Source organism: Mobula hypostoma, chromosome 1, assembly GCF_963921235.1.
Source record: "Mobula hypostoma chromosome 1, sMobHyp1.1, whole genome shotgun sequence".
Taxonomy (NCBI): domain Eukaryota; kingdom Metazoa; phylum Chordata; class Chondrichthyes; order Myliobatiformes; family Myliobatidae; genus Mobula; species Mobula hypostoma.
In genome coordinates this window covers 44,298,337-44,359,284 of record NC_086097.1, presented here as the reverse complement: position 1 = coordinate 44,359,284, position 60,948 = coordinate 44,298,337, and the positions used below count along the sequence as shown (strand labels likewise).

At 41.7% G+C, this 60,948-nt stretch overlaps 1 protein-coding gene across 1 annotated transcript; it reads right to left on the bottom strand.

The window, feature by feature from the left end:
* Window positions 1-216: 216 nt before the first annotated feature.
* Window positions 217-28,833, bottom strand: LOC134346133 (brain-enriched guanylate kinase-associated protein-like). Its single transcript, XM_063047764.1, has 5 exons — window positions 28,810-28,833; window positions 13,877-14,020; window positions 9,831-9,897; window positions 8,576-8,683; window positions 217-1,518 (listed from the first exon to the last, which is right to left on the bottom strand). The coding sequence occupies exons 1-5, from the start codon at window positions 28,821-28,823 to the stop codon at window positions 217-219; spliced, it is 1,635 nt and encodes a 544-aa protein (XP_062903834.1). The 5' UTR covers window positions 28,824-28,833.
* Between the last annotated feature and the right edge of the window lie 32,115 nt (window positions 28,834-60,948).

Below are 60,948 nucleotides of genomic sequence, written 5' to 3'. Positions count from 1 at the left end.
AACCCTGTAGTTCAAGAACAAAAGCATCTGATTTGGTCTAGTCTAATTAAAATCCATTGGGATTTCTTGTTAAAATTTTGTAAGAAGCAATATTCCATTCAAATAGTTTGAAGGTCTGCAACTTCATGTGCAATTTTCAATAGCACAGTATAGTTTTTGTGGGCATTTACATTTGTGCATTGTGTTCAACATTAATTTTGCATAGAATTTAAACTGTTAGTTGAGCAAGTTTCCATAAAGTTGTGCCTTTGTAAGGCTGTCCTTCCTATAAAGGCCATCCTTCTTGAAGGATTTCTCATTACTATTCGAAACCCCATTATCCAGGTGAACATTATGGACCACAAACAACGTAATGGGATGTCTGTATGAGGAATCTACTGGAATTACTGGGGCAACATCAATGTATTTTCTAATGTTACCAACATTTGCATTTTCAATACACTTTCCGCTGGACAAAGGTTCTGGGTCATTTTCAGTATCTTTTTGCTTAGACATGGAAAATGCATCTCGTTTCTGAACATTATTGCATTCGTTTTCTGAAATCGCTCTGAAATTTGAATCTGTAAAGTTATTCTGGTCAGGATCCTGTCCATCAAGAAAATTATCTTCTCTGGAAGTAGAAAACAACTGGTTTGCACGCGTGGGTGTTCTTCTCATCAGATTATTATCTGGTTGCTGCTCAGTAAAGCTACTGGATGAAATCATTCCAGGTGCCCTGTGTGAATAATGCATGTTGATTTTCCGACTTTGGCCCATTGTATTTTTTTCCGGTTCATGTGTATCCTTTTGATCACTGTGCAATTCTGAGGTCCTGTCCTGCTGAGTCATTATCCTCGAAAAGCACAGTGAATCATTAAAGCGTTTTGGGAGAGTTGCATAGGAGTGCTGCGTGCTATCACATGTCATATCTTTGAATTGTAGCTGCCCAGTGTGAACAGGGCTGGATTTGTTGTTTCTGTATTCTCGTGAAGGGCTGCACTTTCTTTCATAAACATTATCTCTACTGTTAAGACACTGAAGGTTGTGAGCAGGGTTTACAGTGGTTTGCGCAGTCCCTTTCTTCTTGTTTGTCCTGCTGCTGCTTAAGTAGTTAGTGAAAGTTGACACTGCATGGGAATAATTGGGAGGGGGCTCTCTTGTACTGAAGTCTTCTGCTTCCACAACGCTATCTGTAAAGCTCTGTGTTCGAAAAAATCCAAGATTTCTACCTTGCATATCTCTAACCTTACTTCTTCCTTTCCTTTGTTCTGCAGGGCAATAAAGAGCTGTATCACTACAGTACAAATTAGCCTTAAATTGAGAGCCTTGATCATGTTTGTCAGTATCCCTCATAAGTCTGTGTGTTTCCTGTCTTGAGGGTGAAACTGGTTTGGGGGACCCTGGCAAACAGATTGAGTCTGGGTTTTCTAATAAGTGAGTTTGCGTCTCAGACACAGGTGACTCACATACAGTTCCAATAAGGCCATGTTCGAAATTCTCCGTGTATTCTCCAAGACTTCCTTGAATTTCTGCTGGCACCTGTGCTTAATAAACAAGTAATTAAGCAATGACACAAACTGTAGTTACATATAATGATAAATTCACTGATACAAGAGCAATTTATTAGCTTGCACTTAATTTCTTCCCCTTGAACCTCAGTGTAAGGAACAAAAAAAGCCACCCCCCCCCACCTTCTTACTCTGACTTCTCATCTTTTTTCCAGACCTGATGAAGGGTCTCAGCCTGAAGCGTTGACTGTCGACTCTTTTCCATAGTTGCTGCCTGGCCTGCTGAGTTCCTCCAGCATTGTGTATGTATTACTTTCATTTCCAGCATCTGCAAATTTTCTTTTGTTTGTAATACAATAAAATACAGTTTTCTATCAATTTAAGGAGACATTTGGAGATGTACATGATGGGACCACGGCATTAGCATGGGCAGAAGACTGGCTGACTAGCAGAAGTTCAAATACATTATCAAAGTACATATACTATCCTGAGAACAACAGGAATTCTGCAGATGCTGGAAATTCAAGCAACACACATAAAAGTTGCTGGTGAACGCAGCAGGCCAGGCAGCATCTCTAGGAAGAGGTGCAGTCAACGTTTCAGGCCGAGACCCTTCGTCAGAACTAACTGAAGGAAGAGTATACTATCCTGAGTTTCTTTTTCTTGCAGAAATTCACAGTACATATAAAGAAACACAATAGAATCAATGAAAACTGCACACAACAAAGACAGACAAACAATCAATGTGCCAAAGTTAAACTAATTTGGCAGGAGGATGGGAACTGGAGTGATAGGACTTGAGGATGGGGCAGTAGGTTTACAAACAGGCAGTGTGCAGTGAGACAGCTACCAAGGACAGGCTGATGATAGGACAAACATGCAGTTGGCAGGATGAGTTGCAACGTAAAAGGGAAACAAATATTTACAAGGGTGAAAACAGGACAGAAGGTGTTATATTTGAATGCATGCAGTATAGGGAATAAGGTAGCAGTGTTAGAGACTGGCAGGTATCACATTCTGGGCATCACTAGAAAAAGATTGTACTGTAGTTGAGAGCCTAACATCCAAGGATACACATTGTATTATAAGGACAGGCAGGTAGGCAGAGGGGGTGGGTGGCTCTATCCGGGAAAAGATATTAAATCAAATCCTTAGAAGGAGGTGACATAGGATTGGAAGGCTAATGGAATCTTTTGTGAGTAGAGCAGAGAAACTGCAAGGGTAAGAAGACCCTGACGGAAGTTATATACAGGCCTCTGAACAGTAGCTTACATTTGTAGCAAGATGTGGGCTACAAATTACAACACAATATAGAAACAGCATGTCAAAAGGGCAATATTACAATCATCAGGAGATTTCAATATGCAGGAAACACCACCAGGGATAACAACAGAGCAGCAATAGATGGAAATTCTAGGAGCAATTTGGAAGATTCAGGATGGATACATCTGAAAGAAGTATTTTAAAGGCAGGATAACACACAATGGCTAACAAGGAAAGTCAAAGCAAACAAAACCCAAAGAGAGGGCATATAATAGAGCAAAAATTAGCAGGATGTTAAAGGATGGGGAAGCTTTTAAAAACCAACAGAAAACAACTATGAAAATTCATGAAGAGGGAAAAGATGGAATATGAAGGTGAGCTAGCCAGTAATAATAAGGAACATAACAAAAGTTTCTTCAGATATATAGAGTAAAAGAGGGGCAAGGGTAGATATTAGACTGGTGAAAATGATGCTGGAGAGGTAGTATTGGGGGACAAGGAAATGGTGGATGAACTGAATAAGTATTTTGCATCAGTCTTCACTGTGGAAGACACTAGCGGTGTGCCAGACGTTCGAGTGTGTTGGGGGCAGAAGTGAGTGAAGTTGCCAACTCTAGAGAGAAGATGCTTGGAAAATTGAAAGGACTAAAGGTAGATAAATCACCTGGACCAGTTGGTTTACACCTTAGGATTCTGAAAGAGGTAGCTGTAGGGATTGTGGAGGCATTAGTAATGATCTTTCAAAAATCAATAGATGCTGGCATGGTTCCAGAAAACTGGAAAATTGCAAATGTCACTTCACTCTTCAGGAAGGGAGAGAGACGGGAGAAAGGAAATTATAGGCTAGATATTCTGACCTCAGTGGTTGGGAAGATGTTGGAGTTGATTGTTGAGGATGTGGTCTCGGCCCGAAACGTCGACTGTACCTCTTCCTAGAGATGCTGCCTGGCCTGCTGCGTTCACCAGCAACTTTGATGTGTGTTGATTATAGAATCAGTTCAGTTTTGAGATGAGTGAAGTTATCCCCTCTTGTTCAAGAGCCCTATGGTTAAGGGGTAATAATTGTTCCTGAGCCTGGTGGTGTGGGACTTGAGTCTCCTGTACCTCCTTCCTGATGGCAGCAGCGAGAAGAGAGCATGGCCTGGATGGTGGGAATAAATGGGGCCTTTTCGAGTTGCCTGTCGCTGACAAATGGGTCAGTGTTGGATCCTCTACTTTTCGCATTACATTTTAATACCTAACTGAAGGAACTGATGGTTTTGTGACCAAGTCTGCAGATGATGCAAAAATAATTGAAGGATCAGCTAATGTTGAGGAAGCAGGGAGTCTGCAGAAGAACCTGGACACATTAGAAGAATGAGCGAAGTGGCAGTTGGAATGCAGTGTCAGAGAAGTATATGGTCATGCACTTTGGTAGAAGGAATAAAGGTGTTGGCTATTTTCTAAATGGGGAGCAATTTCAGAAATCGGAGGTGCAAAGGGACCTGGGTGTACTAGTGCGGGATTACCTAAAGGTTAACTTGCAGGTTGAGAAGATATTAAGGAAGGCAAGCATGATGTTAGCACTTATTTTGAGAGGAATAGAATACACAAAGAAGGATGTGATGCTGAGACTTTATAAGGCTTTAGTCAGACCACGCGGAGTATTGAGCAGTTTTGGGCCATTTATCTTAAGAAAGGAAGGTAGAGAGGATGTTCACAATAATGATCCTGGGAATGAAAGGGTTAATGTATGAGGAGCATTTGATAGCTCTGGACCTGTACTCGATGGATTTTGGATGAATGAGTTGGAGGGTGGGGGGTGGAAACCTACCGAATATTGAAAGGCCTTGATAGAGTGGATGTACAGAAGACGTTTCCAATAGTGGGGGAGTCTAGGACCAGAGAGCACAGCCACAGAATATCAGAAGGTCCCTTCAGAACCAAGATGAGAAGGAATTTCTTTAGCCAGGGGGTGGTGAATCTGTGGAACTCTTTGACACAGACAGCTATGGAGGCTGTGTATTTAATATTTAAGTAATATTAGAGTAATATAAATATATTGTTTGATTAAGCATTCTAGTTCATTTAAATAGTTCATTTCAAGTTATATGTAAAGATACGTGAATTGTATGATGCTAGCACATGTTACGTGCACACCTTGCCTACAGTAAGGCTCAACATATGCAGTTATCTCCCGGTTCCCTTGTTTTCCTTTCATTTAGTTTAATATTTGGGAGTTACGGAACATAACAGTGGACTTGAGGATGGCATTGGAAAACTCAAACTTATTAAGGGTAAAATAGTGTTAAATGAAAACGCCACACCCAAGTTTTACAAAGCCTGTTGGGTTCCTTATACCATCCATGATGATAGGATCTTTAGCTCCAGACGAACTCGAGGCTTGAACTCCTACTGTGCCGACTGGCCAGCCCTCATGTCTCCTGCTTGCATGGCTTTCGAGCATGGACTGGAGGTCTGGACTTCGGATATTCTGTCACTCGCCCATGTCACTGGACTTTGAATGCGGAGCGGAGGCCTGAGTTCTACCTATCCATATCCCTATTCCCTAAACTCTAATCTGACCTCTAGCTCCCCTTTTTGTCCCCAAAACCATCCCTATAGGTTTAAAAAAGAAAGTCAGCCACAACCTCAACAGAGACCATAGTTCCATGCCATCTTTCCAAAATAATTGAGAGGTTGCCTCATCTTCTGTAATAAAGTACAGCTTACAGACCTGGAGGGAGTTGGGGACCATAGAATCTTCTTCTCTGCCTCAGCAAAATCAGGGGATGCTGGCTTAGGCAGCATCAGTGCAGTGAAAGACAAAAGCAACCCTTCAGTGACAAGACCAGTTGTTGCAGAGAGGGCAGGAAGGAAGAGTACTCCGGCAATATCCAAGGTGGGTGGACACCAAAGATGCTCATACTGTAATTACTTTAAAGTTAAGCAATCAAACCAAAATTATATCAAAACATGTTGAAGCAGAAAGGTACAGACTCCATTTGTGATGAAAAGGAAGGGGGTGGAACTTGAGGGGTGACAGACAGCCTGGAAGCTCAGTATTGCCCTTACAGACTGCAAAGTGGTCACCCAATCTGTATTGGATTTCTCAAGTGCAGATGAGTTAATTAACATTTTGTTTATATGCAATTTATCTTTCCAGAGTTAATTTATTGTGAATGTTGTATATCTGCTGATATGTGCCTATGAAGCTTGATCCAACCGGTTTTTCATACATGTGACATGATGAGATTGTGATATCATACAATGCATATGTGTGCTAGTGCATATGACAATGCACTCAACTTTGACTTCACAATCATATTGTAGGCTGCAAATACAATTTTTAGGAAGACTTAATTTGTCCTGTGCTGTACCAGGCAGGAAGATCTCAGACAGCCTCGCGCTGCTGAGGGACACCATCGCCTACGTGCAGGACAGGAGGGTGGACGCCTGCCTGGTCAGCTTGGACCAGGAGAAAGCCTTCGACAGGATATCGCACACATACATGGCGGACGTGCTCTCCAAAATGGGATTTGGGGAGGGAATCCGGAATTGGATCAGACTGCTCTACACAGACATCTGTAGTGCAATCCAGGTTAACGGGTGGGAAACAGACAGCTTCCCCATCAGGTCTGGAGTCAGGCAGGGCTGTCCCCTCTCCCCTGTCTTGTTTGTCTGCTGCATAGAACCCTTTGCGGAAGCCATCAGGAGGGATGAGGGCATAAGAGGGGTGACGCTGCCAGGCAGTGGAGGGACTCAAGTGAAAACCTCCCTGTACATGGACGATGTCACCGTCTTCTGCTCTGATCCGAGGTCAGTTCGCAGGTTGATTGGCACCTGCGAACAGTTCGAGCTAGCGTCGGGGGCCAGGGTCAACCGCACGAAGAGCGAAGCCATGCTCTTCGGCAACTGGCCCGACCGATCCAGCGTCCCCTTCACCATCAGGTCTGACCATGTGAAGGTGTTGGGGATCTGGTTCGGAGGGGCGGAGGCGTGCAACAAGAACTGGCAGGAGCGGACTGCCAGGGTGAAACAGAAACTGGGACTGTGGGGAGGGCGCTCCCTGTCGATAACGGGCAAGAACCTGGTCATCAGGTGTGAGGTGCTCTCAGGGCTGCTGTACTTGGCGCAGGTCTGGCCCGTCCCCCGCTCCTACAGCTCGGAAATCACCCGGGCTGTCTTCAGATTTGTCTGGGGATCCAAGATGGAGCGGGTGAGACGGACTGCCATGCACAAGTCCCTGGACAACAGGGGCAAGAACGTCCCCAATGTCGCCCTCACCCTGATGGCCAGCTTCATATGTGGCTGCATCAGGTTGTGTGTAGAGCCCAGGTATGTGGGCACCAAGTACCACTATGTGCCCAGGTTCTACTTGTCGCCCTGGCTACGAAGGATGGGTCTGGCCCCACTCCCGCGCAACGCCCCAGTCAGCTGGTCGTTGCCGGCATACCTGTCCTACATAGCAAAGTTCTTCCAGGAGAACGCCTTTGACCACAGGGCCATCAGGCAGTGGTCGGCACGTAGTGTCCTGCAGGCTCTGCAGGAGGAGGACGTGATGGACACAGTGGGGTGGTTCCCTGAGCGGACTGTCCAGTTCATCTGGCAAAATGCCTCATCACCAGATCTAACCAACAGGCACCAAGACCTCGCCTGGTTGGCGGTGAGAGGGGCCCTCCCAGTCAGAGCCCTCCTGTACGCCCGGAACGTCGTCTCCGCACCCCACTGCCCACGGGAGGACTGCAGTGAGGAGGAGTCTGTGACCCACCTCTTTGCACACTGCCAGTTCGCAAAGAGGGTGTGGAGGAGGATGGACGGGCTAGTGTCACGGTTTATTCCCAGCAGCTGCGTAACAGAGGACTCTCTGATCTACGGGCTGTTCCCGGGGACACACACGGAGACCAACGTCCGGTGCTGCTGGCAGATCATCAACTCGGTGAAAGACGCTCTTTGGTCGGCCCGAAACTTGATGATCCACCAGCACATGGAGATGTCCGTGGGAGAATGCTGCCGACTGGCACATTCTCGACTGCAGGAGTACGTGCTGAGGGACGCACTGAAACTTGGTGCAGCCACCGCAAGGGCCCGGTGGGGAAGGACCACAGTATAGGTTTCTCCACCCGTGGGAGTGGGAGGGGTCGGAGGGCGGGGAGTATACCCCTCAACAATGAAATGATATGGTAAGCTGAACTACTGGAGTGCCACGTGGGTGGCTATAAATACGGATATGTACTGTGTATAATGGAAACGTATGTAAAGGATGAAAAGTTATTGAATGGTTTATTGTATATATTTATTTTTGAATAAAGTATATTTTGAAATTAAAAAAAAAAAATTTGTTCCCTGAATGGTGAAGGGAAGGTGTAAACAGGTAGAAGTTACATCTGCAAAGAAACATGCTGTTAGAGGGGGAGTGATTGGTGGGGAGGTAACAGTGGACAAGAGGCATGGGGTTCTTATGAAATTAAGGACAGAGTTATAATGCCCAGAAACAGGCCCTTCAGCCCACTCTGCCCATGCCAACCCATCTATACTAATCTCATTTACCAGCACCAGACTTGTAACCTTCTATGCGTTGCAATTCAAAGGATTGACTAAATAGTTGGTGCTCAGTTATGCTGTGATTCTAAAATCAATAAAGTTCTAAACAATGTTTAAATTAAAGGGTGAGAATTGACCTGAAAGTGTTTGATATGGAGCACTGATAGAAAGAAGTAAACATTGAGGCCGCAAGACGTGATATTCTTGGATAAAATATGCATTCCAGATGATAATTAAAATCAATGTTGCATCGCTTTAGTGAGAGTGAAATCTTAATGAAGTGTTTGTTCATCTGAACTTACATTCTTCCTTGTTAGTTGTTCTATGGTCATCTTGGCTTCCATTAGGTGGCTGCTTAAAATCTTTACTTCATGTTTGAGGTTCCTCTTTTCCTTTTCATGCAGTTGTACCTGTGTATATAAAATGGACAGAATCAATTGCTGCATAAAAGGAAATTAGTTTGCCATTTTGTACTCAGAATTTTTGTACCAAATTAAATGATATCTTGTGTATTATTCATTGCTTTCATTATGATGGAATCTCAAGACTTGTCAAGACATTAACTTTCAAATCAATTTATCTAAGTATTATCCAGAATAGGTTCCATTTATTATATAAAAAATTGAATTTAATATAACAGTGCCGCAAATTGAATTACATTCAGTTGACATATGTACCAGTTTAAATAAAGCAAGCAAGAAATAATATTTTGCTTTCTGTATTGTGACAGTAAAATAATATTTCAGCTTATCCATTGTTTTGAGAAAACGTTAAGAAGCTTCTTTCCTCTTGAAAACAAAAGTATTAATTTGCCCTTAGCCATCAGAGAAGAATGTACTCCTGCACCAAAGGCAGCTTTTAATTCTTGCCTTTTTCTTTCCTTGGGTCTTCCCTATAAACAGTCTGTAAATAAAGTTAACAAAACCCTATAACTGTTCTTTGTTAACTAATAATACTCTAAATTGATGAATGTTCTTAGGGGGTTGAACAAGATGGAATTTAAACCTGTGGCAAGCTTTCCCCCAACTTATATTTTACCATCTTGCATTTATGAGACATCTGATGCTTGCCTCCACTTGAAGGAAAAAATATAATTTATTTTAATTTTATTATAATGTTAAACCATAGACATAAGAGCAGAATTAGGTCATTCCATCATGGGTAAATTATTATTCTTCTCAATCCAATTCTCCTACCTTCTTCCTGTAACTTTTGACACCCTTACTAATCAAGAACTAATCAACTTCAATGCAGTAATAACAATAACATTGCATAGCTTTCCAATGCCATTCTTCAATATAGTTAATCAGATTCTCTGGTTCTTCATTGAACCCTTTCTCAAGGCAATTAAGCAAATTTGGATCCAAAGTTAGCTTGATGATAGGGGGCATAGGTGACAACAGTGAAGATCGAGGCACACAGAGGAAATTGTTAGAATTCTTGCCCCAAGAGTTTTTCACTAGTCTTATCCTTTGCCTAGATAGAGATAATTGTACCCAATTTTTAACAAATGTCCCAAAATTTAATGTTATTATAACTAGCTGTGTTTTCACTTACCATCCTGTGCAGTTTATTCTCAAGGTCCTGGTTAACTTTTTGCAGTGCTGTCTGATTGTTTTGTGTCCTAAAATAAACAAACATTAGACCATTGAACAATTTTCATGGAATGTTTAACATTATTCTTTCTCTTTTGAATACTTTAAAATATAATGATCTTTCCCAGGGTCATGCGTCAAATGAGGATAGATTTAGACTCCTACTTTAAATATAGTGGAAATGATGTTGCTTTGTATCAGTTACTGTGTTACAGTAGTCTGAATACCACATCAGATCCAAGTCTGAAATGGAAAACCTGCCAAATGAACATTTTCCTCACTACTGAACAAGAGATGGAGAGCTGGGGGGGAAATCACACTGAGGTAGTCCAGCCATTGGAAATGTTCGTATTGTATTTCACTTTGGAGTCAGTGGTCCATGAAAGGTAATTTTTATTCCTAATTTGGAGTTGGTGTGGTGTGTGAATATGTTTGAGAAGGGGTATATCTGCACTCAACTATAACTGAGAAGAGAGAGCACTGTATAGTATTAGCATATGACTGACTTGAAATTCATAATGGCCATCAAGTTCATTTGAATAGATTAGCCATTTTTGCCACAGTGCCAAATTAAACCAATGACTCCTATTAAATCTAATGCCTGTTCCCCACACATTGACCCTATTTCCCCTTCTCTGAATATTAATGTGCCTATCTAAGAGTCTCTTAAATGTCTCTGTGATGTCTTCCTCTACCGTCATTCCTGACCGTGTGTTCCAGGTCCCCACCGCACTGTTTTTAAAACAATCTCGCTTCACAATCTCCTTTGTACTTTCCACTCACACTTTAAGCACATGCCATCTAATACGGGGCATTTCAATCCTGGAAAAATAGATACTAGCTTTCTATCTATGCCTCACATATTTTTGCAAATTTCTCAAAGAAACCTCCCTTTAGCCTCCACTGCTCCAGAGAAAACAGCCCCTGCTTGTCCAGGGACCTCTCATAGCAAATCTTCCAAATCATCCTGGTAAAACGTCTCCGCACCCTCTCCAAAACTTCCACATACTTTCATTGTGAGGTGGTCAGAATTCAAAGTTGAAAATACATTTAGTATCGAAGTATATATGCAGTATACAACCCTGAGATTCTTTCCACAGACAGCCACGAAACAAAGAAACACCATGGAACCCGTCCAAGGAAAACATCAAACACCCAACACGCAAAAAAAAGAACAAATTGCGCAAATAGGGAAAAAAAAGAGTGAGAAACACACAGAATATAAAACATCAAACTGTTGAGTCCTTGAAACAGTCTAGGAATGTTCAGTTTAGTTCGGTTCATTTCAATTTAGCTGTTCATTCATTGACTGCAAGCCACAGAGCCAGCCTGCCCTGATGAAAATCACACAAAATAGTAATTAAAAAAAGGAATAACCAGAAATCAGAAATACATAACATGAACCACAGAGTCCAATCCACCAACCATGTCAATTAAACTTTGCCCAAGACCCAAGACTCTGACACCATCCTCTGGCAGCAGCGAGTGAGAGGGGGAGAGAGAGAGAGAAAGAGAGACTGATCAAATGCAGGCACCTTCCTGCCAGCTGGTGGCGCAGTGAGATCAGCGCTGGACTCCGGAGTGAAGGTTCCCGAGTTCGAATCCAGGTCGGGCCACACCCGAGCACGCTTTCCATCCGTGCCGGGTTGAGTGTCGAGCTAGCCACTCGGCCTCATAAAAAAAATATAAGGATCAAGTCAGGAACGTTCATAACGTGACTGGGTTAATCCTGACACCAGGTGCCAGGCAAGAATGGCTGAATGTCTGGTAAAACACGCTTTAAAAAAAACCATCCTCCTGCGGAGGGGAGGGGGTCGGGGGGGGAGTGAGGGGGGGGACGGGGAGGGAGATAGATAGATAGATCAGTCACATGCAGGCAGACAGCGCTGAACACCCACTCACCTTCCATTTTCATCCTCATTGATTTCAATCTTGCTTGACGCTTTTATCAGTGAGATTGGCGAAAAGTTGAGTTGACCATGGGCTTGCGCCCCGTCTTGGCCACCAGGCTGCACACTTCGCTCCAAACCTCTGGGAACACGTGGAGACAGCGGAGTGCCACATTGTTCAATTGATCCGAAAACACCCCATCAAAATGTAAATCAGAGGTTCCAATTGCACTTAGCTTAGTAGTATAAATATATTTGAAGAAAGAACTAAAAGAAGTAGTTTCGTGAACTGTCTGAAGGACGTCGCCGTTGTTCACTGGCGCCATCTTCTTCAGACTTCTGAAGAATTGAATGCAATACAGTGGATTCTGGTTAATTGGGACACATTGGGATCAATATATTTTGACCCAATTAAGTGGTTGCCTCAATTAACCAAAGTTACACGGAAATAGTCAAAAATGTATTAAAAAAACCCAAACTATCATTTAACTGAGTAACAAATTATGTATTTAAATGAAATACAGGACAAATTAGAACACTACCAATGCTACTACAGTATTATAAAACTGTGTATTAGTTCCTAATAGTTTTAATTGTTATCGATGGAGAAATTCATCCCATGTGCATTGCTGTGTCCAGGGCAGAGTAGCAGCTCTGATGAAGGGGCTTGTCATGTCCATTCTGGGGCAGCTCACTCACCTTTGGTCTCCACTGGACAGTCAGCTCTCACCTGTGGCTGGAAGTGGCTGTTTGCTGCAACAGCAGTCACATCCTGGTAAACCACTTGGACAGGCAAGCTAAACCAGGTGAGGGTAGCCAGTGGGCCTCATACCCCGATGATGTAGTCTGCAGCAGACCGGGCGAATAGGCAGATCAGCAGTGAGATCCAATGGCCAAGGAGGCGGTTCTGAAATGCCTCACGGAGCGCAAAAGGCATGATAAGGCACGGAAGTGATGGTCATCCACTGCAACCAAGCAGCACTCCACTTTCTGAAGACTACTTGTACCACTGCACCTGGATTTCCAAGGTTAAAGGAGTGGAACTGTCCTGGTGCAACAGCTTTTCCTTTCAAAAAATTCTCCCACACAGGTTATTCATTGTCGATACTGCTGTGTCCCTTTGATTGACTATAAATGAACAAAATTAGGACAAGGAGGTAGTGCAGATAATGGACTGCCATCAAAGAATGCTTTGGACGATTGCATCCTCCAAATCTTCATTTTCATTGTAACATTCAAGATGATTGTCGATACCTTCGAAGTCTTCATAGTTTCTAACTTGTTGAAGTAATGAAATTGTTTCATTTTCACCTCTTGCCGTTCCTGACATCGCCAAGCCTGAATGCTTGAAACTGCAGTCGACAACATAGTTCTCAATTGTCTTACTGCATATTTCTCACCAACTATCAATGACAAAAATCACTGCTCTTTGAACACAAACACACGCTACTGACACTATTTAAAAACTGTCTGCTCTAAGCACAGCGTAGTGTTCTAACGGCCACACAAGTTCATGTGACTGACACTGGTTAGACACCGTTCAGTAAAAGTGTCCTGTCCCAGCTAAGCGGCGTAGTGTCCCAAATAAACAAAGGGAATCCTGGCTATTTTCTCAGTTAGTTTTTGTTCTTTAAAAGTTGTCCCAAATAAGCAGCTGTTGCACGTAACCAATGGACCAATTAACTGGATTTACTGTACTCTAAATGTGGCCTAACTAGAGTTTTATAAATCTTAGCTTATATATTTCCTTGTTCTTGAACTCAATGACTCAACTAATCAAAACAAGCATGCATATCTGACACTGATCTATAACCTGCTGTATCCTTCGGCAATCTTCTATGCAAACCACAATGCCACTGATCTTCGTGTCAACTGCTAACTTACGCATCCATTCTACCACATTTGTGTGTTTTTTATATATATACACACACACAAATACACACACACACACACACACACACACACACATATACATACATACATATATTTATATGTATCTACACACATATTTTATATATATATAATTTATGTATACACATATACACACACACACAGATATAACAATGACAAATCGAATGAGTTTTACAGAAATAGATAATTTTGATCTCTGAAGATGAACCTGCGTAATTTTCCTGCCAGCTTTTTCAGCTCCTCCTGTGCACACTGCAATTCTTTCTCCAGGTATGAGCAAGTTGTGTCAGAATTGGACTCCTGCTGCTCCAGTCGATGTTCCTGAAGCTGCTCGTTTTGTTTTTGTGAAGAACTGAAAGAATAATTTATCTTATTATTGTGTTTCATGTTTCTCTTCCATATCAGAGTTCGACTTTTATTAGCACACAGGAATAAACTGCCCCACAAAATTAAATCCAAGAATGAGAACGTATCATCGTTACCATCATGTTTTCTACTGTATTATTGACAGTAGATTTCAATCTCAGTTAATATTTACACACTAAACTATATTTTGAAGCTTAGGAGGTAATGGAACACGTGATTTGCATCAGGATCAAGGAGGATATTGAAGATTTATTTGCTCCAATATAATGTGTACTTAGGGTGTAGATCTGATGAAAGTTCATTAGGCTGAAATCTTTTCACAAGTGGTGCCTGATCTGCTGAATCCTTCCACAATTCCTGTATTTTTGAATCTGCTGATGTAATCCTCTACTGCAGCGGTAAGTACTATATGTTAGAGCATTTTAATTCTGTTATCTGCTGAATCAGATGTCAATCTACAATCAGAATGACCTTCAAAGAAATTAAATCATAAAAATTTAGAAATTTCTTTCAAGTCAAGGAATAGATTAGCTTTGAAAATTAGGTACAATTGTCTACCACTTGAAAGAGTCTGCTGTTAGCATGTCATATAGCAGTTTGCCTTTACATGCACAATTTTCTTGTAATAATTATTAGTTGCCTGTGCAGTAGTAAGCATTTGTATTCTTTTGCATTATCAAATGGTAACATTGTCAATACAAACAATGTCATTTCACATGTAATATCAATTAAAATCTCGTGAAGATTTCTCATCCATACAGAATGTTCCCAGTTCAAGAATATCTTGAGGAATTTAATTCTATATTGAGAGATTGGTGTCTTGTTTAGGTGAAATGGTGTTTGCCACTAATACTAGTGTGGTGCTGATTCTCAACATCAAATTTCAGTCGTGTCTCTTATTCTAAACTTTAACAACATGGTTTAGGGATTGTTTCTCATTTGGAAGAGAGATTGAGCATGGTCAATTTTTGCATAATACCAAGTAAAATGGTGCAAGTTAACATCAGCAGTCAGATCATGCTGTGCCTTGATTCCCTTCAGAAAGGGTTTGCTGCAGAGAAAACACTTTGTGGTGCTCTGAGGCTACAGAAGGTACAAGATAAATGAAAGATCTGTGAGAGATTACTGATATTACATGATTGCAGTGACAGTGCCTTTCTAAGGGACGTGGGAGACACGGCACAAAGTCTGCACCTGGCGTGTACAGTATGTTTTCTGGAAATTTCCCATTAGTGCACAAGATTTCCATGGATTCTGGATCACTAATATTTATAGTTTGTAATAATACAGAAATATTTGCAAATTAAAGCAATGTTTTAGTTAAATTGTAATGATAAATTGTCAATCTCCTGAATTAGATTTTCCTACACATTTTAGCACAGATTTTTGCCAATCTTGAAAACAATCTTTAGTCATCTACCAGTTACACAAAAGGAACTGAACTATTTTTTATAAATTCTTTCAGCAGTTAGGTGCGTTTGCGCTTCTCTCTTGTAGTGAAATTTCTTACATCCCCTAATTGTTGTTTGAATGCAACATGCACTGTTTTGAGTAGGTTGTGCTCTCTTGAGAATTACTCTCATTTCTTCTTTCAACATCAGAGATATGAAAGTAATCTCTAGAGAGGTTACTGCTATTATATGATTGCAGCAACAGTGAATATCATAAACATTTAGGGGCTTCTTTAACTTCCTAACAGAAGCTGGTAGGTCTTGTCATCAATATGATGCTAAATGGTAAGATTACACAAACAGATCTACATAATGCTTCTGATATGTTATATGTGCTCATTTACAACAAATCAGTATTTGTTTTTAAATATTTATAAACAAGAAGGTCAACATTTATTAGCCATTCTCAAGTGTTAGAAAATATGATGCTGAACTATCTGCTTGAGTTGCTTGAACTCAGGTGAAGGTTAAAACGTATTTTGTCTTGTGTTGTAGCTTCACCAAGTTTGTACTTCGTTTGTTAATATGCTTGATCTTCAAATTAAACTGGGAGTAGTGGGAGCCAGTATGGATCTGATGTGCTGAATTATCTCCCTCTATGACATAGTAAGCAAATACTGTATAATATGGTAAAGTATCAGTGAAAGTATTCTCCAAGTCAGAATGTGTTGAATATGATGAAATGACCAATTTTATACTAGTGAAAAAAAGTGAATCACCTCTTTAAAAAGGTTACTTCATTCAACTATGTGGTAAGGCTAGAGGAGTGAATGTTTTGTGGGTCCCTGTTAACTACTCCTTGGAAGTCTTTGATGACTGTTAACAACTTAAATTATATCTCAGTTCGGGGACATACAATAGTCTGCACTGGACTATGGTTGTTTGAAGTTAAACTGACTAGGGTCTGCAAACTTGGCTAACACAAGGATCTGCATGCACCACAGAGCCATAAGAACAAGGTATAAATTAAAGAGCATGAACAAAACACTTGCAGACTGATTTGGTTGCTGACTTTGATTCTGTTCAATTTACTTGAACTGTTTATATGATTGATCAACATATCTGACAAAATCAGGCCTAATTCTATCCAACTGTGATTGGCAGCTGAATTATTGATAGGGTAAATTACGCTTGGGAATCTTGGCATTAGGAAATCTTGCAACTGGGCAGGCTCTGACCATGTGTTAGTTGGTACGAGTACTGCTTTATAAACTGATTACTCTCAGAAATACTCTTTCACTGTTCACAGTTCCTAGCTAGAATATGCAATATGACCCATTCAAGATAGTCATTTAGATTTAATTCACAAACTTCTTTTTTGCTGTAGGCAGCCCCATTGCTAATTATATTTTATCCTTAATAAATCAAGTTAAGTGATCATTAGAGTCCACTCCAGACACTGGCATGTGAACCTGACATTCATAGTATAGTTTGGATTCAATATTTAGAAATGTCTTGATGTCTGATTCAGAACAATTTTAATATACAATAAAATATAAATCTAATCTATTATGCCATTTCTGGAGAACAAACAACTTCCCCCCACTTCTTTTCTAATATATTTTAATAGCTGTGTTCGCCAAATATTCATCATTGGGATCTCTTCTGGGGAAGGTATGAACTGTACAAATAGGATGGGTTACACCTGAACCCGAGTGGGACCAATACCCTTGCATGCTGGAGCTTTTGGGGAGGGTTTAAACTAATTTGACAGGGGAGTGGAAATGGAGTGATAGGGCAGCGAATAGTGCAGTTGGTATACAAGTCAATGCAGTGTGCAGCGAGACTGTGAGGAAGGACAGGCAGATGATAGGACAAAATTGCAGTCAGTGGGAACTTGCTGAAGTGTAGCATGGGGACAAAATTGAAAAGGGTGGTGAATACAGGACTGAAGGTGTTATATTTGAATCCAGGTTGTATACAGAATAAGATAGATGATCTTGTAGCACAGGTATGATGTTGTGAGCATCATTGACATGACTGAAAGAAGATCATAACATTCAAAGATACTGTATGCATTGTGTTGAAAGGACAGGCAGGTAGATAGAGGGGATGGGGTGTCTCTGTTGGTAAAAAAAAATGAAATCAAATCCTTCGAAAGAGTTGACATAGGATAGGAAGATATAGAATCCTTGTGGGTGGAGTTAAAAAAACTGCAAGGTAAAAAGACCCTGATGGGAGATATATACAGACCTGTGAACAGTAGCCAGGATGTGGGCTATAAATGTTAGGAGTGATAAAAAAGGCATGCAAAAAAGGCAATGTTACGAAAGTTAAGGGGGATTTCAATATGCAAATAGATTGGGAAGATCAGGTTGGCACTGGATCCCAAGAGATAGAATTTATAGAATGTCTATGAAGTTGGCTTTTTAGAGCAGCTTGTGGCTGAGCCTACTAGTGGAAAGGAAATTCTAGATTGGGTATTGTGCAATGAACTAGATTTGATTAGGGAGCTTAAGGTAAAGGCACCCTTAGGAGCTAGTGATAGATTGAGAGAGAGAAGTATCAGAATAACAGTGGAGTAAAGGGAATTACAGAGGCATGAGAGAAAAGATGGGCAAAGTTGTTTGGAAGGGGACACTAGCAAGGATGATTGCAGAATACCAATCATTAGAGTTTTTGGGAAGGTGCAGGATAGATGCATGCCAAAGTTGAAGAAATATTCTGGCTGGCAAGGGAAGTAAAAGACAGCATAAAAGTTAAAGAGATGGCATAATTTTGCAAAAATTAGTGCAAAGTTAGAGGATTGAGAAGCTTTTAAAAACCAACTGAAGGCAACAAAAAAAGCCAAAAGGAGAGAAGGGATGAAATAGGAAGGTAAGGTAGCAAATAATATAAAAAAAAGTATACCAAAAGTTTTTCAGATATATAAAGAAAAAAAGAGAGGTGAGTGTGGATATCTGGTATGATCATGATTCAGATGGGGATGATAGTAATGTACGTAATTGAGGCACGTAAAAGTTAGAGAGGAACGCTGAAATGCTGATGAACAAAATCAAGCGGCAGCAGCTGCCCCATTACCACTGAGACCACCATCCTTAACTACACTACCACCAAATTACAGCAGTTAGCCCAGTGCTGTGTCAACATCCAGGGAATCTTCACCCAGCTGCCTCATCTCCGTCTATGAGATTTAGGACCCTCCCAACTGTTTTGTTAAATGTGCACGAATTGGTTCAGTTAGGACGATTAACAACAAACCCGTTGGTCCTGGCTGAATTGCGGGTTGGAGCTGATGGAGCTGAACACTCCCTGTGGGCAGTGCTCATACAGCACAAGCTGTCCATGCTTGCTACCTTGCTCCTTTGGATTGAGATGCATCTCCTCATCCCTGGAAGCCCCACTCCCCTGGATGATCCGTGATATGGGAACGCAACCTGCCATTCATACTAACAATACCCTTAACGGCCCAGAGGCTGTCCCCTTTCCCCTTGGAATGCGCACCTGATTGATGGAATGGGGACCCTCACAATGCAGAGGCACCTCCTTGGCTCTGTTAGAGCTAGCTGAGGGTCAGATTTTTGCAGAGACTAGGAGTCTGCTGGCCTAACATGAAGGGCCAGATGTAGATCAGGAATAAGTGCAGGTTAAGGTTGTTTTTAAATTCCAGCAACAGCAGAAGCAAACTGGACGCATGAGGAATAGAACTAGGAATGCCCCAGAGCAGCTGACGACTGTCTCCCAGACATTGGCTTAAATCATTTTTCATTGAATGTCACCAGCCCTTATCATTGGCCAATTTTCCAAACTACCTATGTATTTCAATATTTCATTGAATTGGGAGAAAAAGCTTAAGAGCCTGCTGTTTGTAATCCTCCTGATTTGCAATGGCCAACTTGAAGATATTTCTCACTATTTCCTCAAAATTGTTTCTTCACACTCTACAAATTGTATAGTACCCAAAACAGAGTAAAAATTTGGCTTTGCTCTCTGTGACAAGAATACACATAGATTAAGATGTAGCTGTCCTGTGCTGGCACCAGTGGAATCAGCAGTTGGTCTGCCACCTGTCTTCAGGAGAGAGAAAGATAAGGAAAACAATGGAGCAGCAATTGGAGATGTTAAGGAAGGGGAAGGAGAGCTGTCAAGATCGGCTCCCCCTTTGAACCCTGAACTGTTTGAAGTGATGGACAGGCGATACCCCAGCAGGGGGATAAAAAGGGACAGGTTCGCTAAGGCAGGGCACACACACGACACCCGAGGTAACAAGACCCTGGAAGCGGTGCGTCTCTCACAAGTCGGTGGGAAGTATCGGGCCATAGACGCACAGGGTGGAAAGGCACGATCGGCGGGAACCTGGTGTGTGTCCACCCTTGCCTGGGTGCCAGGTTCACCGCAGGGAAAAGATCGTATCTGGAAACGGAGGGGTCACGGTCGGTGACCTCAGATGACATCACAAAGGACTCGCCCGAAAGCTGACTGCGAAGGTCTGTCTGGAAGCCTTGAATATTCATTCGTTTTGCTCTCTCTCTCCTCCCCCCCACTGTCCATCGCCACGGCAGCGATTACTGCGAACTGAACTGAACTAAATTGAACTGAACTTTGCGTCACTTTGAAACTGGTCATTTACCCCTAGACAACGATAGAGCTTGATTGATCCTGTTATCTGAATTCTGCGTACATGTATGTTTATCATTGCTGAACTGTTGCATTCATTATCCTTTTGATTAGAGTACTGTGTTGCTTGTTTCTTTAATAAAACTTTCTTAGTTCTAGTAACCCAGACTCCAACTGAGTGATCCATTTCTGCTGGTTTGGCAACCCAGTTATGGGGTACGTAACATCTCAAAGTTTCTGCCTGAAGCCTTTGACGTCAGAGCTACAGTTGGAAATGTGCAGTCATTTCACAAATGTATACAAATCTAGTTGTATTGATATTGAAAATGGCATTGCATCTCATCAACTCTGCCTGCAATGCAGTTACAAAGCACAGCCCAGAAATCAGTGCCACAAATAATATTCTCATCATTCCCAAACATATCTGGAATTTTTAATCCAGTATTTTTTAGATTTTTATTTTTAAATAGTGTGATGACATAAATATTTTCTTTGTCAGTTTTGGCACAGAAATTTCCTTGTCACTCCTGCTACAGATTCACACGATTTATCCCCCTAATCTTTCGACAATCCTCTCCCCCCCTCTCTCTCTCTATTACCACCAAGAGAGTTAAATTCTATTGGTATCACAAAATGCAAGATTGCTTTTCTGGATAGTCAAGGAGTTCAGTTTGAGGGAAAATGTTGAGAGAAACAATTCCATAAAATTGTACATGACAGCAGTCTTCAAAGAGTTTGGTGTGAATTGTTACGTACCCCGTAACTGGGTTGCCAAACCAGCAGAAATGGATCACTCAGTTGGAGTCTGGAGTACTAGAACTAAGAAAGTTTTATTAAAGAAACAAGCAACACATTAATCGAAAGGATAATAAATGCAACAGTTCAGCGATGATAAACGCACATGTGCACAGAATTAAGATAACCGCATCAATCAAGCTCTATCGTTGTCTAGGGGTAAATGACCAATTTCAAAATGACTCAAAGTTCAGTCCAGTTTGTAGTTCAGTTCGCAGTAATCGTTGTCATGGCGATGGACAAGGTGGGGAAGAGAGACATAGAATAGGAACAACTCATCATTCAGCACAGCTTCACTCACAGACCAGCGAGATGGCTCACAAACAGCATTTGGGCGGGTCCTTGGTGATGTCACCTGAGGTCACCGACTGTGACCCCTCCTCCAGATGCGGTCGATCCTCTGCAGTGAACCCGGCACCCAGGCAAGGGCGGACACACACCGGGTTCCCGCTGATCGTACCTTTCCACCCTTGTCGTTGTCTGGGACTTCTCACCCACTCGTGAGAAGCGCACCGCTTCCAGGGTCTCGTTACCTCGGGTGGCGTGTGTGTCTGTCTTAGCGAACCTGTCCCTTTTTATCCCCCTGCTGGGGTATCGCCTGTCCATCACTTCAAACAGTTCAGGGTTCAAAGGGGGGAGCCGCTCCAGACAGCTCTTCCTCCCACATCCCTTCATTACACATCTCCAGACGCTGCTCCATTGTTCCTTATCTCTCCTTCCCCTGAGGGCAGGTGGCAGACCAACTGCTGATGCCACTGATGCTAGCCCAGGCCAGCAAACATCTTAATTTTATGTGTATTCTCGTAACACTTCCCCCCTTTAAGGATTTTTACCGGGAGGTAAAAATTACAAACATGACTACATTATCTGATACATACACAATATACATCTTTAACAGTTATTTAGCTAATACAGAGAATTTGAAGCTGTCAACACCTTGACAGACAGTCATCACATTTTCTGTTCCTTTTACACGTGTTATTAATAATCCCTTAGACCAGGCTCCAACTCAGCAAACTTCATAGTGGCCAAAAACACTGATGAATTGCGACCAATGTAACCTCTCATTTGGTTTTGTCCCGGACCACAACAACAAGGGTCGTCCCATTCCGACTCAATTTTCCCTCGCAAGGGCTTAGTAGGAGGGGGACGGGTATTGACCGCAGAGTTATTGCAAAACTTCCTGCAGTACCCCACCATCTCCAAAAGCCTTCTGAGGGCCCTCTTGTCTGTCGGGGTTGGGAGGTCAGCGATAGCCTGCACTGTAGCTTGCATCACTGCCAGCTGCCCCTGTGTCACCACAATTCCCAGGTAAGTGACATTCGTGTGGCCGAATTCATTTTTTCCAAGGTTCACTATCAAGCTGGCTTCAGACAGCCGTGTTAAATTGCCAATACACACCTCTGTGTTCATCAGCCCTTTAGTCACTGAATTACTCAAAAAATATGGGTGTTGTTTACTTGGCTGCCCTATTGTAACAGACATAACCCAACGTCCCAGTTCTTTGCATTTCCTCGGGATAATCAAACACATGGGTGCGAGTCGTTTAATTACTCCTTCGGGGATTAAGGGAGAGACCTTATCAGTAGACCTGGCCAAAGCAATAGCCTTCTCCCATCTGACCGATCCCATCCTAATCTTTTCAAAATGGTTTTTTTCTCTTAGCAGGGGGCCCCTAGCTTCATTGATTTCCACGCTAACACCGACTAGGTTTGTTAGCATATCAAAAGCCGGTGACCGTCTCAGTTCGCGTCGGTCATGATCAATAACATTCTTCCCCCTGGGCAGCCGGTAAATCTCTTTCATGATTCCACCAACTGTTTCCCCCAGCACCGCAAAATGTCCACCGGGGGGTACCTCGTGGGCCATGTTAAAAACCTCATCCCCGTAACTCTTTTGCACCACCCCCCACTCCTCATCTGCGGATGCTGTACTTGATTTCCCTTTCTTCCTTAGCACTTCCTCATCCGCACAATAGCTTGTCAAGGCTGTGTCAGAGAGAGCGGTCTCGGCAAAAACCATCAGCCCCTCGTCTCGCTCCTGCGTCTGCACAAATTCTTTCCTGGCTACTGCTACGTCCGTCCCAGCTCCCTCACTACCTCTTATCTCACTACACCCTGTCTCATACAAGGTTGGCAGAAATGTTTCAGCCAAATTCACCATCGCGGGCGGGGCCTCCATGCTGGCAGGCTGACCCGTCAATCTCACGACTGGGAACACGATCCCTCCGGCGATGTCATTACCGAGCAAGACTTCCACGTCTTTCATCGGTAATTCGGACCTCACCCCGATCGTGACTAGTCCAGAGACCAGGTTGCTCTGTAAATGTATCTGGTGCAAAGGGACTGACTCTGTCCCTTCCCCAACACCTTTGACCTCTACCTCCCCAGTCTGGGTCTCTGAGCTAAACTCTAATACACTCTTCAGTATTAGTGACTGACACGCTCCCGTGTCTCTCCAGATCCGCACTGGAACTGGTTTTAACCTCTCCTTCACTGACACCAGTCCGGCCGAGATAAACCTCTCGCGCCCTTCCTGGACTTTTTCAGACCTGTCCTTCCCTAGCGGTTCGCTTAACAGCTCAATACAGCCATTCAAAATTTCCGCTTTTCCTTTCCCCGTCTCCTTCCTTGGGGCAAAGCACCTGGACGCAAAGTGTCCGACTTTCCCACAATTATAACAGACGACCCCAGGAGACTTCCTACCAGACTGCTCCCGGTCTACCTTATCCTTTTCACTAGTCCCCGGCTTACTTTCTGACTTTTCCGGCGGACTCTCCCCGCCGTCCTGACTACCCTTCTGGTAGCCTTTACTCGGGGCAACCTTCATTTTATGCGTCAACGCATACTCATCCGCTAACTTAGCAGTTGCGGCTAACGTGGCTGCCTCTTTCTCATCGAGGTAGGGTCTCATACCCTCAGGGACACAACCTTTAAACTGCTCAATCAGAATCAGCTGCAGCAGTCTGTCATAATCCCCCTCTACCCCTTTCGAGGCGCACCAACGCTCACAATATGTTTGCATCTCGCGAGCAAACTCCAAATACGTGCGGTCCCACCGCTTCCTCGCATTCCGGAACCTCTGCCGGTATGCCTCCGGGACCAACTCATAAATCCTGAGGATGGCCTCCTTCACCACCTCATACTTCTGGGCATCTTCCGCGGATAAGGCGGAGTAAGCTTGTTGGGCCTTCCCTTTCAGTACACTCTGAAGTAAGACAACCCACTTATCCCTCGGCCAGTCCTGACTTATAGCTACTTTTTCGAAGTGGAGAAAGTACCGATCCACATCGGTATCGTCAAATGGGGGGACCAGCCTAACCTCCTGGGTCGCCCGGAACCCTCCACCTTGGTTCGGCACGAGCCCCTGCTCGGCCCTTATCTTTAACTTCTCCAGCTCAAATTCCCTTTCCCTCTGTTTCTCCTCTCTCTCCAACTGTCTGTCCCTCTCTCTCTCTTCTCTCTCCAACTGTCTTTCTCTCTCTTGCCTTTCTACCTCTTTCTCTCTCTCCCGCCTTTCTAACTGCCGTACCCGGAACTCGTGCTCGAGTCTCAGTTTTTCAAGCTGTACCTGTACCGCGTCTCCAGCAGGTTTTTCAATAGACACCTCCCCCAGCTCACCTTGGGGAAACACACCTTTAGATACATAGTGCTCTACAATAGCTCTGTGTATCTCCTCTCTCCTCATTGTCGACTTCACCTTAGCAAGATTCACCCGTTTGGCCACAGCTATCAATTCCGATTTCCTGGCATCCTCTAATGCCTCCAAGGTCGGCGCCTTTATAAATTCCTCAACCTCCATTTCTGCTGTTTGTCTTTTCTTTCTTTCGGGAATTTTAACCCAATCAATTTACTCCGTCCCAAATTTAGCGTTCAAAATCGCGGACGAGAACCCCACTTATGTTACGTACCCCGTAACTGGGTTGCCAAACCAGCAGAAATGGATCACTCAGTTGGAGTCTGGAGTACTAGAACTAAGAAAGTTTTATTAAAGAAACAAGCAACACATTAATCGAAAGGATAATAAATGCAACAGTTCAGCGATGATAAACGCACATGTGCACAGAATTAAGATAACCGCATCAATCAAGCTCTATCGTTGTCTAGGGGTAAATGACCAATTTCAAAATGACTCAAAGTTCAGTCCAGTTTGTAGTTCAGTTCGCAGTAATCGTTGTCATGGCGATGGACAAGGTGGGGAAGAGAGACATAGAATAGGAACAACTCATCATTCAGCACAGCTTCACTCACAGACCAGCGGGATGGCTCACAAACAGCATTTGGGCGGGTCCTTGGTGATGTCACCTGAGGTCACCGACTGTGACCCCTCCTCCAGATGCGGTCGATCCTCTGCAGTGAACCCGGCACCCAGGCAAGGGCGGACACACACCGGGTTCCCGCTGATCGTACCTTTCCACCCTTGTCGTTGTCTGGGACTTCTCACCCACTCGTGAGAAGCGCACCGCTTCCAGGGTCTCGTTACCTCGGGTGGCGTGTGTGTCTGTCTTAGCGAACCTGTCCCTTTTTATCCCCCTGCTGGGGTATCGCCTGTCCATCACTTCAAACAGTTCAGGGTTCAAAGGGGGGAGCCGCTCCAGACAGCTCTTCCTCCCACATCCCTTCATTACACATCTCCAGACGCTGCTCCATTGTTCCTTATCTCTCCTTCCCCTGAGGGCAGGTGGCAGACCAACTGCTGATGCCACTGATGCTAGCCCAGGCCAGCAAACATCTTAATTTTATGTGTATTCTCGTAACAGAATTAAGATGAATTATTCAGAAATTCATAAGTAAGGTTGCCCTATAACAAGTGTCTTCATGTGCATTAAAAATAATAACTAACTGATGGTTCATTAATAAAGCCTGAATTAATATTATTGAAAGCAATGTACAAATGTTTTTCTTAAATTTTATTTAGAGATACAGCACAGAACAGGCCATTCTGGCCCAACAAGCTGTGCTGCCCAGCAACCCACCTAGTTTAATCACAGGACAATTATTGAACATTTGCATTAACAAACAGGTGTACACGTGTACCTCATAAAGCAGCCACTGAGTGTGTTAATGCAATTAGTTAATCAGCCAATCATGTGGCAGCAACTCAATGCATAAAAGCATGCTGCCATGGTCAAGAGTTTCAGTTGTTGTTCAGACCAAACATTAGAATGGGGTGGAACTGACTTTCACAATCAAATGATTGTTGGTGCCAGACAAGGTGGTTTGAGTATCTCAGAAACTGCAGTTCCTGATATTTTCACGCATAACAGTCTACAGTTTCAGAGAGTAGTGTGAGGAAACAAAGAACATTCAGTGGGTGGCAGTTCTGTGTGTGAAAGCACCTTGTTAATCAGAGAGGTCAGAGGAGAATAGCCAGACTGGCTCAAGCTGACTGGAAGGTGACAGTAACTCAAATAACCACACGTTACAACAGTGGTGTGCAGAAGAGCATCTCTGAACACACAACACGTCAAACCTTGAAGGGGTGGGCTACCGCAGCAGAAGACCAAGAACATATATATGTTTTATAATAAAATAGAATGTTGTCTTGAGTACTGACTTGATAACAGGGCACATGCAATAAGCAGAGGTTGGCCAAACTTGGATTTTCTCTTGAGTGGCAGAGGCTAAGGGGAGATCTAATAGAAGTTTATACAATTATGAGAGCATAGATAGAGTAGATAGCTGGCATAGTTTTCCCAGGATAGAAATGTCTAATACCAGAGAATATGCATTTAAGGTGAGAGAGGTTAAGTTCAAAGGAGATATGCAAAGAAAGTTTTGTTTAAGCACAGAGAGTGGGTGATATCCGAAATGTACTGCCAGGGTTGGTAGTAGAGGCAATTATGATAGTGGCATTTAAAAGGCTTTTTAATTAGATACATGAATGTTCAGAGAATGCAGGGACATGGACATTGAGCAGGCAGAAGGGATTAGTTTAGTCATATATTTAAAGTTCAAAGTAAATTTTATTATCAAAGTACAGATATGTTACCATATACAAATTTGAGATTTATTTTCCTATGGGCATACTCAGCACATCTATAGAATAGTAACTACAACAGAATCAACCAGAGTGCAGACGACAACAAACTGTGCAAATGTAATTAAAAATAAATAGCAATAAATAACAAGAACATGAAATAAAGGTAAGGAGTCCTTAAAGTGAAATCATTGGTTGTGGGAAACATCTCAATGACGGGGCAAGTGAGTTTAGTTATCCCCTTTTGTTCAAGAGCCTGATGCCTGTGGGGTAATAACTGTTCTTGAACCTAGTAGTGTGGGTCATGAAGACCTTGTATCTCCTACCTGATGGCAGCAGCAAGAAGAGAGCATGGACTGGGCGGAGGGCATCTCTGATGATGGATTTTGTTGGCCATGGTGGATTTGAAATATGGAAGAAAACGCTGAACTCAAGGGCAGTGGAACCAAACAGATCAATTATCTTTGTTCCTGCCATGTGCTCGGAGATGGAGGCTGCATTTTATGGAACTGTTTTATGCCCTCCATTTCGTGCGAGAAATTGCGACACAATGATTCTTCAGGTAATCTGTGGAACTAGGGATCATTTCCAAATAAGAAGTTATTTGAGAGATGTTCTTTGGTTGGAGATAACATGCAGGTTTATGAATGTTGGGGCAGGTGTCTGCCTGGAGTGACTGCTGGTTGAGAGCTCATTGCTGATTGAGAATGAAGAGCCACTTGCTGGGACGTAGGGCAATAAATGGATGTGGCTTGAAGTAGAGCTAATGAAAAGGTAATAAAGGTCAGTCACATGACCTACAGCCAACGACACTGGAATGCTACATTTGAATTGATAAGAAATGAATATAAAAGTGGAGACTTTGATTGCGCTATCAGCAATAACTCCGGAAAATCAACGTCACGAGGAAGAACCCCCACGCCAGGGGCTGGGAAAAGGAAGGATCGATTGTCTGGCCAATGGAGATCCACAAATCCGCTATTCTGGTGATAAAAATTGGACAAGTTGTCCAAGTGAGTATTGGTATGGAGGGAACAGTAGAATTCATGTTTAAGTCGATCTCCTGGGGTCAAGATAGTTACGTCGTTGTTTGTGCAGAGACAATAACGTGTGAGCTTCCATTAATTACATGCAAAGTGAATTTCCTAACCTAGGTCCATTGAGGAATGGTCAACATCTTGGTCCTGTGCTGTACTGTTTTAGGTTCTTCCCAAAATGCAGAATTCCAAAATAGGGATTGCACAAATTTTGTAATGTACAGATAATAACAACTTGTGATGAAAGACAGTTTTTAAAGAAGCTTCTGGTATTTTATTATCTTCTGAGCCTCGATGCATTTGTATTATAGGGATCTTAAAACATAAAAATTGAGTAAAATGATTATATAATTGCCAGAGCAATTATATAATTTGAAAAACTTAGATCTTCTATTTGGATTGAATAGATTTGGTGCTACAATTTAGTTGAACTTAAATAATATTTCTAACTAAGTTATTTACTTTCTCTACATCATCCATTAGGCATACTCATATTAAGTTCAATTATGAAGTCTTTATACCATGTTTAAGAAATTGCTGATATAATATAGTCCATTGCTTTTTTTTTAAATTCAGGAGCACTGTGCTCATGTTCGCTAAAGAATTGTTTAATACCAGTTCCTATTGATATTATCACAGAAGGAATATTCTCCATATTAGGTGTTTCCAGGAAATATTTTTAAACCTAGAATTAAGTGTAATTTTCACAGTATCATGTGGCCATGGGTACTTATGGTATCCTAAATTAGTAACTTCATTTGTAGCTGGAAAATGAAAGTATGTGACTACATTCTTTAGATAGCCATGAAAGAAACCCCAAACTTTAAATTTTACTTGTTTACATCAGATTTCTTAAATACTAAAACTACACTTGAAATAAATTGGCATCTTATATCATAATTGATTTTCTCTGCTTTGATGTAAATAATATTAACATTATCAGGACCTTAACATACCTTATTTTTTCCATTTTGTCAGCTGTGACCTGAATGAAAATTAATTTAATAAATGTTAAAAATCTTAATATGTTACACTATTTGTAAAGGTAGTTTTAAAAATGTATTTCCAAAATCTTAATAAATCCATCCACAGTACACTGGCACTCCACGAGGTTGTGTCCTCAATCCCCTACTCTACTCCCTGACTGCAAGACCAGATTCTGCTCCAGCTCCGTCTGCTAGTTCGTAGATGATCCCACCGTAGTGAGTTGCATCTCAAATAATGATGAGCCAGAGTTCAGGAAGGAGACAGAAAGCCAAGAGTCATAACAACAAACTTTCCCTCAATGTCAACGAAAATGCTCGTCAATGACTTCAGAAGTGGGGAGAGAAGGGTGGTGCACATGCCTATTTCTAATGTCACCAATAGCCTGTCCTGCTCCAACCACGTCGATGTCATGGCCAAAAAAGCTCACCAGAGCCTCTACTTCCTCAGGAAGCTAAAGGAATTCAACACGTCCTCTTTGAATCTTACCTATTTGTATTGATGCACCACAGAAAGCCTTCTGTCTGGATACATAACGGCTTGACAAGACAGCTGCTGTGCGTGTGACTGCAAGAAACTGTAGAGACTTGTGAACGCAGTTCAGCACATCATGGGGACCAGTCTCCCCTCTGTGGACTTCTTGCTGCCTCAGAAAAGACCCCACCCATCTCAGACATTCTACCTTCTCCCCTCTTCTAGCAGGCAAAAGATACAAAAGCCCAAAACCACATACTACTAGCTCAAGGACTGCTGTTATAAGACTGCTGAATGGTTCCCTAGTACAATAACGAGTCTTAATTTCACAGTCTATCTCACTATCATCTTGCACTTACTATTTACTTGCATTGCCCTTTGTCTGTAACTATAACACTTTATTCCGCATTTGGTTATCATTTTACTTTGTTCTGTCTCAATGCACTGTATAATGATTTGGTTTGAATGAATAGTGTGCAAGACAAACTGATCGCTGCATATGGCAATAACAAACCAATTCCAGTCAACAGCTTTATGTATGCATACAAGTTAAAAAGTTTACAGCAACACAGTTTACTTACTGATTCTACAGCAGCAATAGAATCAAATAAAGCAATATTAATTTGCAAAGTAAGCCTAGGGCCATTGATCATGTGTCACTAGAAATTTATACTTCCAAATACAGCAGGGTGCAAATAAAATTGAAAATGTTATTTTGAATTGGTAGGAAAGCAGGAAAATTGAGCTATCATGGGATGCAACTGGGACATGGTAAAATTCCCAAAACAAGAGAAAATCTGCAGATGCTGGAAATCCAAGCAACACGCAAAATACTGGAGGAACTCAGCAGGCCAGGCAGCATCTATGGAAAGAAGTACAGTCAACGCTTTGGGCTGAACCCTTCGGCATGTAAAATTCTCTGTCTTTAAATACAACATATTTAATGATAATTTCAAACTAACATATTTACTTTCATTGGAATTCATCCAATATCTAGGCAGTAGTAAGCTAAGTGGGAAGGATTGGGTAATAAGTATTTGTTCTTTGCCTGTTAGCCATCCTATCAATGTCCATTTTGTGCCTTTGGTCAATTTTAGCTCTGGTACTGCATGCTGTTTACCAGCTTGGTCAGGCCTCATTAATCAGACCCAGCATGTTGCTTGTTCCTAAGGGACTGAGTAGGGGAAGTTGCAATTATGGTTACAATCCCATCAGTTCTTCAACAAAGTTGTGGTGCTATGGATGCCAAAGAACTTGAACTTAGATACTAAAATTGGCCTATTACCTTGAAACAAGTATTTGTGCCTATAGAAATAACTGTTAGACATTAAAACTGCCAGGCTCACTGGATCTGTTTCAAGACATTATCAGCACAGCAATACTTAATAGAGCAATGCAAGATACTGAAATTTAAATTAAAACCAAAATTTTAAACTTACCATATTAATATCTCTGGATAAGGATGGCGATCTGCACTTCAAGAAACTTTTACTTGGAGTTGACATCACTGGCATGGGAATCAGTGGCCTAGTTCTTCTAGAATTTTCCTTGTTCACATAAGCGTGGTTGTCCTGCTGAACTGTGTCATCTGTGCAGATCCTTTCTTCGGTGCCTTCACTCTTAGTGCTGTCTACGTCTGTATCGAGAGGGGGTTTTCCCACATGGTACATCTGACTAGGGATCTTTTGAATCTGCTGCACTTAATTGAAAATATACTGGCTGAAAGCAGTTCTGTACCTTTGGGTTTTAGAACTCAAAATATTTTAGGCTTTTTAAGACCCTAAACTCTGACTGTGCATTGGTCAGGAACTGAGGAGAATATCAGCTGTCCACTGCTCTCACAAGAACACTGATTGATGACACTCAAGTCTGATTCGGCTAAACTGTTGGTCTTGAGCATTTTTATCTTCTTCTGTTCTTAGCTTTTTCCTTCTGTAAACTGCACTTAACTAAAAATAGAAGCATTTTAATCAGGCAGTGTCAACAGCACATGAACGTCATGCTTTAAGTATTAGCCTCTTTCTGTGGGGGAGCACAAATTTGCAGCGATAACTGTTTTGCCTCCCCCGTGAGAGAACAGAAACTAGCAGGAAGCAACACAATCAATATCCGACTACTTCCACTCTGTTGTCTTTCGTTTGTCTGAACAAGTGCAGGGTAATTCTGCCCTTATGAGACTGTTCCAGTTACTGAGCATTTTAAGACAATAACATCTGATTGGTCATCACTGGAATCGATTCTTGTTTTAAGGCATACTACCAGAATCAATTCAGCTTTTGTATAATCACATATTGAAGTTTGGTAGCTGAATAATTTGATGTCCATGAGCTGCATTGACTTAGTATTCTAGGGGATGAAATAAAAGAGATTTTAAAATGTTATTTTAATTTGTGGCCTTTATTTGACGCAATTCCACTCAGGCCAAATGCAAAACTCTGAAAAAAAACACATCAATGTGAAAAGCAAATTACTTAACATAATTAGCACATATGGCTGATGCATTAAAAATCTGACCGATTTTTGAGGACACTGGGAAATCAATGCAGATATTTCACATGAAATTGATTAAAAAGGTCATGATATTCTGGTAGAGCTCATGTTGAACCTGAAAGAATATGATATTTGTCAATGTTTAAATTTGGAATTATAGATCATCATAGTCTACTTTGTGTGTTCTCATCACTTGTGACAGGAAATCTGTGGGGTTGATCTGAACTCTTCACAGTTTAATTAAAAAGCTATCTAAAAGCCCATTAGCCTTCCTTTGCAGAACAAGAGATTTAATCTCATTCAACAAAATATCCTGAGAGTACAAATGAAATGAGCAATCAGTTCTGAAATCTCACTGTCAATCCTTTCTGTTACTAATTGTGAACCCACAACTCAAAAACTGTGGCTAGAATGATAATCAGGTATATGCTTGGAAGTAGAGGCTGATTTATACTTTTGCGTCAAAGTGACGCTGTAGGTACGGCGTAGTGCGAACCCTACGCAGCGCCTACGCAGATCCCTACGCCGTAGCCTGACGCGCACATCTCCCAAAATGTAACTACGCATCGCGGCAATGCAGACCGCAACAACCGTGATTGGTCCACTTGGTAGCATCGCATTTCCTCCTACGCTGCAGTAGCTTCCCACTGGGCAGCTGAGGGGCAGGGAAGGAACTCTGGCTGCAATGCTTTCCATAAAGCTTTACAGACCTCCAAAGTTATGGAGGACACATTTCGCTTTTACGAAAAAGGACGCTCGCTTTAAACTTGTTTACCCCGAGAAAGACTACCATGACCATGAAGCCTTGCACGGACAGGTGTGTGTGCATGCACGACGTGCCCGAATTGCAGAGTGACTCAGACACACCAACGCACAAGTATAAATGCTCACAATGTGCGTAGGCCATTTGCGTAGGTTACGGCGTCCATTTGACACAGAAGTATAAATCAGCCTTAAGTGAGCTACAGGGGCTTCTGGAACAACCCAATACACAGGACTAATGACTTAGTGAAGTTGGGCAGTAGTATGGAGGAAATCTAGAATCTGATTCCAGATGAATTCTTTTCAATCCTGCTAATCAAACACTTGGGAAGTTATGAAAGACTGTGACCCTCAAGACCTCTTTTCAATACGAAGTGTCACTTAGCTTTAAGAGATGTCAGGGAGAGGATAATTACGTTGCTTCACAAAGAATACATTGAATCATAAAACAGAAGCAGAAAATGCTAGATTGATTACAATTGTGGTTTATTTTAAAATTCTATATTTTTATCATTTTACTCACAGGAAGTAATTTGCATTTATATAATAAATGAAAATACTTCTTATTTATATGAACTTTTAGCATGTTCATTGATGGCCAAAGAGTAATTATTCCACAGGTTTTCTACAAAGTCCTTCACCAGACTTCCACTCAACATTCCTCAAAGACAGTTGTGTTAAAATCATTTTTAATCATCGTCTTGGGAAATCATGAATATTAATTCAACCCATGAGAATTTTGTACAAAGATAATTTGTATCCCTGTGGTTACAATGAATGCCTATCTATTTCAAACCCCATTGCTTCCCCACATATAATAGCATTTAACTGCAAGACAAGGTTACAAATTCAGCATCCTTTAGTATTCTGTAATACATTAGATTATTCTGCTTGCTGTGAGACATAGGAGATCAAACACATGGTTCACTGTCTGATATAGGAGAAAATAATTTAATTAACTCTGATTGGAGTGGGTATACCAATCTATCTCAGCATAGTCTGTCTTCAGCTCTTTTTAAACCAAGATCTAGTAATTTTAACTTTTCATAAAATCAGATGGTTCAAGTCCCTCACATGATTTTGCAAAACCATAAATGGCTCAAGTTTTTGCAGTGCAATATGAAATGTATTCTTTAAAGATAAACCAGTACTTCCATGAGACTCATTTGTTTTATTGAAATATGATTTTATAGAAGCTGCTGCAGTTAAGTTCAAAAGCCCCCAAGGTGGTGCAGAGGTTTGGCAAAGATCGTTCAAACCACACATGGAAAACTGAGCTCACTGCACAATTCTTCTGTGAGGCCAATGGCAATTGGACTAATCATTTACTGTAGGTGTCACCCAACTTGTCAATATTATGAGTGGCTGGAAGCACTTAAAACTGTCCTGTGCTACCTGAAGCATGCCTATGTCTCTGAAAAGTGAAATGCATTTTTGCTGCAGTGAATGGTGGAAGTCACCATAGAACAAAATCTGCTGTCATAGAGTCCCTCATATCAGAGTGGCAAGACACAGTCTATCTTCAGAGAAACAGGAGGTCTGCCGAACATATGTTATGAAAACAGATGAAGGAGGTAACTTTATTGGTCACGGGTAGGAATAAATTTTAAAAGGATTTGATATGCCATTGTAAATCTTTCAATAATCTTTCACACAATGAAGATCTATTTTCCACATAATACGCAGCACAACCTAATCACTCATCTTCTAACCATCCCTGTTAATCAGATGGGAACCAGAGCTCTTGGTCAGAGAGGGGATGAGAGGAAGGTAGATGTCACGACCAATAAGAACAGGCAGGAGCCAAATAATAGACACAATAGGCTGGATATGCTGAAGTTTGCGTATTTTCATGCTAGGAGTATTATGGGTAAGGATGATGAACTTAGAGCATAGGACAGTGCATGGAACTATGAAGTTGTGGTCATAACAGAGAGAGGGACAGGAATCGATGCTTAACGTTCCAGGATTTCGATGTTTTAAGAGAAAGAAGGAAGGAGGGGTGAAGTTGCCCTAGTAATCAGGGTCAATATCACAGCTGCACTCAGAGAGGACATAATGAAGGGTCATCCACTGAGTCTATATGGATAGAATCCAAAAATAAGAATGGTGTAATCACTCTGATGGGATAATACTACAGACTACCCAATAACCCCAAGTGGTGGGGTGGAGATATGTCTCTACAAAGGAGGCGTAATGCACTCCCTCCCCGCACTAGCCTACGGATCACCTTTGGGCAAGGTGCAGCAGCTGCTTAGCTCCCCAGTCAGGGTCACATGAAGCCTTGGGAGCTGGTGGTGGATCATCGTATGAGCGGCTGGTTCATATCACAAGTCCTAGTTATGAGACCCTGACACCCAGGCAGACAATCTCCGAAGAGTATTGATAATGGCTAGGGTCACCCGTCTTGTGAAGACACTGCCCAGAAGAAGACAATGGCAAACCACATCTTGTAGAACAATTTGCCAAAAACAATCATGGTCAGAAGATCAGGATCGGCCACGACATACGATATGGCACATAATCATGATGATGATGATCCAATAGCCACTAGGATATTGAGGCATAGGCATTCAGGTAGATTAGAGAAAGGTGTAAATACAACAGTGTTGTTGTAATAATGTGACTTCAACCTTTCTAATATGGACTGGGACCTATTTAGTGCAAGAGGTTTAGATTGGAAAGAATTTGTTCGGTGCATCTATAAGGGTTCTTTAAATCAATATGCAGATAGTCTATCAACAGGATTAGCCATACGTAACCTGCTGTTTAGTAATGAACTGGGCCAGGTGACTGACCTTTCCATGGAAGAACAATTAGGAAACAGCGATCACAACTGCTTATGTTTTAAGATAGCTATAGATAGGTATAGACTTAACAAGAGAGTATTAACTTGAAGCAAGGCTTCAAATGAGAGTTTTAGGCAGGGAACTTAATTGGGCATAGCAGTTTTTGGGTCGTCCATATCTGACCCGTGGAGGGTGTACAAAGTCCAACTACACAAGTACAACCCAGTACAGCGGAAGGACGAGCATGGCAGGGGAAGGTAAGGTAAGGGAGGGGAACTCTGGATGTCAAATGAAGTGGTGAATTTAGTCAAGAAGATAAAAGAAATGTATGCAAGACTTAGGAAGTTAAAATCAAACAGAGACCTTGAGAATAGTAAAGAAGACAGAAATGAACTCAAGAAGGGAATTAGGATAGCCAGGAGGAGCCATGAAAGTATTTGGCAGGTAGGATTAAAGAGAATGACAAGGCATTCTAATCATACATCAAATGGATAACCAGGGAGTAGGTAGAACCAATCAGAAATAAGAAAGGAACATTTGCTTTGAGGTGGAGGATGTGGGAGAGGACCTAAATACTTTGCATCAGCATTTACCAAAGAGAAGGATGTGGAGGATAGGGAGATCATTGTGCAGTTTGCTAATTTGCTAGAGTATGTGGAGATAAAAGAGGTAATGTTTGGTCTCTTAAAGAGCATTAAGGTGGTTAAGTCCTCTGGGTCTGATGGGATATAGCCTGGATTATAGGGAAAGGTGAGAAATTGCTGGGGCCTTTACCAGTATCTTTCTGTCCACAGATGAGGTCTTGAAGGACTGGCAAATAGCTAATGTTGTTCCATTATTCAAGAAACAAGATTAGGATTAGTCCTGGTACTATAGACCAATGAGCCTCATGTTAGTGATAGGAATTATTCAGAATTGGATTTATGTGCAGTTGTAAAACTATGGCCTAATTAGGGATAGTCAGCATCACTTCGTGCAGGGCCAGACATGTCTTGCTGTCTTGATCGAGTTTTTTGAGGAAGTGACAGAGGTGATTGATACATAGGGCTGTAGATGTTATCTGCATGGATCTTTAGTACAGTGTTTGACAAGGTCCTTCATGGGAGGCTCATCCAGAAGATTTAAGTTACATGGGATCCATGGTGACTTGGCCATTTGGATTCAGAATTGGCTTATCCACAGAGGATACTTACCTGGGTCAAGATGAGACTTATTCCGACTGGAGCCTTGTAACAAGTGGTTTACCAGAGGGATCTGTACTGGGACCTTTGCTGTTTGTGAGATATATAAATGACCTGGATGAAAAATGTAAATAGGTGGGTTAGGAAGCTTGCAGATGATACAAAAATTGGTGGTGTTGTGGAGAGTGTAGAAAACTACCAAAGAATATAGTACATAGAATATAGATCGGTTGCAGAAATGGACATAGAAATGTCAGATGGAGTTTAACTGGGTAAAATGTGAAGTGTTGCACTTTGGGAGGTCAAATGTAAAAGGAAAATACCTTGTGAATAGGACGACCCTTAACTGTGTTGATGTCCAGAGGGATCTGGGGGTCCAAGTCCATAGCTCCCTGAAAGTGGTTACACAGGTTGATAGGTTGGTAAGGAAGGCATATAACATGCTTGCTTTCATCAGATAAGAAATTAAGTTCAAGAGTCAGGAAGTTATGTTACAGCTTTATAAAATTCTAGTTAAGCCACAACTCGAATATTGCATTCAGTTCTGGTTACTCCATTCTAGAAAGGTTGCTGAGGCTTTGAAGAGGGTACAGAGGTGTTTACCAGAATGCTGCCTGGATTTGAGGGTATGCAGTATAAGGATAATGTGGATAAACTTGGGATATTTTATTGGGAGCAGGAGAGACTGATGGTGTTTTAAGAGATTAGACCAAGCTATAAGAGCAGAATTAGGTAATTTAGCCCATTGAATCTGCACCACCATTCTGATAGCTGATTTACTTTTCTCCCTCAACTCCACTCTCCTGCTTTTACCCTGTAACTTTTAACATCTTTACCTATCAACCCCTGCCTTAAATATACCCAATGACTTGGCCTCCACAGCTATCTGTGGCAATTAATTCCACTGATTCTGCGCCATCTGGGCAAAGAGATTCTTCATCATCTCCATTTTAAAGCAACATTTTTGTATTCTGAGGCTGTGCCTCTGGTCCTAGACTCTCCCACTAATGGAAACATCCTCTCCATGTTCACTCTAGGCCATTCAATATTCAGTAGGCTTCAATGCGATTCCCCTCTCATGCTTCTAAACAGCAGCAAGTACAGGCCCAGAGCCAGGAAATGCTCCTTATTTATTAACCTTCTCATGTCCAGAGTCATTCTCATAAACCTTTGGACCCTCTCCAATTCCACCACCACATCCTTCCTTAGACACGGGGCCCAAAGCTGCTCACAATACTCTAAATGTAGTCTCACCAATGCCTTATAAAGTCCTGTGCAGTGGCCCTTCCGTACCACATAGTGATGCAACCAGTTAGATTGCTCACAACAATGCATCTGTAAAAATTTGCAAGTGTCTTTGGTAACATATCAGTTCTCCTCAAACTCCTAATGAAATGTAGTCACTGTCGTGCCTTCTTTGTAATTGCATCAATATGTTGGCCCAGGACAGATCCTCAGATATTGTCATGCAGCAACTTGAAACTGCTCACCCTTTCCATTTCTGATCCCTCAAAGAGGACGTGTGTGTTCTCTTGACTTTCTCTTCTTGAAGTCCACAATCAACTCCTTGGTCTTACTGCCGTTGAGTGCAAAGTTGTTGCTGTGACCCCACTCGACCAGCTGATCTATCTCACTCCTGTATGCCTCCCCAACACCATCTGAAATTCTGCCAACAATAGTTGTGTCATTGGCAAATTTATAGATGGTATTTAAGCTGTGCCTAGTAAACCAGTGGGCTAAGCACACATCCTTGAGGTGTACCCTTGTCGATTGTCAGTGAGGAGGAGGTGTTATTTCCGATCTTCACAGACTGTGGTCTCCTGGTGAGGAAGTTAAGGAACCAATTGCAGAGGGAGGTACAGAGGCCCAGGTTTAGGAGCTTGTTGATTAGAAGAGAGGGTATGATTGTGTTGAACGCTGAGTGGTAGTCAATAAAGGGCAGCTTGATGCAGGTATTATTATTGTCTGGGAGATTCAAGGCTGAGTGGAGAGTGAGAATGCATCCACTATAGACCTATTGTAGTGATAGGACAACTGCATCATGTCCAGGTCCTTGCTTAGGCAGGAGTTGATTCCAACCATTACCAACTTCTCAAAGCACTTTGTCACAGTAGATATGAGTGCCACTGGGCAACAGTCATTGAAGCAGCTCACCTGCTCTTCTTGGGCACTGGTATGATCGTCATCCTTTTGAAGCAGGTGGGAACTGCCGTTTGCAGCAGTGAGAGATTGAAGATGTCCTTGAACACTCCCATCAGTTGGCTGGCACAGGTTTTCAGAGACCCTCCAGGTACACCATCAGGGTCCGATGCTTTGCAGGGATTCATTCTGACGTCAGCCTTTGAGACAGAGATCACAAGGTCACCAGATGCTGCAGAGATTTTCACAGGTGTAGTTTCATTCTCCCTTTCCAAGCATGCATAAAAGACATTGAGCTGATCTGGGAATGAAACATCACAGTGATTCATGATGTTAGGTTTCAGTTTGTAGGCAGTAATGGCCTGCAAACCCTGCCAGAGCTGACGTGCATCTGATTCTGTCTCTAACTTCAATCGGAAATTTTTTTCTGCTTTATAACAGCCTTTTGTAGGCCTTACCTGGAATTCTTGTATATTTCAGGATCACTGGTCTTAATGCCACAGATTTAGCCCTCAGCAGACTATGAGTCTCCTGGTTCATCCATGGCTTTTGGTTTGGGTACGTCTGGTATGTTCTCTAGGCACTCACCCACACAGGTCTTGATGAAGTCAGTGACAACTGTGGCATATTCATTCAGACTCAAAGATGAATCCGTGAATATTGTCCAGTCTATGGCTCAAAGCAGTCCTCTGAGCGATCCTCCCCCTCCCTTGACTATATCTTCTTGGTCCTCACCACTGATGCTGTAGTCCTTAGTCTCTGCCTAGACGCTGGGAGTAGAAGCACAGCCAGATGATTGGATGTTCCGAAGTGTGGGCGTGGGATGGCGCGTTCTTGATGGTGGTACAACAGTGGTCAAGTATGTTGGTTCCCCTGGTTCCACAGGTGATATATTAGTGGTAGTTGTTCAGAGATTTCTTCAGGCTGGCCTGTTTGAAATCTCCCTCAGTGATAGGCAGGCATCAGGTGCGCTGTTTCGTGCCTGCTGATCATGTTGCTCAGTTCCTCCGGTGCCTGCCTAACATTGGCCTAAGACGGAATGTACACCGTTACCAGGATGATGGCAACAAATGCTCAGAAGATAAAATGAGCATCATTTGACCACTAGGTGTCTCAGGTCAGGTGAGCAGGACTGAGACAGAAGTGCCACATTTGTGCACCGTGATGAGTTAATCATAAAGAATACTCCACCGTCTTCACCTTTAAAACCCTCCATTCTTTTGTAATAAATGTCCCTAGCAATCTACATTTTGTTGGATCATTATTTGCTGTATCTGCAAACTAGATTTTTGCAAATAGTGCACCAAATCACTCAAATTCCTGTTCATCTCAGAGCTCTGCATAATTTATATAATAGGTATGTTATAAATTTTCCTGAGGATGAAACTGTAAAATCTTAATGTTTGCTGTACCAAGTGCCACAGGGGTCCAATAGGCTAGACCAAGCTGTGGTGATAGTGCTTCAGCACAGCTGTGATAGTTACGATCATATTTTTATAAAAACAAAACTTAGTTTCACAAGTTGATCTTGTGTGCATGGGTTGTGGTCCAGGATCGATGCACAGCTGGCCCTGTGTAAAGAAAATTACTCTAAACTTTGTTCTGTGTTCTTTTCCAATTCATCTAAGGGCATTTGCATATGTATTCTCAAACAAAGCGAGGGACTGTTCATGTGATGAAGGCTACGAGAAACCACATTATTAGAATTAGCATAAGTGCAATACAAAAAGAAAAACAAATAATAACTCAAGTGGTAGTGCAGAAAGCAAAATAATCCTCATCATCCACTTAATGAGCTGATCTGCACAACGCCAGAGTGAACTACAGATCCAAAAACCTCTTATCTATCTATCCATTTATTTATTGATGTATCTATCTCTCCCTCCTCCCCTTTCCTTCCCTCCTCCCCCTCTCCTACCCCCTCCCCCTTTCCTTCCCCCTCCCCTTTCCCTCCCCTTTCCTTCCCCCTCCCCCTTTCCCTCCCCTCCCCTTCCCCCTCTCCCCTTCTACCCCCGCCCCTCTCTCCCCCTCCTTCTCTCTTGATGTCCTTGACCTTGTGTATTTATATTTGAGTACAATTGTAAACATATTTTATTTGTCCACACATCCGTCCCCACTAATCTCCTTCCCAGCTATTATCCCTGCAAGCAGCCAAAGTACCACACCTCCCCTTTCACCTCCATTCAGGGTTCAAACAGTGCTTCCACATGAGGCAACACTTCACCTGCAGATCTGCTGGAGTCATCTATTGTATCCAGTGCTCCCGATGCAGCCTCCTCTACGTTGGCGAGACCCGTCGTAAATTGGGCACCGTCAAGCACCTCTGCTCCATCGACCGAAAGCAGAACTTCCCAACATTTTAGTTCTGATCCCCATTTCCATTCCAAATTGTTGGTCCATGGCTACCTCGTCTGCCATGATGAGGCCACTATTGGGGTGCAGGAGCAATATATTCCATCTGGGTAGCCTCCAACCTGATGGCATGAATATTGATTTTTCCTTCTGGCATAAAAATGTTTCCATCCCCCTCTCTTCTTCTATTCCCCACTCTGGCGTCTCACCTCGTCTCACCTCCCACTGTTACCCCACTTCCTTCTTTTTCTTCCATGGCCCACTCTCCTCTCCTATCAGATTCCTTCTTCTCCAGCCTTTTACCTTTCCCACCCACCTTGCTTCACCTATCACCTTCTAGCTATCCTCCATCCCCTCTTCCATCTGTTTATTCTGATATCTCCTCCCTTCTTTTCCAGTCCTGAAGAAGGTCCTTGATCGGAAATGTTGACTGTTTATTCATTTCCATAGATGCTCTCAGACATGCTGAGTTCCTCTGATTTGTATATGTTACTTTGGATTTTCAGCATCTGCTGAATTCCTTGTGTTTATTTTAAATATGTTGTTTAATTAGGCATTCTATGTTGTTTACATAATGCATTGCGAGTTATATGTAAAAGTACATAAATGGCATACATCATTACCCATCACATGATATGTGCACACCTTGCTTAAAGTAAAAATGAACGTACCAGAATTATTTCTTGGCTCCATCTTTTTCTTGCAATTAGTTTTAATGTTTTTGAGTCACAAAACATAACAGTGGTGATGGTGAAGTTTTAAACAAATCCGAGATAACTACCTACCTGTTGAAGTGCAGTGAGACATTTGAGCTAAAATTAAGTTGTAGTGAGAAATGGTTGAGTTTAAAAATAAACCACATGTGATAAAGTAGCCAGTGAACCATATCGCATGGAGGCTGAAGGAATTCTTTTCAAGGTAGAGTGAAACCCATGGGCAACATCAGTGGTCACAGTAGGTAAGAACGGGCCTGTCAGTATCTGTGGTGATTTTAAGATTACCATCAACCCAGTACTGAAAGTCAACCATTACCCCTCTGTTCAGGATAGAGGATATTTTCACAAACCTTTCTGGAGGAAAACACTTCAGCGAAGTGGACTTAGCTGAGGCCTATCTACAGATGGAGGTGGAAGAAGTCCAAAATGTTTTCATTAACACACACAAAGTGCTTTCTCGCTATATGGCTCTCTAGGCACTCAGCGTTACCTGGATGACATCATCGTTACCAGTAAGGTTGACAAGGAACATCTCCAAAATCTCATGATGGTGTTAAAACATTAGAAAATTATGAGCTCAGAGCACGATGCAATGAGTGTGAATTCTTTAAGCCATTTATTGTGGTCACACCATTAATGCACAAGAATTACACAAGAGTGCTGAGAAAATTCAAGCAGGTGTGGATGCCCAAGGCCAAAGGGTTGCGGTCAATTACTGTAATAGGCTCCTCTCACACCTGGCTACTGTGCTCTACTCTTTGAACTCATTACTAGAGATCAGGAAGAAATGGCAATAGCCAAGGCAGTGTGAGGTGGCTTTTAAAATGGTAAATGAAATGGTGATGTCAGACACTATGCTCACACAGTATGATCCACATCATCCAGTGAAGCTTGCCTGTGACACCTCGCCTTATGTTATAGGTGTAGTCATTTCACATGTTAAGAGTGATGGACGTGAACACCACATAGTTTTTGCATCACATTCCCTTACCGCTGCAGAGAAAAATTACCCACAGAGAGGCCTCGGGTATGGTTTCAACCAGCACTTGTATGGGAGAGAGTTTACCCTCATTACTGAGCATTAATCTCTTGTGTCAATTTTTGAATCACAGAAGGGTGTTTCACTAACAGCCGTAGCATGAATGCAGAGAAGGGCTCTGTTTCTTGGAGAACACAACTACAAGATTGAATTCAAGAGTACAGCTAATCGTGGAAATGCTGATGGATGGTCCCGTTTGCCCTTGGGAAAGCAAGTAGCTGAAAAATTTACAAAGGAGGACATTCTTCAGGACATGTTCTTCCTAACATAAATCAAATTCTCTCTATTACGGTTGAGTTGATCCAAAGGGAAAGCAAAAAAAACCCCACACTATCTCAGGTCTACATGACCACCAAAAATGGGTGGAATGTGCAGCAGTTCTGCCCGTTTTACCAGCGTCAGGATGAACTTGCCTTTGATGGACATTCCCTAATGTGGGGATTGAGAGCTGCTATACCATCCAAGCTGAGAGTTAAAGTGTTGGAGGAGCTACATGCATCTAGGCATGGTCAAAATTAAAGTGTTGGCTTGAAGCTTTGCCTGAGATAGATCAGCAGATCTACCAGCTTGCCATGCACTGTTTAGGTTACCAACATGTCTGGAAAAAGCATGGCCAGAGCTGTCAGAACCACTTCTTGCAGTCCCAGGGTTAACTCCTACAACCACCACAGAGGAGGCCTCAGAACCTGAGATTGTTTCACAGACACAACTCCCACAAGTCTCACCTGCCAAGCAGAGTGATCACCCTTGTCAGGAAAGACGTTATCCCACAAGAGTAAGAAATCCTCCACAGCGTTTAAATCTTTAGCCCTGAATGGAACAATTTAAAATTTACAATGCTGTAGATATGTATATAGTAGTTGTATTATATAGTATACAGTGTATATAGTTCAAATGCATTTTATATTGAGTTGGGAGTAGTGCTGTGTATTTAATATTTGAGTAATAATTGTAAATGTACTGTTTGATTAAGCATTCTTTGTTGTTTACATTGTTGCTCATACGTAAAAGTACGTAAATGGCATACATCATTATGCCACTATGTGATACGCGTGCGCTTCACTTAAAGCTAAAATGAATGTACAGGAGTTATTTCCTGGCTCCATCTTTTTCCTGCATTATTTTTTATGTTTTGGTGTTATAAAACAATAACAGACCCTATTTCCAACTCCTCAGACTAGTACTTGTGATCTAGCCTAAGAGACGATTCCCCCCTTGCTGAAAGAAATTGTCCCTTTTATACCCTTTAAGATCCTTTTTTTTAATCTCTCACAACCCTTGGCTAGACACAACAATTCAAAAATAGAGATGACAAGTGTGTAGGGTGAGAAAACGTTCTTTGACTGTATTTAATCTTAACAATGTGCAGATATGCATTCAAAATAGAGACAAATCATTGCTCAATAAGGTGAAAACAGGTCATTACCACATTCCAAGATGGCTTCCACTTTATTTTGGCATGTACCAAGGAAGAATCACTTTTAACTCTTTCCTTACACCCTAGTCACCTAGTAGTCTATATTTTGGTTGTATTGGTAAATCAGATGCAGAGCCACCTGCACGAAAATCAAGGACATATATACAGAAAGGTGCCGGATAAAGGCCAGCAATATGAAAGATCCCATCCACCCTGCTCATGGACTGTTTGTCCCACTCCCATCAGGGAAGAGTCTAGCAGCATCCATGCCAGAACCACTAGACTCAAAACCAATTATTTTCTCCCCCAAGCCGTCAGGCTGATCAGCACCTCACCTATTAACCCACCCCACCATCCCGCACCACTTAATGTACATACCATCAGTCTCTGTATATAAGCTAATCCTATGTACAGTATATACGGCCACACTCAGCAGTCGCTCGTGCATCGTGTTTTATTGGATTGCTTTTATATTTATATTTATTGTGTTTTGTATGTTTATTGTTTTTTTTATGCTGCATTGGATCCAGAGGAACAATGATTTCATTCACTTTACACTTGTGTACTGGAAATGGCATCAAACAATCCTGAATCCAGTTGATTGCTGCAGAATGACCAGTAAAGATGTGCTGGTCTGTTTAATGTTGGCCAGATGATATCTCCAGCTGAATGGTGTCATCGATATGGCATTAACTATCACAAGTTTGTGAGCAAATATTTAATTCAGCATCCAAGATGTCCAGAACATATAGATGCAGCTATAAAGAAGGCTAATGAAATATACAGAGCTTATATTTTATTAGGAGTTTGAGGAGATTTGGTTTGTCACCTAAAACAGTTGAAATCTTCTCTAGATGTACCATGAAGAGCATTCTGACAGGCTGCATCACTGTCTGTTTGGGGGTGGGGGCTACCGCTCAGGACCGAAGGAAGCTACAGAAAGTTGTAAGATTAGTCAGCTCCATCTTGGGTACTTGCCTCCATTGTACCCAAGACACCTTCAAGGAGCGGTGCATTTTACAGGGATTATCTGATAACTTACGTGCAAGTTATGCTATAAATTTCAAGTATTTCTTCTGGCTTTCTCTGCCCAGGTGCCATACTGGAGTAGTACACCTACTACCCTGTCACTCTTCAGGCTCAGTAGTGCTAGGATATTCTGCTAGGGTTACTAATACATTCATAGGCATCACAGGAGAGTAATTGCTGACAGAATGGTAGAAAATATAATTGCTGACACCTTCAAGCCTTCAGCTGTGTTTCAGAGATCTGAGATCAGAACTTACTGGTGAAAGCGACCGCCAGCATGTCTAGATCACTATAAAAAATTCTGAGTTATGGGGGATGGTTGTTATAAGTTAAAGCTTGTGTTATATTTTCTGCCTTTGATTGCCCAGGACTCCTGCACCCTCCAGATTGTCTAAACCTGAGGGCAGAACCAGAACTATGGTGTTAAAGTGTACCGTCTGCAACATAGATCACCACCTCTCCATTGTAGTCCCAAATTTACTGGATTACGTTTTGGTCCTTGCTGTGTTGTAATTTAAAATAAAACCTTTAGGCTGCTGGTCTGGAGTTTTAACCCTGATACTACAATTGGGGCAGCACAGTAGTGCAGGGTTTAGCTGAGCGCTTTACAATACCAGTGACCCAGGTTCAATCGCTGCCGCTGTCTGTTAGGAGTCTGTATGTTCTCCATGTGATGGCGTAGCTTTCTTCCAGCTGCTCCATTTTCCTCCCACAGTCCAAAGGCTGGTTGGTAGATTACCTGGTCATTGTAAATTCTCCCATGATTAGGCTCGGGTGAAATCGGGGGTTGCTAGGCGACACAGCTCGAAGGGCCAGAAGGGCCTCCTCAATGCTGTACCTTAATAAATAAATGTGAAAAGCAAACTGGTGGAGTCAGGCAACGTCTGTAGAGGCAAAGGGATAGTCAACATTTCCGATTGACAGTCATGCATCAGGACTCAGATTATAAAGGCCAGTAGCCAGTAGGAAGAAATGAGGGCCTGGGGTGAGGCAGGAGCTGGCAAGTGATAGCTAGATCTGGGTAAGGAGAAGTTGATGGGCAGATGAAGTCAGATGGGGAGGAGGGAGGGGTTGAGATGATGAGGGAAGCTGGGAGGTGATTGATGGAGACAACACAGAGCTTCAGATAGTAGGATCTGATAAGAAAGGCAGGTGGTGAGTGGAACCAGTTAACCAAGGGATGCTGGGTAAAGGGGAGCAGTAAGGGCAAGGGAGGTGACAGGGCTAAGTGGGTGGTGTGCGTTTTTGACAGACCAGGTGGCGGGGAAAGAAACTGTGAAACTGAGAAACGGAAGGCCGTAGCGGAGTGGTTTTGGAAAGAAGGGGATGTGCAAGATGACCAGAGTAGATCGAGCAGAGAAAGAAACAGACATGGTGTGGGTTTCCTGAAATTTGATAAGTCAGTGGTCATGCCATTGGATTGTAGACTGCCAGGTGTAACATAAGATGCTGTTCCTTTCATTTGCATTTGGACTCACCCTGGCATCTGCCGTCTCCCGTGTCTTTGTACTACAATAGAATATTATGGAACATTCATGTAAGCAAGAGAAGACTAATAAAATGCATTACAAGCCATGAAAATCCTTAAGCATCCTTACATATAAAGCCCAGGGTGTTCATCAATGTATTTCAATTAATCATGAGTGGGCCTGAGATGAATCTTAGAAGTGGAAAGTAAAAACTATGAACTATTACGCAGAGGATTATGAATGTCTGGACTTGTGTTTTCAAAGAGACAGAGTTTAATTGTCAGTAAGACAGAGTATGATAGGAACTCATAGTTAGTCTACAAGATATAATGGAGGAGCAGACTTTTGAGCACTGAGGTATGGCCAATTCAAATGATCTTTTCTGATGCTTTTAACTTCCGGTATGATCGGCTACAAAGATGTGGAAATGGAATTTCAGGTCAGAGCATTTTCATGAAAGGTAAAACCAAAAGTCTATGAAAAATCAGTTCACAATGTCAAGAAATCTGTTCCTGATATGAAGTCTGAGCTTGACAATTTGCTTGACATTAAACAAAAAGTATCTATTAGTGAAGGCAGTCATTATTCAGCAATAATTCATGTGATGCATTGTATTGCGCATGGTTTCTTTGAAATGTAAAATTCGATATATTTTGAAGACTGGTGTTATGTAATAAACTGACAATTCCATTGCAGTGTCTAATGTGGGCACTGAGGCATGAATATTCTGATCTTTCCTTTACATGCTGATGTCAACTGCTTTATTGTTTTACAAAAGCAAATTAATTGTGCCAAGCAATGTTCTGGGTCATTCATTTTATATGTGAGATACATGGAAATGCATATGGGTCTCATTCAATTATCCAGCACTGTCATTCAATCAAATTCATTGCTGGACAGGCTAGTGAGACAATTTCTGTGTGTGTTTTAAAAGAAATGTAATATTAAATTAAACAAGAAGTGGGTAGGTTGTTCCTCATATTGCAGAGATTATTGTAGCAGGAAATGTACATGGTAACATCAATTATATTCACAGGATTAAATCTGGCTCCACGTCATCAAGAATAAATACAACCTAAATTCTCACCAGAGCACCCAGTTTCATGATTTATAAAAATTTCCAGCTGTGTGGCATAGCCAAAGAATAATAAAATGCAATAATAATTTCACGCATGTCAAAATAATGGTGAACCTACTTGGTGGGAAGAGCAAGAAGATGAGCCGTCGTCTGCAGGAGGGAAAATAATAAACATGTAAAACTGATTTTTTTCTTCTGATGTGGAAACATTAATTGTGGTAAAAAAATCATTTTTTTAATGCTTCAGGAAGCTGTTTTTCTGCTCCTTCTAAATTAGCAACATGAGGAATGCTGTTTCCGTATGGAATTGAGTGGGATCTGGAATCAGCCGTGATGGAATGATTGAGCAGACTCGATGGGCTGAATGGCCTAATTCTGCTCTTATGTCTTATGGTCTTATGGGATGGGACTGGTGGGGAAAGAAAGGATGATTTAAAATAGTAGGGAAATATGATAATGCAGAAGTTATTGTTGCTAACATCAACAAAGCTGACATTATCAAATAAATACTGGAAACAAGTTATTTTAGATATTGTATGTACATTGATTAATCAGTAATTTAGTAGGTAATCACCATGGAATAGAGATCATAATGAGATAGAATGTCATATTTTATTAGAAAGCCACAAACTTAGCCTTGAAACTGGAATTTTAAACTAAAAGAATGGCAATTAAGAAGAACTGAAGGATGAGTTGGCCAATGGAGATTGGGAAATTTAGTTGAAGGTATGATGGTAAAGAAGCAATGACAATAGTTAAAGAAACATTTTACAATTCTCAGAGAACTTTATGGGAAAGGTGGTGAAGTGAAATTAAATTGAATGTATAAAATTTAATCAAGGGAAAATTGTACTTGTTTTTGAAGGAGTAATGATTCCTAAATAATTCAAAGTATTGGGTATTTAGGAGTATACCTGTGAAAGGATTCCAGAATAGCCAGCAACTTCCTACTTGAAGAGAGAGAGAGTCTGAGTCATTATTTGTCCCATCTTTACAGTCCACCAGTTCAGCTGCATTAAAATAGGAAATTAAACGCAAACAACAGGAATTCTGCAGATGCTGGAAATTCAAGCGACATACATCAGAGTTGCTGGTGAACGCAGCAGGCCAAGCAGCATCTATAGGAAGAGGCGCAGTCGACGTTTCAGGCCGAAGTCCTGACGAAGGGTCTCGGCCTGAAACGTCGACTGCGCCTCTTCCTATGGATGCTGCTTGGCCTGCTGTGTTCACCAGCAACTCTGATGTATGTTGCTTAAAATAGGAAATGTTTGTTTTCAGCTTTTGAGTTGCTTTTATAGGCCAGTTAGTCTGACCTCAGTGGTTGGGATGATGTTGGAGTCTATTGTTAACGATGTGGTTTTGGAGGCATATGATAAAAGAGGACATAGTCAGTATGGTGTCCTCAAGGGAAAATCTTGCCTGACAAATCTGTTGGAATTCTTTGAAGAAATAACAAGCAGGAACGACAAAGGAGAATTGGTAGCTGTTTGTATACTTGGATTTTCAGAAAGCCTTTGACAAGGTGCCACACACGAGCCTGATTAACTAGTTAAGAGACCATGGTATTAGAAGAAAGATGCTAACATGGATAGAGCATTGGCTAATAGACAGGAGGCAAAGAGTGGGAATAAAGGCATACTTTTCTGGCCGGCTGCCAGTGACTAGTGGTGTTCCTCATGGGTCGGTGTTGTGACTGCTTCTTTTTATGTTATATATCAATGAATTGGATGAAGGAATTGATGTTTTATTTGGCCAGGTTTGTGAACAATATGAAGATAGGTGGAGGAGCAGATGGTGTTGAGGAAGCTGAGAGGTTACTGAAGGACTTATACAGATTAGGAGAATAGGCAAAGAAGTGTCAGATGGAATATAGTGTCTGAAAGTGTATGATTATGCACTTTAGTATAAGAAATAAAAGTGCAGACTACTTTCTAAGTGGAGAGAAAATTCAAAAATCGGAGTCCTCATGCAGGTAAATTTGCAGGTTGAGCCAGTGGTGAGGAAGTCAAATGCAATGTTAGCATTCATTTTGAGAGGACTAGAATATAAAAGCAAGGATGTCATGTTGAGGCTTTATAGGGTACTGGTGAGTCCTCACTTGGACTATTGTGAACAGTTTTGGGCCCCTTATCTAAGAAAGGATCTGCTGACATTGGAGAGGGTTCAAAAGGACGTTCACAAAAATGATTCTGAAATTGAAAGGCTTATCATATGAGGAGCATTTGTAGTCCCTGGGTGTGTACTCATTGAAATCCAGAAGAATGGGGGTGAGGGGGTGATCTCATTGAAACCTATCAAGTGTTAAAGGCTTTGATAGAGTGGATGTGGAAAAAATATTTCCTGTGGTGGGGGAGTCTAAGACCAGAGGACAAAGACTCAAAATAGAAGGATGGCCTTTTAGAACAAAAATGAGGAGGAATTTCTTTAGCCCAAGGGTGGTGAATCTGTAGAATTCATTGCCATAGGCAGCTGTGGAGGTCAAGACATTGGGTATATTTAAGGCAGTGATTGATAGATTCTGGATTAGTCAGGGCATGAAGGGATATGGGGAAAAGGCAGGAGACTGGAGATAAGAAGGAAATGGATTAGCCATGAAGAAATGGTGGAGCAGACTCGATGGGGCAAACGGACTATTTCTGCTCCTATATCTTATTGTCTTATGACAAGTGTAAAATGGAATCACAAGAGATCACAGATGCTGGAATACAGTTAACCCGAAATATCAACAATTCCTTTCTCCCCACAGATGCTGCTTGAACTGCTGAGCAGAAAGCTTGCTGCTCAATGACGAACATGTGAGGTCAGACAGACTTGTTGGTGTTCAGAAGCGAAGTGAGGAGTGCAGACAATAGAGACTGTGGAATCAGTAGCAGGAGTTAAATGGTATTCAGCCTAGGGAAGTGTGATTAGTGCTGGGACTTCAGGCAGTGCAGGGTTAATCATGAAGTGATGTGAGGGAGGCAATAGATATGGGCTGTGTGTGACTGTGTTTTGCACCATGTCCCCTGAGATAAATGTTTTATTTAGTTGTATACTTGTATATGGTTGATTAGCAATAAAGTTGAACTTGAGGGCAGATGGTGAGTGAGAACATAGACAAAAGAACCCAGAAAAAAAGGTGGGAGTTGTGAAATGCAGAGCCAGAGGATGTTTTTAGATGCTTTTTAGATGTTTCTGTCCTTAAACAGCTGGATTTGTTGTTTGTTTCTGATGATGTTGCTGTCTCACACCAGTGAGCAGGATAGCTATCTACTTCTAGGCTCATAAGGAAAGCCTCAACCACAGCCTTGAAAGGGGCTTTTCCTGCTATATTCCATGTTGCCTTCTGCCTGCTGGAAGCTGAAGCAGGATGCAGTCTGCTTATAAATAATATCAGGTTTTCAGCTAAAAACATCCTCACAGTTCCCACATTCTTTTTTTCTGGGTTCTTTTGTCTATGTTCTCACTCACCATCTGCCCTCAAGTTCAACTTTATTGCCAAGCAACCATTCATAAGTATACAACTAAATAAAACATTGTACCTCAGGGGACACGGTGCAAAACACAGCCGCACGCAGTCCACAGGGCCGCACGCAGTCCATAGGGTCGCACGCAGTGCATGCAGTCACACACCGTACACATAGACACACAGTACATACAGTCACTCACTACACGTATAGTTATGATCGAGCACCTACAGTCAGAAACTAATATTAACACTCATTCACTTTGTTTACCACATCGTCACCACATTCCTCTTTCAGAAGCATCTGCCATCCTGACCCTCCCAACAGCTTCACCAGCTTCTGTTGTCTCCCTTTCAGTTCTGACAAAGGGTCTCTCACCTAAGATGTTGACCCTGTTTCTCTTCACACAGATGCAGTCCGTCCCACTATTTCCAGAATTTTCTCGTTTTGTAGCAGGTTTTCAAGAGTAGCCAACTTTCCAATCAAAATAACTAATACTGGCAACTATTTTAAGATAATTAGCTGTCTTACCAATTTCTTTCCAGTCTGTGGAGCAGTCTTGATGGGCTGAATGGCTTAATTCTGTTCCTATGTCATATGTCTTATGGTCTCCCCTATGTACTGATGGTCTGATGTCAATTCTGGGCCTGGAGAGAGGCTGACATGATTGTTTATCACCTAATATTGGACCTTAATAGTTATAAAATGTGCTGAAGTCTTGTGATTTTGTGTGGGCTAATGTCAGAATGACTTTTTTGATCCTATTAAATCCATACTCTCTGTAAATTCTGCCTTTCTATTTTTAAAATGCCAACTTCACTTCTGGAATGAAAGTCAATATAGAATGTCACTGAAGACTTGTAAGCTATATCGCTTTTGAAAATGGTAAGGAATATATCGCTCACAAGCAGAAAAATTCAAAATTAAATTTTAAAATTAGAACTTTGATGGTTATATTAGTATTCCAGAGAACCATACTATTGGATGAGATATGGGAATTCTCATTCCACTATGGAACCGGGAAATTTAGATACTGTTAACTAAATAAATATGGATGAAAATCAAAATTAGTAATCATGATCAAGAACACAAGAGTGTATTCCACTAATTTCCTATCACAAATCCCACAGATTTCCATGGCTTTTTAAAACAGGTTTATAATTGTGTCTCCCTTTTATCTGTTATCACTGGTGAGCATGTGGCTTACTCCACATTGTGGCGTGTTGTCATATTTGTAACTTAGTGGTTTCACTGATATCAGAGGAAAGCAATCATTGAACCGAAAAAGCTGTCTGCTCTGATACAAGGTAGGTGCGGTCTTTTCTTTGTTATAATATTGCTTTATATCAAATTAAACTGGAGTCAGAAAGATTAGTTAACTAGATGTAGAGGAACCCCAGGATTCAGGTCTGATTGATGGGTAACCATGGCGTCAGTGATGCTTCACAAACTTAAAAAAAAAGAAAGCACAACAGCAGCTATATTTCATTGGGAGTTTGAGGATACTCGATATGTCACCAAAGACTCTCACAAATTTCTACAGATGTACTGCGGAGAGCATTCTAACTGGCTGCAACACCGTCTGGTATGGAGAGGCCACTGCACAGGATCGGAAACAAAACTGCAGAAAGTGGTAAACTCAGCCAGCTCCATCATGGGCACTGATCTCCTCAGCACCCAGGGCACTTTCGAAAGCTGATACCTTAAAAAGGCAGCATCCATTATTAAGGACCCCCATCACCCAGGGCATGCCCTCTTCTCATTGCTACCACCAAGGAGGAGATACAGGAGCCTGAAGATTCACACTCAGTGCTTCAGGAACAGCTTCTTCCCCTCCTCCATCAGATTTCTGAATGGACAATGAACCAAGGAACACTACCTTGCTTTTTTTTGATTTGTTTGCATCATTTATTTGATTTATATTCATATTTCTTTTTATAATTTAGAGTTTTATCATTTTATATTGCAATGTACTGCTGCCACTTAACAACATGACATATGCCAGTGATATTAAATCTGATTCTTATTCTAATACTGACTGTGAGATGCCTTACTTGAATTATTGCAGATTAGTTAAAGTGCAAGCCTCCAGTCCTTTTGATATATTTAAATGACACATCATGTAAATGTTACTTGACTTCAATATCAAACTTTTAGGCCAAAGTTCGAAAAGATGAAGCAAGAGGTTCAAGATGTATTAGAGCCACAGGCCCCAGTATTACCGCGAGAGCTAGAAAATGCATAGCAAACCAAGAAAATCCTCATTTAACTAACTTTTTACTGAATCCCAATCAAATTAAATCCCAAACACAAGAGATTCTGCAGGTGTTGGAAATCCACAGTAATACACACAAAATCCTGAAGGGACTCAGCATATCAGGCAGGATCAATGAAGACGAATAAACGGCCGAGACCCTTCTTCACGTCCTGACGAAAGATCTCGGCCCAAAATGTCGACTGTTTACTCTTTTCCATAGTCTGCCTGACCTGCTGAGTTCCTCCAGATTAATTGCCAGGTCAGTAGGCAGGAAGAGTAATTTAGTGGTTAGGAATAAGTATTTATTGACCAATTAATATTACCAACGGACCTGTAGAGACTGTTTTACAGGTGATCGGAGCATTGAGGGACTTCCAGCAGGATGGGTGGCAGGAAGAGAAGGGGGAAGGCTGAGAGATGCCTTTGAACAGCCGAAAGAAGCCAATCCTTGCTACATCCGTAGCCAGCCCTGAGAGCACACCAGTCCCCTAACACTGTATAATTTTACTTTATGATGCTGATGATTTCATCAGGCTGGAACACAAGTATTTACCAGGTTTTTTGCCTGCCTTTTATGACAGTTTGGCAAATAAACTAATTATGGAATAATTAAAATATAAGCTGCCAAGAAATCTGCAGGTAAGATACGGGAGATGGAATTTTAAAATATTTTAACCTCTGGTTGTGCATGGAATGTAAGGATGACCTGGGCATGTTCGGTAAAGTTGGGTCCACAGGAATGAGCTAATTGTATTTCTGTAGGTTCATTGTGGGGCATGAAAAAAAGGATCAGTTCAGGAAGTGCCTCCTTTGATAATAAAATGCTTCCAAGTTTCGCAGTCTCAAAAGACTGCAACAGACACGGCAATTTAGTTGGATATAAAAACAAACCATTTGAAGCTACAGATCTTGTGAGTTGAGGAGAGGGGAAGATTTTGATGTGGTTTACCTTGATTTTAGCAGAGCTTTTGACAAAGTCCCATACAGCAAACTGGACCAAAAGCAACATTAGTCATGTGATCCAAGGGAGAATGGCAAATTGGATGCAAAATTGGCTCAGTAGCAAAGAGAGAGTGGACTTTTTTTTGACAGGAAGGCTATTATCAGTGAGTTCTACATGCTTTTTGTTGTGTATTAACGCCAGAGGCAGGATAAAGGTAGTGGGAGCTTGTCCCCATTACTACCCCTGGCTGTAACAACCTTAAGGAACTAATTGGGACCAAATTTATTTGTAAAATCTGCAAATAATATAATATTAGTAAAGAATAATACTAGCGTTGTCAAAAGGTTAAGTACTTGCATTCAGCATTATACGACCTACATTTCCAGCAACGTGGTGTGTTAACTGATCTTCATCTCCAATCTCTGTTCTTACCATAAAAATTTACAACCCATTGATTCACCAATACTATGCACGTTTATAATATACTACAGCTTCCAAGTTTCAGTTATAATTCCTTATGAAGCTGATGTAAGATTAATGAATTATCTATGCAAAACAAATAAATGATAGTTCTGTTTATAACTTCAACTAAGTGAGAAACTGAGTTTCTCAAGAGTTATGAACGGCACTGTCTGTTGTGCAACTGTCAATAAACATCTCTGCTTCCCAACTTCTAGTGGAAGCAAGGTTTTTGATGAAGCAACTGAAGATAGTTGGAATTCCTGCAGTGATGTTTCTGGGGTGAGGGTGCCTGATCTCACAACCACAACTATCTTCAGTTGTTGCCTTAAATTCGTAAAATTAAACAACATGGAAACAAGCTCTTCAGCCCAACTGATCCTTGCGGACCAAGATATCTGTCTCAGCTACTCCCATTAGCCTGCATTTGGACACTATCCCTCTGAACCAGGGATTCCCAACCTTTATAAGACCATGGACCATGAAACGAGGGGTCTGTGGACCCCAGGTTGGGAACCCCTGCTTTAGACCTTTCCTATTCAGGTATTTATCAAAATCTCTTTTAAACATTGTAGTTGTACCCACCTCTCGCACTTCCCCTGGCAACTTGTTCCATAATCCAATCACCGTCTGTGTGGGAAAATAAACCTGCCCCTCAGATCCCCTTTAATTCTTACCACTCTCACCATAAATATGCCCTTTATTTTTTAACTCCCTGGCTGACTACCTAGCCTATCTGTGCCCTCATAATTTTACAAACTTCTATAACATCACTCCTCAACCTCCTTTTCGCCAGAGAAAACAGTCTCAGCCTATCCCCTTAAAAGTAGCTGGTGAACGCAGCAGGCCAGGCAGCATCTCTAGGAAGAGGTACAGTCGACATTTCAGGCCGAGACCCTTCATCAGGACTAACTGAAGGAAGAGTTAGTAAGAGATTTGAGAGGGGGAGGGGGAGATCCAAAATGATAGGAGAAGACAGGAGGGGGAGGGATGGAGCCAAGAGTTGATTGGCAAAAGGGATATGAGAGGATCATGGGACAGGAGGCCTGGGGAGATAGAAAAGGGGGAGGGAGGATGCCCAGAGGATGGGCAAGTGGTATAGAGAGAGGGACAGTGGGAGAAAAAGGAGAGAGAGATAAAGAATGTGTGTATATAAATAAATAACGGATGGGTACGAGGGGGAGGTGGGGCATTAGTGGAAGTTTCAGAAGTCAATGTTCATGCCATCAGGTTGGAGGCTACCCAGACGGAATATGAGGTGTTGTTCCTTCAACCTGAGTGTGGCTTCATCTTTACAATAGAGGAAGCTGTGGATAGACATATCAGAATGGGAATGGGACGTGGAATTAAAATGTGTGGCCACTGGGAGAGTCCTGACGAAGGGTCTCGGCCTGAAATGTCGACTGTACCTCTTCCTAGAGATGCTGCCCGGCCTGCTGCGTTCACCAGCTACTTTGATGTGTGTTGCTTGAATTTCCAGCATCTGCATAATTCCTGTTGTGTGGCCACTGGGAGATCCTGCTTTCTCTGGCAGACAGAGTGTAGGTGTTCAGCGAAACGATCTCCCAGTCTGCGTTGGGTCTCGCCAATATATAGAAGGCCACATCGGGAGCACCGGACGCAGTATATCACCCAGCCGACTCACAGGTGAAGTGTCGCCTCACCTGGAAGGACTGTCTGGGGCCCTGAATGGTGGTGAGGGAGGAAGTGTAAGGGCATGTGTAGCACTTGTTCCGCTTACAAGGATAAGTGCCGGGAGGGAAAACGGTGGGGAGGGATGGGTGGGATGAATGGACAAGGGAGTCCCACAGGGAGCGATCCCTGCGGAAAGCGGTGGGGGGGGGAAGGAAAGTTGTGCTTAGTGGTGGGATCCCGTTGGAGGTGGCGGAAGTTACGGAGAATAATGTGTTGGACCCGGACTACCAGCCTGATGCCAGTTTTACTAGGGATCCAAAACATCGCATTCAGTCAGTGGTAATATTGGAATTAACTGCAAGAGATCCAAGGCCAATGAATTCCAAAACGATTCCTAATCTTCTACATCTGTTCCCACTGAACTGAAGTGGACTCACTTTCAAGGACACTTCATCTCATGTCCTCAATATTTATTGCTGATTTATCATTATTATCTCTTCTGTCTCTTTCTTTTTATGTTTGCACAGTTTGTTGTTTCTTTTTTGAACATTGGCTGTTGTTCGTCCTGTGCGGTGTGGTCTTTCTTTGATTCCATTGTATTTATCGTGATTGTCTGCAAGAAAGTGAATCTCAGTTGTACACGGTGACATATATGTACTTTGATAATAAATTTACTTTGAACATCGGCAGGTCATAGACATGAAGATGGGGGTGAAAAACTATCAGGTTATTAAAGAACATAAGGAATTCTAATGTCAGACTGTTTTTAGGCCTATTTGTAGAACTATTGAATCTTTGCTTTTAAGAAAATGGTGTCCACAAATTACTATTTCAATCTGTGAAATTATAGCTAATGTGTTGTTAGTAAAATATTGATAGAATTTTTTCATTTGCATTTATTTGGACAGTATTTGTAGAGATTTTTTCACAGCTTAATCTTATCTTCATGTCTTTTATTTTGCTTTCTGAAAGCATAACACTATTAGAGCACCAGCGACCAGGGTTCAATTCTAATGCTGTCTGTAAGGAGTTCATACGTCCTTTCCTTGACTGTGTGGGTTTCCTCAGGGTGATCCAGTTTCCTCCCACATTCCAAAGATGTACAGGTGACTAGATTAATTGGTCTAATGGGAATAATTGGGCAGCACAGACTCATTGGGACAGGAAGACTTGTCATCATGCTGAATCTCAAAGTAAAAATAAATATTGGGTACATAATAACATTAGTTATACAAAGCACAGCAATGCAGAGTAACAGGCTTTTTGATGAGTGGTTATTAAGTGCACTGTTTTATATTACTCTCACTGTCACCACAAAACCCATGAGAACATAAATGGTATTTCAAAGCAATTTCCATTCACGGAACTTTGCTTTGGCTCATGCTGTGTGAATCACAAGGAAGTGTGTTTCAGACTCTCGAGCATTCCTTTGAACTGTCTTATCTTACCCAGTTGAGCTAGTGCTGTTCATGTAATGTCTGAATTCAAATTTAAATTGTCTAATAAAAAGCTTATATTCAACTGTGATCCCTTTGTCTTATCAATGGACATTCATAAAGTTATGAAACAAAGATTGCAGAACAGAAAATACTCAAAGCATTTATTTAAGCAATTTATTACCAAGACATTTCTCTTTGAGAATGTAAATTAAACTACTTGTAATTCTACTATTGAGACCACTTTAACCCAAGCATTCACTCACAATTCATTTCACCATTAAAAGATTGCCAGAGCACTAATGTAAATGGAAGGTAAATCTCATTGAATTTCCACAATAAAGATCCATCTGCTTTGGAACAAATCAATGGATCTACTTCAAAACAATCCCGAAGAAGCTTGTATTGTGAAGGTGAACAAATTAGTAAGGGTACAGTTCTACCAGCTATCAGATCACTTAATAACATTAATCCTTCAAGGCTATCCTATGTCAGTAGGATTACTGCCCAGGAGAGGATGGAATAAAAGATGCCATTTTCTTCACAGTAATAAATCACACTGATTGATGGCCTGAAAGAATAGCTGTCAGAATGATCCAGTTAATTTAACTGTTCTATGATTTAGAATGCAAGAGTGCATTTTACTGAAGCTATAAATCCACTCTTCAGGTATATACACAGACAGCATGATAAGAAAATCTATTGTGACAGTTTTACAGCACTTATCTATATTATAGCTAGACTCGATTTCCAATTAACCAGCCTTGGCCAATACATGTGTAGCCAAGAGGAGCAGGAAGTTGCATCACATCCCCACATCAAATATCATATGTTGATGCTACCCTAGCAAGCAATCTAGCTCAGCTGTGTGCTGTACACCAGTTGGAGCCTTGTTCCTCTGGTAATTTCCTTCTACAGTGGGAGGCACGGGTATATAGTTGTGCCAACTCTGTCATTGCACAGGTATATAGTTGTGCCAACTCTGTCGTTGGTGCCAAATGACCAGTTGAGCTGCCTTTCACTCATGAAAATGAGGCTTTAGACCTGGTCATGGGAATATGCTGGCATTTAGTCTGCGATAGGGATTGCACCAAAGAACATACCTATTGTTGTTATTATAGTTTCTTAATGATTCAGTACATTACAGTGTTTTAATTTGGTACCTGGAGAGGTAAGTCCTTCCAACGAGAAGGAAAAACGGAGAAGGTTAGTAAAGCCCATTAACATATCCTGGTTAACTTTTCTGATTTATTAATATTTTTATTCTCATATTTTAAGATATGGCCACTGACACATTATGTTCCAACTTTGTTTTTATAATACTATGTTCACTTTGTACTATTTTTGCCATTTATTTCCCCAGTTTTCATGAGAATAATCCAGTTGCTCCATCAGGCAGAGTAAACACGGCAGGATTGGGAAAATAAATTGCATCTATTGTAATGCAATAATAGAATGCTGGTCATTGACTTCAGCAAGCTGGGTGGAGTACGTACCGCTCTCTGCATCACCGTGCTGTGGTGAAGGCTGAAAACAAGTTGTGCGTGTAAGTTTTATCCATTTGTCCTGTTCCAACCATGTTGCTGTAGCCAAGAGAGCACACAAATGCCTCCACTTCCTCAGAAGGCTACGAAAATTTGGCATGTCACCTATTTTATATCTGCACCATGGAAATTATCTTATATGGACACATCGCAGTTTGATATGGTAAATGCTGTGCCCAAGACTGTAAGAATTTGCAGAGAGTTGTGAACGTAGCCCAGTCCAACCTGAAAACCAGCCTCCCCTTCAGTGACACATCCCACTGCCTCGGGAAGTAGCCAGCATTCTCAAGGACCCAAAACACCCTGGTCATTCTCTCTTCTCCCTCATCCATCAGACAGAAGATATAAAAGCCTGAGAACACTCTCCACAGGGCTCAAGGACAGCTTCCTTTATAAAACTCAAGAACAAACCACTTGTATAATCAAGATGAACTCTCGATCTCTCAAACGGCCTCTCAATCCACTGCACCATATTTGTTGACCTGCATTTCACTTCCTTCGTAGCTACAATACAATATTCGGCATTCTGTTATTGTCTTTACTTTTGTTCTACCTCAATGACCTTTTGTATCAAACAAACTGCAAAACAAAGCCTTTCACTGTGTCTTGGTATCTTTGACAATAATAAGTCAATTACATCTGAAACCACTCAAAAAGTGGTTGTAATTTGGAGCCATCCCCTGAGACGGTGGTGAAGGCAGAATCTTAAGAAGTATCTGGATGAGCACTTGAATGCTAAGGCTCAGAAGGCTCTGGACCAAGTATCAGTAAATGGGACGAATATAGATGAGTACTTGATGGTTGGCAAGGACATGCTGGGCCAAGGGTCCTGTGCAGAACTTGTCTGATTATATGGCTCTAATTTTTGTTTCACAACATATGCCAATGATATTAAACCTGATTCTGATTCTGATCTAAGAGTGAGAAACACACGTTACCAACCTGTTGACAACATTTTCTTGTAATTTAAACAATTATAGTGCTTAATTTATCTTAAAATGAATTTGTCTCCTCAATATTATAAGAACAGCAACTCTGTTACTTCATTCATTTCTCTTTCCTGACAGACTAGTGATCTTTTAGGAAACAAATGGTTGTCCACCATTTACAATTGTAAAATGTTACAGTACAATGGTAGATCATTATTCTTTCCAATTGATATTGGTGTTCTTGACACTCATGACCAAATTTAATCCCAGGATCATTCAAAGTTCCACTGGTTTGTTTCAGCAAAACAGCCTTTTGCAAATGTATGTGAAAACACTGCATTAAGATCAGTCAGTTCTATAACCTCTGCATAAGAAAATATTCTTTAATCATTTTGTTGGATGTAGGATTAACTGGTTTATAGTTTCATTACCACCTTGCTGGTAACGAGACAATATTTACCTTATAACAAATATCACAATGTTGTAGATCTCAGAGAGGTCACCTTCAGCTTCTCAGCTCCAGTGAA

Coding starts and splice junctions, on each gene's coding strand:
- LOC134346133 (XM_063047764.1), bottom strand. Junction 9,898..13,876: donor CTGGCAGGAAAATTACGCAG/GTTCATCTTCAG, acceptor TGTTTATTTTAG/GACACAAAACAATCAGACAG. Junction 8,684..9,830: donor AGAATAAACTGCACAGGATG/GTAAGTGAAAAC, acceptor TTATATACACAG/GTACAACTGCATGAAAAGGA.